Source organism: Triticum urartu, chromosome 2A (genome assembly GCF_056163025.1).
Source record: "Triticum urartu cultivar PI428250 chromosome 2A, HENAU_Tu73, whole genome shotgun sequence".
NCBI classification, from domain to species: Eukaryota; Viridiplantae; Streptophyta; class Magnoliopsida; order Poales; family Poaceae; genus Triticum; species Triticum urartu.
In genome coordinates this window covers 744,852,141-744,923,535 of record NC_141874.1, presented here as the reverse complement: position 1 = coordinate 744,923,535, position 71,395 = coordinate 744,852,141, and the positions used below count along the sequence as shown (strand labels likewise).

The window sequence follows — 71,395 nt, the reverse complement described above, 5'->3', positions numbered from 1 at the left end:
TGTCAAATCATCCACCAGGGCTTTATCATTACTATGTCTGAATAGATGGCATGTACTCTATTGTAACTATGGTTTAGTACAGCCAGCACTCGATATTGAAATCACTATCAAGTAGGTGCAGCAGAACTGTTTCAGTTTTGAGTACTATCGATTAAAATACAGTACAGGATAGCTATAAAATAATTACAGTCCTTATACAAAGTTATACAAAAAGTAACTGTATCAAATACTATTTGATCAATTAGTCTACATCCAACAGGTAAAAAAAAGTCTACATCCAAAAGACCAACAAAGATTGGAAGTTCTCTGGCATTCTGCCATAATATATACATTTGGTGTTTTCATAAGAAATATCACCATCTGATACAGTTCTATAACATGTTCACATTAAACACTAAACAAATCTACTAAACTAAAAAGCAATTGCGCATACTGAATATCTTTTAAGAAAACAAAGCATTTAGGCAAGTCAAAGGAAATCGTATTGCTAAGGTAATGTGGTCAGTTTTCATTTTTCAGCATATTATTATCCTGCTACAACTAAAGATATGCAACAAGAGAAAGAATTACTCAGTAATATCCAGTTTCTCTTCAATACATGCTCAACCAGTTAAATTAAAATAGAATTGTGGTCCTGGATAAATCAAGAACATTAAAAATAATAGAAGAAGAATACTACAAAACAACAATAGGGTAAGATAAGATAAAGGAAGTGCTAACATGTTCAGTTTGAAATATAATCTAGGGGCGTACTTGAGCTAAATACGTCATTTGCAGTTTAAAGTACAACATCAATGTGATCACTGGAAATGAAATTCAGATGCAAATGGAAGTGTCTTCTTTGCAGTTTAAAATACATCAATGTGGTCACAGGATATGAAATTCAGTAGCAGAGTAACAAATTATGAGTGAAGAAACACACAAGCCGTAACACTTTGCAGCAGAAAGACTAAACTGAATGTACAGAAAGTATTATGATTTACTACTTCAGTGTGAAAGCATCAACAAATAACCCTTACCTGAATGACTGACTTCAGGGACAGGAGAGTACTGGATGGATTCTGCGTAAATCTATCAAAAATCTGCTTTACTCTGTCGCAACCTGCTTCAAGTTCTTTCAGACATTTTGAAGATAAAGGCATCCGAATAACCGTAGAGTTTGCAGAAGACAATGAAGCCTCCTGTGTAACACGCATTGGGAGGAACTGGTCACGAAATCTCTCAACCAAGTCATTTCCTGAAAAGCCAGTAGCGTTAAGGGCTTCATTCAAAGTATAAAAAACATGAGCTGATACTACAACAATAAACTAATACTGGAATTCACGTATGCATAAAATTGGCAAAACAGTGACCCAGTAGTTCAATTAATGAACCATAGCATAAATAAAATGTCCAATTCCTCATAAAAAATCTAAATACTCATAAAAAATCTAGCATACATGGAATAGTACATGCTTCAACATGGGTCCAAAACAACATTTACTCCATAAGAGCGTTTTTTTACAGTAGTGTAGTGTCAAAAACGCTCTTATATTATGTGACGGAGGGAGTAGCAGATAAATGAGGTTATTAAGTGTTGGCCCTCGACAGGCCTGTCTGCCCGAAAGAAATTGGTGTAGATGCTGAAACATATTTCTTTCAGCCCTTGGCTCAGAGCCTACTTTGGCATTTGAGCATGCTCTAACAAGTCATAACCGACTAGAACATGAAAATTATTCTATAAATGAATTCAGCGAATGTAACTGAAGTAACAACTGTACCTATCAAAGAGAAGAATCTGGCAGACGAGGTTGCAGTGGAAGTTGCACCACCAGTCAAGCCCAACGGATCAAAAACGTAGAAATAGCCAGCAGAAAGAATAGTCAAGGCATCACATACAAAATAGCTGCTAAGAAGTCCCAACCCGTAGTTAAGGATGTTTCCCCTTAGTTTCCAAGGAGGAGGAAGTTGGAGGCTGCAAACTTCTTCTCGGCTTATCATGGTTCCTTCAAAGACCACTGTCAATGAAGAACCCTGGAGGTCACCTAAAGATATTTTTTGGAACAAAAAATTCATCACATTAAATGGGTCAAATATTAGGTATCAACTTTGCAGTCATAGGATAAAGGAGACAAACAGAATAATAACTACTGATAGCAGACTGTTTATAGGAATAAAGAAGAGTGTGATTGAAATAATTGTAGAGAGATGGTCTCTAGCATACCCAGATTTTGCTGCAATAGAGACTGCTTCGGATGATCTCTTTTATCATAGATCAGGTGCACTTTTTTTGCATTGCAAGAGTCAGCTAGCTCTATGAGATCAAACAGAAGGAAGTCACTCTCACCATACAGAGCTAGCAACTCACTTATCTTAGCATATTCCATGCATGGCAAATCCCTCATTAGCTCATCATCCAATAACGAAGATCCGCGAAGAGATCGTACCCCTAGTCTATTGGCCAGATCATTACCAATACTATGATGCACAAAATGCTTTGAAGTGGGATCAGTATCCATCCAGGGTGCATCATTATAGAGAAGGTTTCTCGAAGGTGTCAGGACACCAAATGAATCTGGAATCACCAATGAATTCAGTAAAGCATCAGCTGCTTGACTGTCAGGATAACAATCCACAAATGCTTCCAAAACACAATGAACGAAACTCAGTTGTTCTGCAGACAATTGCTCTCCTTTGGCATCACCTTGTAAGCGACTAAGTACATTGAGATAATCTGTTGCATCAAATGTCTGCCTCACACCCAACTTGAAGAGTAACTTTTTAAATTCTGACAGTTCAGACGGAACTGCATAAAGATAAGGATGATACTTTACAGGCGATTCAAATGCAAGTGCATGTGGAGGCACAAACCTGTCCCCTATATAGACCCATGAAATCCCATCCAGATTCTCTTTCAGAATGTGGGCATCGCCACTGTCAACGATATCTTGCAATTCCGAGTAGATTAGTTTGATCTCCTTTTGTAGGACAGCATCGATGGATGTGTCTTCAGAAAACATCTTGAGTTCATCATAAGACTTGGAAAGCTCAACTAACTGGGACAATAAAACATTCACATTTGGTGGGTCTAACCAACCGAGTTTTCTTTGCAGGTACATGGAACAAGAATCGGAATTCAGTATCCGCATTTTTGATGAAGCAAGCCACATTTGTGATCTCGGCCTTGTAATGACTGGAGGTGCTACATGATCTTCTGATTCGAGCCATGGAAGACCTTTAATAAGTGGTGCAACATGGACAGGACACCAAGAAATATTTTTCAGCTCTGACCAAAACTCATGCTCTGGTAGGTCAAGATCAAAGTTTGAGAATAAAGACATAATAGTTGGGTCTGGGTCACAACTACCCACTTCATTTACTGCTTCCAAATTTTCATCAGTTTTAGAAGCTTCGAGATCAACTTCCTCATGGAAAGTGTCCTTGTCCTCCATGTTTGACATCTTTGATTCAAGAACATTTAGACAGGTAAGTAGTATTTGCCCATGCGCACATGCATCATCATCTTGTCCCGAATTGTGCACCAGTGAAACTGACCTTGCAATGTCAAGCAAAGCACTAAAACCCATTTTTCTTTTCAGTCCAAAACTTGCCAACAGTTCAATTATTTCAGTTGCCATGAACTTTTCTGAAGGAAAGAAGGTTTCTTTGTGCAGCAACTTACGAAACTCTGGCACACGAGGATCATAAAGCCTGAAGAAAAATAGGTGTTATTCATACTGAAGTCTAGAGAGCAAAGGACAAAAGAAAAGATGAACATCAATATTTAAGTCATTGAAACCTCATCCTAGTGCAAATGCTAATAAAAGCTGCTGGAGCATACAAGTCAAGAAGATAAGGTTTACCAACCCAAATACACATTCTCAAATATCAGAGAGAGAGAGAGAGAGATACCTAGAAGGATGTAGCCATGCTCCACTAGCTGCTAACACAAAAGGGGTTTCAGACAACGCTGCTCTCACAGAACTATTGTCTTCTATCAACAGCTTCACATCACGAACAATTGCTGAAACAACAGCTGGCTGTGACAGAAACTCTGACATCCGAGGAAGCACATGATCCTTGTAAAATTCAGCCTTTTCAGGTTCCCTGATATCAAAGTATGATACTAAAATCGACTTTTCCTTTTCAGATTCAGTTCTTATAAAGCTTCCATTCAACAGATCCTCATGTACACCGTCGGGTTTAAGCCATTTTCTAGGGTTTGCCAAACTAACAAGCTCCCTAGATTTATAAGATTCAAATATGGGGAGGTTCCTGATTGTATTCATATGTGAAATGTTTATCTGATTCCCTGAAAACCACTTTGACTGGAAAATATAACTACGGAGCTCATGTGTTTCTGCCAATGAAGTACTCTCGAAAAGTTCCTTAATATCCTGGACATTAGAAGCAACAGAATGCACAGCATTCAGAACACCAGCTGCAGTGGATTCCTGAACAAAATTAGCTAACTGGGGGTGCTCTATCTGCATATCAGGTCTCAGAAAGAAACAGCCCAGTTTCTGAAGCAATGAGTGCATATTTTCACTCCAACCATCATCTCTTATTACATTTGAAGCACTGCCAAGTTGCATAAGCTTGCCATCTACAAGTGGTAGTATAGGCCATTTTGCAAATATTGAAAGATCTTCACATGAATGACGCAAGAAATTCCAAAGTGATATCATCCATTCCACGCTTGGCTGGCCTTGCTGTTCAGGAAACCAAGATAACTGCTTAGCATGCTGCCATTCAGGTGGCAAAATCCTGGGCAACAGCTCAAGAAGGAAATTGCACGTAAATAAGTACATGTTTGACCGTGCAGAAGAAGCTATGTCAAACAACTTCTTCAAAACGCTATCTGGTAAAGAGTTATCAATAACAAGATGTGGTACTGAATCCTTAAGAAAGTCAAATTCCATTTCTGAAGCAAAGAATACTCTTTCACCCTCCCCTCGGTTATTGAATGTTGTGAATGATCCATTTGCCAAAGGAAGAAGAGCCAATCCGTGCAATTTATCAGAAAGGGAAGGATCATCGATATCACTCAAGCAATACTCCAGAACAAGTATGGCCTCTTCTCTGCTTTTGAACCCACGCTTCCGTCGGATCAACAAGTTCCTTAGCAAATGAGGATTCAGGAGATGAACTGATGGATATGCATTTATGAAACTGTCTACTATCAGCTTGGATACAGATACCAAAGGCAAACCAGCTTGCGAGAGAACTTCTGCCAGCTCGGCTGCCTTTGAGAAACTGAAATCAGGAAAAATAGCTTGCCTTGTTGACACCCAATGGCCACCTCGAGCTTTCGTATACAAAACATTAAGTCCAAGTTCCGCGATTGATACATAAAGCTTCCTCACCATGGAAGACCATGGCTCTGCACCTACAGCAGTAGGCCAAAATGAGAGAAACAGATCAGAGGGACCAAGTTCTTCTGCCATGGCTGCAAGGAGGTGGCCGTAAGCAGGAGCAGCCACATCTTCCAGCAGTGCAAGATTCCATTCTGATCGCACTCTTCCTCCCCCGGCCATGTCATTTCCAATCCAGATATCCCTTCGATTTGAAGATAGTTCAAAATAAGCATTTACGTGCACTGGTATGCTAGTGTTGATTGGTAGAGGAAGAAAACAAAAGGCCCGACCCTCAAACAAATTCCTGCTCTGAGAAGATTGGAGAGCTAGATGCTTAGGAACAGAATCATCACAGTTAACTTCAGCTTCACCAGACAGTTCTTTGGTATCGTCAACACTCGCAGAATGCAGATATGCAGCTACTGATGCCCAGGGAACAAAGAAATGAGATTTACTATCAGAAGCAGTTGACAACTTTCTAGCATGACCCCCGCCTATACACTCGGTTAAGATCCATGAATGCATCAAGTGGACAGTAGGGCTTTGCTCAAGAATAGCAACTTTTTGACAACTCCAGGGTAAATCACTGTCTTTTGTCTTATTCAACCTATTGAAAAAAGTATTCCTATCCATTCCTGATGATTGATTTCCATGTACAAATGCAAGCATCGTATTAAGTGCATGTGGTTCTTTGGAGACCTCGGAACTGTTCTGCTTCAAAGCACGATGAACAAGTTGCATCTCCTGGGAGTCATGCTCCTTGACATATAGAGTTACCTTTTTAACGTTGCGGAGAAAAAGTAGAGCCTCGGATACAACTTCAGAGAATGAAGAGAAAAGCATCTCCACATCTTGGGTTGCATATTGTTCGCGCTTTATTTGACTTCTAGAAGCAGCAGCTTCATTCCTAAGAGGAAACCGGAAAAGTGTACCTGGAAATGGCTGTTGCAGGTTGCAACCAAAGTGTAAGAATGGTGTGAACTGATCAGGGAACTGTTCTAAGATCTTCCGTCCTACAAACTTTATCCTTAAACCTGGATGAGAAGGAGATATTCCTGGTAAATAACGGGCATGTGGATCAAACATGACAATATTCTCACCAGAAACAAATCCAGGCATGTCTGTGAAGTGATAGACACAATTGAAGCCAAGACCAAACCTTCCTATTGCAAAAGGTTTCTCAAGTTTGCTGTCTTGACCAATTCGTGAGATGGAATAAAGGTCTTGTGGACTAAAAACTGAGTCATTAAAGCAGTAGAGAGCAGGCCCCTGCCATTCAGCCATTTCAGGTGAAAGGATGGATGAAGTACCATACTGGGTCTTATCCAAAAGAAACACAACCTCAGAAGCTTTAGCATCTTCTGCATTCTGTACCAGCTCAAAGAGAATCCCAGGACCATCTGCATACATCTCAACAATATGCTTGAGCCTTGTAGTCAAATCTTCATGTTGTCCAAAAGCCTCAGCAACCCCTGATAAACTCAAATTCATCGAATCGGAACTCTCAGCAAGCAAGAGACGGCGAAGGGAGCGAACACCTAGCCTTTCTGCCACGTCATTGGAAATATTACCATGCACAAAATTGTGAACATACTTCTGTGGGCTGAAAGCAATGCTGGATGCATCACCAATGATGTCATGACCAGAGTCAAGAAGCCAAGGAGCATCATTAAATACAAGTTCTGAAGATAGGCAGAGCCTAGCTGAAGAATCAGGTAAATATATCTGTGTTTGCTGATCCTGAAACCGGAACTCAGCTAGATGCTGCACCACTAACACAGCTGTCCTTAGTTCTTCAGCTTCAAGCGAAGCCATGGCTTTCCTCATGGCCATTCTGGTCAGAATACTAGCGTAATCCACAGGGTCGAGGTGCTCCTTTATGCCAAGATCCAAGAACAAGTCCTTGAAAACTGCTAAATCAATTGGAATGACACGAATGTAAGGCGCAAGGTGAAGGTGGCCACTTAGAACAACTTCATCAACTTTTGCAAATCCGTCGCCCACCCAAATCCATCTGCAGCCCTCTAGAACCACTTTGACAATATCCATTTCATCAGAACCAATCAAATTAGTCAGTAATGAATAAATCTTAGGCATCACCAATGCTAACTCTTGCCGAAGGACTTGATCAGTCACAATTTCATTGTTCTTACCCAGCTCAAGCAACTGAGCAGCAATTACACTTCCAGAAGGAGGAGATGACCAACCTAAGCTGTAAGACAAAGCTGAGGAAGTACATTCGCCATCAAGTATACGTGAGCTAGCAGAAACAATCCACATATCTTCCTGCAGCCTTACTTGCTTTGGTGGAGCGATCATCGATGATACTGAAGGCCATGGCAGGGCTGGGCTTGGTGCAGTGACCAACACAGGACACCAACAAATCATTCTCAAATCACTCCAGAACTTCTCGAGATCAAATTCCCAAGACGTATCACGAGGCCTCAGTGCAGTAGTGACTTTCGCAAACATATTATTCACCTTCTTCCGGGCATCAAATGCCTTATTTACACTCCATTTGTGAGCATGAATTTCAAGATATGAAAGAAGCAATTTACCCCTTGAATGAGCCTTCTCTTGATCTTTGCGCACGAATGAATCAATTTGCCGAGCACTTTCTATAATAGTATCAGTAGAAACAGAAGTTCTAAGCCCCAAGCAGAGTAACATATCAAGAACATCTGGGTTTTGAAATAAACCATTGGGAAAGCAGTCTGATTCCTGGAGAAGAGCATAGAGTTCTTCCACTCGAGGATCATAAAGAGACTGAGGACTTTTCAAGGTCCCATTAATGGTCGGCACAAATCTAAGGACTTTCAAGCCTTCCTTGAACCTTGGATCTTCCAAGGACAGCTGGGGCAGATCTTGCAAGATGGCTAGTATAACTGAATCACGAACCTCTGCTTGCAACTCATCTAACTTGTTCAAAACATACCTCTGGTAGAAGACTGATTTCGGCATACGTTCAACACCATAATACCTCATTATGATATCTTCGTTGCTTGGGGATATACAGAACACAAAATCAGACTTGAGTAGGTGTTCAGGAACACCAAGAGGTGGCAGATACTTTTTTGAACTGGACAAATCTGAGAAGCCATAAGAACTGTGAGATCCTCCATCAAATACTCTGAAGATGGGCAACTTTTTGCATAGCTTTATGTTCATGTCAGAAAGGCAGACTCCTATGTACCATTTCGGATCTAGAAGAAACTGGTACAGCTCAATTTTCTCACCAGGCTTGATGCGTTGAAACAGTGCATGCACATCGACTCCCTCCAGCGAGGCAATCCCAAAGATTGAATTAAGAACTCCAGTTGCATCACCATCATATACATAATGAGAAAGCTGTTGATACACACGTAAATACTTGGTGTCTAATATCTTGCAACCTAACTTGGCCAAAAGTTCCTTCATCAAACTAGATAGTGACTCTGTTTCAATTAACTTTGATGCTGTAGATGCTCTGTAAAGGTGTCCAGAGGTACAAGGCAGTATAGGCCAGTCACTAAACAAATCAAGGTCATAAGAATGTTTCCCAATATAGTGCCAAAAAAGTTTAAACCAATCTGCCGTAGGAGATGACACACCCGATGATGGATCCCAAGGAACTCGGCTTTTACACTTCCATCCAGGAGGAAATAGCCTGGGGAAGAATTGAAGAAAGATTAGACCATCAATGGGTGAAATATTCACCTGAGAGTTATTGGCTATCTGATACAGCTTGTCTAGTAATACAGGGGGAATGCTTCGGTCAATTATTCTGTCACCAACTGCAGAAAGGAGGTCATATTCTGTCTTATCACAGACATAGTAGGTGCTCTCTTGTGAAATCTCAGAAAAAATCCCATACTGCTTATTTGCTAGTGGAATCAGTGGGAGGCCATTCATGCATTTACCAATATCAGCACTGTCCAGATCACTAAGGCAATATTCCAGTAATATTAGCTTATGAGATTTTCCTAATGTACCAAGCTTTACAAAATCTTGGAGAAAATGCCTCACTGCAGCAGGAGCAACTCGTTTTACCGTAGACTTCATATAGAATTTCGAAAACACATCAACAATTGCACTTGGTACACGAACAACAGGCATGCCTAACAATACAAGAGCTTCACTAAGATCATTACTTCTTGAAAAGCCCTCATCATGAAGCAAAGCCTCAGCCGGTGATACCCATGTCCCACCTTTGATCTCTGAATGCAAAACTGGAGAGGTATAGATAACTTTGTAAATTTGTTCCACAAGAATACTCCAGGGTTCCTCAAATAAACCAGTTGGCCATAAAGAATAATACAGTATTGTGGAGTCTGTAAGTGTCCGCAACGCCAGCAACAGTTCTCTGAACAATGGAGCAACAGCATCTTCCAGCAGTAGCCTGTTCCAATCAGAACGGAGCTTACCACCCCTGTCCATGTCAGCTCCATACCAAATGTCACGTCGATTGGACGAAACTTCAAAATAACCATTCACATGCACAGATAGTCCGGTCCTTACTGGCAAAGGAAGAAAACAGAATGCATGACCTTGTCTGAGATTAATATCCTGTAAAATTCAGTAATTGCCATAAAGCGTAAAAACAGGGAAAACACTATGAAGCAAAAAACCAAAATACTGGAATAATGCGCCAAGCATTAGGAAAATGTGCTACAGTGCCAGAACATGATGTTCATTTTGCAACATAAATCAAACAAATTATTTGCAGTTCTAGGAACTATGTCTCATCATTGAAGTGTATAGGTGCAGACTTCATCACTGAACATAAAACAAAAAGAACTACAGATTATATAGAACCACTCTTTTACATAAGGGCATTGTCGTTGATGTAATTTCTTTTTATTTACTTTTTGCAATGAAGCAACAGCAGATAACAACAGTTTGGGCCCAGCTGTTGCCACCGAACTACCGAAGAGCATACCAATGAAAGAAATGGTCACTACATTAGCCACAGCTAATAGGCCAAAAAAATGCATGCAATTCTATGAGTTGTGGTCACGCACCCATCTTAATAGTTTAAGTGCAAAATCAGATGGAAACTAACAAGCTTTACAGTTCACACAATCACATTCACAAGTTCCATTCCATTAACAAGGCATGCATTGATAACAACTATTATGGTCACGAGTCAATCAAAAGCAGGAAACATGTCAAAGAGAAAAAAATATGTCCATGGTTTGTAAACTGAACAAAAAGCAATTTCTACATAGCTACAGGAGCATAGCTAGTCTAGGCTGGTAAACTGAAAATGAATCGAGAATTACCTCAGGCTCCACTTTGGAGATGCAAGCAGCAACAGAAGCCCAGGGCAGTAGGTGAAGATCATATTCCTTGGCAGCACCAGTTGCAAAAATACCTATTTTACTTAATGCAGATGCCATTCCCTGTACAATAAAATAGGTATGGCTCTTTTTCTCAAACTTGTTCCCCAGGAATGCCTCCGATACAAAATCCATAGAAAAGGAATCTATCTTCTGCTCAACAGATTCAGCAGAAGTGCCAGAGAACCTGATTAGAGCTTGGCGATGCCATGACAATTTGTCATCCTGTGATTGTAAGGCGCAAGAGTATACTATTTTTGGCTCACCCATATCAGGTTCCCACACATACATTTCAAGTGCGAGGACATTTTTAAGAAAAAGCAAGTTGTATACAGCTTCTTCGTACAGTTGAGCGAAAAGAGATAAGATATCATCCTCTGTGTACACTTGTCTTGATAACCGGCTAGAGGATGCTTGCTCAGCATTCCGCAAAGGGAAACGGAACAAGGTTCCTTGAAATGGCGCTTTCATGTCGCAGCCAAATGCACGATAGGGCGAGAGCTGGTCACCGTACAATGTAAGTGCCGTAGAACTGACATAGTCTATGCGCTTCCCAGGATTTGCCGCCGACACATTTGGAAGGTAAGCGCCCTGAGGATCAAACATGACAACATACTTGCCGCTCACGAATGATGGCAAGTCGGTCAAGTGGTACACCGAGTTGAAACCAATGCTGCAGAAACATAAACCATGGGTTACTACGGGGGTGCATGAGCATCAACAAAACAGTTCGAATAACATGCTTCAGAAGTTTTATAGAGATAACAACTTAGTAAACGCATGGCCCTGGTTTCTAGAACTACTATGTATAATAAAACATTTGCATCCCTCTGTGCTTCAGATCAGATAGAAAGGCAAACATAACAAAATGAGTAACAAGGGCAGCAATCGAACTGAACTTAATCACATGGCAAATGAACTTGTGCAGGGGCATCGACAATATCCATACTAAGCATTTTGAAGCATTCGCTTACAACCATTAGTGATCACGATCATGGGGCACATATTGAAACGGTCATGGCATCAGAACACAAAACAGCAGCAGCAGCATTCATAGGTGACAACGCCACTAGAAAATGAACACGCACTGGTTCAATCCCAATAGTCGGGAAGCTCAGATTGCAATTGGCAGCTCCGAGCAGAGCTCGGTGGGGGCGACTAGTGAGGGGGAGAGAGGGAGGGGACAGAGAGCGCGCATACCCGAAGCGGCCGGTCTTCCAGGCCTGGGAGGCCTTCTTGCTGCCGCCGATGCGGGAGATGCTGGCGAAGTCGTCGTCGGTGAAGGCGGCGTCGTTGTGGGCGAGCAGGGCGGGGCCCTGCCACTGCGCGAGGGCCGGGGCGAGCAGCGAGCGGGCCCCGTGGGCGCGGCGGTCGAGGCAGAGGCGGACCCGCGAGGCCCCGGCGTCGTCGGCGTTCTGGATGAGCTCCCGCAGCGCGGTGGTGCCCTCCGGGTAGTTGGCCAGCACCTCGCGGATGCGCCGCGTCAGGTCCACCCGCTGCCCGAAGTCCTCCAGCAGCATCGCCCCGCCCGGATCCATGGCCGCCCCCGCGATCGGGTCGGGTGGGAGGGGGCTGGCTAGAGGGGCATTGGCGCGCTAGGGTTTGGGGCGGGGGCGGGGGCTGGGGGGATTTGGTCGCTGCCGATTTGGGCTGCGGCGGGAGGGGGGTGGGGGAGGTGGTTGGTGCCGCGGAGAGAGATTTGACTCTTGACTCGCTCGTCGCCGGCTTTCTTCTTCTTGGAGGGGAAGCGAGAAACGGGATTGCGGGGATGGGATCCTGCTGCTGGCTGATGAGTGGGACCCGCGTGCCGGCGAAAATGGGTAGGAAGCGAGTAGCTGGCCCGGCTAATATGGCCCATTAACGAGCGTTGCCTGTTTTTTTTTTTAAATGGTGATGAGGAGATCAAAGAACACATGAAGAGAATACTTGTTGCTCAACAAAAATGAAGAGAATACTTTGATGAGTTGCACATCTAAGATAGTATTAAACACAGCAAGACTCAACTACAGCACCTATGAGCCTCCATGGCGATTTTGACACTCTCCACCGTCCGAGAGCGATATGGATCGTTATGCCGTCTGACCGTGCCCCGCGGCCTTTTCTAGTGCTCCCACCCTGAGCGTTTTGGCCGGCCCGAACGTTAATGTGATTCTGCTCCGAAGACCGATTTAGGCGTCCTCCTGTTCACTGATGCAGTATAAATGTTGTGATCGGCATGGTGCTAGGGGACCGCAAGAGGGGCGCGAGTGCGGCTCATCGTTTATTTGATCAACTCATCCTACGGGGCGCGAGCTCCCTGAGCCCTAGAGCCAACCCTCGTCCTTCACCTGTGGTGGATCTAGCGAGGGTGCCCTGGCACCCCCTCAAAAAATGCAAAACATTTTTATTTGGTAGTGGTTAGTCTAATCCTATGTGTATTATATGGTTCATATGATAAACTAACATTTTTTATGGTTATATTTGTGAGTGATAAGGTTGGCACCCCAGCCCCACGGTCAAGCTCTAGGTGTGTCATTATCATCCACCCTCGTCCACACAACGACGACACCCCTAGTGTCGCGCAACAATGGTCTCATGGTTTGGCCGTGGCTTCTTTTGCTGCTAGGGTATTCGTTGTTGGGGAAGAAAGGGGCGATGAATGAATGATTGCGTCCCATGGTCGTCATGGCCTTATTGCTTTTCCCACCCATCACTTCCATTTGTGCATCAGATCAAATCCTTGCCACCGACTTCGGAAGGGAGCTTACAATGGGCGGTGGATATCTCTCGGATAAGATAGAAAGGGGGCAGGGAAAGAGAGTCTACGCTCGGTCCGATCGGTAACATATTGCCAACGTGCTCACTTTTGGAGACAAATGCACTTATGTGCATGAGTAAGGTACAACCGTATGAGCAATTTAAGTCATTTCTCAGCTTCAATCACATACATGTGTGTTTTATCTTAGGTGTTTACGACCCGAGGAGGATGGTGCAGATTACAATATTCACTTTGATTTAGCAAAAGTTTTTTGTGTAATGATCTTCGATGCTTAGTTTCTCTTTGTAATTTGTATTTTTGTCCTCCCTCTATCTAGGTAAATATGTTGTTTATGTTGGCTGAAGAAAATGTAGGAAAGCTTTGTGAATCGGCAGCACAGCTATTCCTTGAGGGTAAAAATCTAGGATCATTCACAAGCATATATCTCCTAAGAGAAAGTCGTAGTGCTCAGGTTTTGCAGCATGCCCCTCTCAAAATCAGCGCACACTGTGCATTGACAGGCACATTTATATAGCTTCCTAATACATTTGATGTTCACTACTAAAGATAGCTATGGAGGGTGTGATCTATGTAGAAGTTTATCATTCTTACTGGTACCATTTAGTACTCATGCTCATGAAGGTTCCTAATAAGTGGGTATATCATTAAATGGTGCACCGATGTTATTATAATTGAGCATCATAAAGATCTCTTTTTTCTATCCCATTCTACCGGTGTTGATTGATCTTGTCACATGATACTATAAAATATAGTTTTGCAAAATCGTAGGCTACAATGGTGACCTAGGAATGCATGTTGCGTCCCTAAAAAAATTAAAAACCACATAGATACGAACCATTTAATACACATTTAGATGCAATTGATTGATGGACATGCAGAACCCTTATTAAAGTTATGTATCAATGCACTTTCGCATTTAAGCGACCACAATTGTTCATCAAAGTATAGTTGTGTACATCGGGTGTACATCCACAAGTATTTACTATCATATGCTACCACTACATTACATGAGGGTTGGTCATTTGACTTCCATCAGAAGAAAAAAAAGCTTATGATGAAACCTTAACCTCCTACATATATATGTTCCACAACGTTTACATAATTGTGTAGATGATGATACATGCTCACCGAGAATTTACTTCTTGTATTAAATTGAAAAAACAATATATCTAGAATATATTGTTCCATCTCAGATTAAATTGCAAACAAGCAATCCACTTCGAAGACTGACTTGAAAGAGTTGAAATGTAGGGCGTTTTTACACACTTTTTTGTTACTATAAGAAATTGTGTTCATATTTACTTACATATATATTATGAAAAAAATGAGGCATTTGATCTTACAATGTTTTTTGGGTGATTACTTACTAATTGGAGCACCTCTTGTTTTTAACAGGAAAACTTCCATGAAACAACTTATTTCAGTATGTTTTTATCTTCACTATGATTTTTATTAAGTCAAGTTTAGCCTTTGGTGATGGAATTGTATACAGTGATGGCCTATAAGAACATAAGTTCTCTTGTTCACTTTTTCAATGAACCACAAGATATCCTTGCCAAAAAAACCACATGGATTAGTATCCCTCTGGACAGATAAGAAAAACGCAATCATTTGAAAGATTCCAGTCATCCTTGCGGTTTTAGGAACTATGTACTCCCTCTATCCCAAAATAAGTGTCTTTGGGATAGAGGGAGTATATAGCAACAACTTTCATATGTACTTTAAGATAGTTTTGTCTATAGTTGAGATTTTCTTATGCAAAGAATCTAATAGCCATCACATGTTTCTTTGGGTACTCACATTTTTCTGTTGAGTTTCCATCACCGGTCTACCCAACAAAAGGCTTTGTTGTTGTCTATTTTTCTACGATCTTGAATAAACACACACACACACACACACACACACACACACACTACTACTACTACTACTACTACTACTACTACTACTACTACTACTACTACTTCTTTATGTATTTATTTTAATAGTTAATACTAATGTGCTCAAAAAGGAAGTGGTGTTCACATAATAACAATATCTTTTATGTATTTTTCTAGAATACTAATGTGCTCGAAAAGGAAGTGGTTTTCTAGAACCTTTTTTAGTATGTGATAAGAAATATTTACGTGTAGCAAAAAAAAGTGATGCGTATATGTATTACAAAATGTCCTTTTTGCGAGGATAACAAATGTTCTTGAATGTGAAGAGAAATGTTCATGTATATAAAAAATACTTGTGTCCATTAAAAATGCTCATGTGTGTTTTAAAAGATGATTTTGTATGTAAAATAAAATGTTGTAAATTATAAAGGAGATGTTGATGTTTTGAGAATAACATTCAAGTTTTTTGGCATGTGTTTGTGTATGTCATAAAAAACTATTCATGTATTTACCAAAAAAAGTTAAAAATATGGAAATAAAAAATATTAAATCACAATACAAACTAGAAAACTGGAAAAATTAAAAGTATAAACAAAAATAGAAAAATAACTCACTTATTGGGTTGGTCCATGCGGGGTGTAAAAACGTAAATGAATTGCTCGCAAGAAGCGAGATATAGCGTCTCTTAGGCTTTGCTTAGTAAAAGAGGTGATCGTCATTAAGTATATATGCGCGAGGTTGAACCCATATATGTTGGTCTTCTATAGCCCATGAGGCTTTTTTCTTGGTCGCCTCTTTTGCTCACCCACGGTCGTTTCAATTTGTGTAGGAATAGGTCTATATTCATCTTCTTATCCAACCGTTTGAAATGAAGCTAATATTTGGAACTTGTCTTAAAGGAGGGTTTTCAACAATTTTGAAGATAAGTTTTTGCTTGTACATGTTTTCGTGTTTATAGTTTGTTCATAGAAGAAAATAAACGAACACTAGGGTTCAAATGACAATCGAGACAACACCAAGGGCGGTGATGTTCATATAACCTAACCTTTTAGTGTTTTAGGGTCTTGTTTCATGTTGCTTGTTTCAATGTGATTTGATGTGTTGTACCATCTTTACTCTACCAATATGCATCTCCTTAAAATCTTTGAGGTTATTCGTGTTTGTGCAACTATCATCTTTTGAAGTTTTTTTTGTTAAAGATACTTAAAAACACCATTGCAAGAATGTCAACTTTGATAAAAGATTATGTTTTCGCAAGTCGTCGCCTTTGTTAAAACAATGCGACATAATTCGATGTCTTGCTTTCTCCAAGAAAACATAAACAAAAGGTACATCATTAGTGAATTTCATTGTATTTTGAGGGAGGAGCGTGTTGGAGGGGGGTTGGGCATCCTAAATCCTATAGCCATGTCTTAATTCTACTAATTCAAATGGTTTGAAGATTGGTCACCACGCCTACCGCGCTTAATTCTACTAATTGAGACTAATAAGATAATTGATCCACTATGCCGACCATCATGATGAGATTTAGCACAACACACAGGCTAATTTGTGGCTCAAATACTTCCTCTAGAAAGGACACGTACTAGTTGACCAACCATAGGCCGACAAAATAAAGCCAGAAGAAAGCATTATGTGAGTCAATCTATTTAAGTCCACAAAACTCACGACGTGATCACACATCTGGAGCGACTTTGTGTACGGGCAGAACTACATGATCAGATGGCAGAAGATTTAATTAATAAATAATGCTGTACAATTATTATCAAAACAAGAAGAATGAATGATAGATGATGAATAGATTATAAGTTTTTCCAAAAAAAATGGAAGAAGAAATGTCTAATGTCGAAAGACGATCGGCGAGCCCACGATCGATCCCATTGTGCGTGCGACCATTTCTGGCTGCAAGACGTGCATGGCGCAAACAGCCTAGCTCGTCTCCCCTCTACCCCCTACGTGCCGGGCACCACGCAGCGCCCCATGTCGGTCACGGCCGGCCGCCCCGCGATCCGCACGCCCCGTATAAATCCCCGCCCGCCGCGCCGGACACTCCCAGCACCACCACGACGGCGACATTCCCCACTTAATTACCTGCAGAGGAGAACGAGGCAGCCATGGCGCGGTTGACGATCGCATCGGCGGCGGCGGTGGCGCTGCTCGTGCTCCTCGCGGCGGCGTCCGCGGAGGCCTCGCCGGCGTGGGCGGACTACGCCGGCGCGTTCGACAAGTCCCTCCAGTTCTTCGAGGCGCAGCGGTCCGGCAAGCTCCCAGCCGACCGCACCGTGCACTGGCGCGGCGACTCCGCCCTCACAGACGGCTTCTCCCAGGGGGTACGCGCGCGCGCCTCGATCCGACGTCGTACGAACTCCGATCGGAGCTCGATCCGCATTTGCTTACGGAGAAAGAATGGATGTGTGCAGGTGGATCTGGTCGGCGGGTACTACGACGCCGGCGACCACGTCAAGTTCGGGTTCCCGGCGGCGTACGCGGTGACCATGCTGTCGTGGGGCGTGCTCGAGTTCGAGAAGGAGATGGTCGCCGCCAACTCCCTCAACCGCGCCCTCGACGCCATCCGCTGGGGCACCAACTACTTCATCAAGGCCCACACCGAGCCCAATACCCTCTGGGTCCAGGTACACACCACTCCTAAGCCCAACCCTGTCCAGCCCAGCCCGGCCCGGCCCGGCCTAACTCGGCGTCTTGAACAACTTTGAAGGTGGGCGACGGGGACAGCGACCACCTGTGCTGGGAGCGCGCGGAGGACATGTCGACGCCGAGGACGGCGTCCAAGATCGACGCCAGCCGCCCGGGCTCCGAGGTGGCCGCCGAAACAGCAGCAGCGCTCGCCGCCGCCGCCAAGGTGTTCCGGCACTACGACTCCATGTACGCCGACCTGCTCCTCATGCACGCCAAGCAGATCTTCACCTTCGCCGACACCTTCCGGGGCCGCTACGACGACTCCCTGCAATGCGCCAAGAAGTTCTACCCCTCCGCCTCCGGCTACCAGGACGAGCTGCTCTGGGGCGCCGCCTGGCTCTACGAGGCCACCGGCGACCAGGACTACCTCGACTACGTCGCCCGTAACGCGGACGCCTTCGGCGGGACCGGCTGGGCCGTGCGCGAGTTCTCCTGGGACAACAAGTACGCCGGTGTCCAGGTGCTGCTCTCCAAGGTGCTCCTCGCGGGCGGCGGCGACGGTGACTACGCCGACACGCTCAAGCAGTTCCGGGCCAAGGCCGAGTTCTTCATGTGCGCCTGCATCCAGAAGAACGGCGGCAACAACGTCAGGACCACCCCCGGCGGCCTCCTCTACGTCGCCGACTGGAACAACATGCAGTACGTCAGCTCCTCCGTCTTCCTCCTCACCGTCTACGCCGACTACCTCGCCGAGTCCGGCGACAAGCTCAAGTGCCCCGACGCCGAGGTCGCGCCCGCCGAGATCGTCGCCTTCGCCAGGTCCCAGGTGGACTACGTCCTGGGCAAGAACCCGCTGTCCATGAGCTACATGGTGGGCCACGGCGACAAGTTCCCCACGCACGTGCACCACCGCGGCGCCTCCATCCCGTCCGTCTACGCCGTCAACGACACCGTCGGGTGCATGGAGGGGTTCGACGCCTACTACAACAGCAAGGGCGCCGACCCCAACGTCCTCGTCGGCGCGCTCGTCGGCGGGCCAGACGGCCACGACGGCTTCGTCGACGACCGCTGCAACTACCAGCGCGCCGAGCCCACCCTCGCCGCCGCCGCGCCCATGTGCGGCGTCTTCGCCCGCCTCGCCGCCCAACCCGCCGCCGCCGGTAACAGCCCGGGTTACCAGCCTCCGCAGGACACCCTGCACGTCGGAGGCGCGCCGCTGGAGTTCGTGCACGCGGTCACCAACTCGTGGGAGTACAACGGCGTGGACCACTACCGGCACACCGTGACGGCGAAGAACACGTGCGGCCACCCCATCACCTACCTGAAGCTGCGGATCGAGGGGCTGACCGGCCCCATCTACGGCGTCTCTGCCACACAGGACAAGGAGATGTACGGGTTCCCCTCGTGGGTCACCAGACTTGACGCCGGCGAGAAGCTTACCATCGTGTACATCCAGGAGGGCGGCCCCGCTGCCAAGATCGCCGTCGCCCAGTACAAGACGGGCTGAGTGTTAACCACACCAAACACTATGACACGCCTTTTTCTTTGCGTTTATATATTATGAATTTTGCCATGCTTTTTTAGTTTCTCTCTTTGTATGGTATATCCGAAGTCCCAATTGAGAACAACATCGTTGAATTGTTTGCTTTTGTTGCTTGGTTTATTAAGAGATTAAGAGAATATTACATTCTGAAACGTACTTACAACAAATTCGAACATTTTGAGCCGCACCTTGATGCTTCGAAAAGGCGACCCAACGAAATTGAGGTGATGTGATTGGTCGGGAAAGTCGGGACCTCCTAATCCACGTCTTTTTTGTTTGAGAAAACCTAATCCACGCCTGATTCAGAGGATACACCCTGCTTGATTTGGGCTGGCCCATTATGGGGCGTGGGTGCCATTTTTAACGTTTCTTTCGGTTTTTCATTACCTTTTTATTTTTTATTACTATTTAATTTTATATAAAACAGAAAAAATCCTAGATTTAAAAGATAAATGAAAATTTCATGAATTAAAAAACAGTTTCAAATTATAAAAAATGTACAAATTCAAAACAGTTCATGAATTTCACAAGAATATTCTCAAAATTTAAAAAACTTAAAAATGTTCATGAAATGATCATGGGTTTCAAATACTTATTTGAAAAGGTTAAAAAATATGTTAAATTTCAAAAGATGTTCCAAATTATAAAATAATTCGAAATTTTAAATAAATTCATGAATTTATAAAACATTCGCGAATTTAGAAAAATGTTCACAAATTTAGAAATGTTCCAGATCTGAAAATAAATGTTCGTAAATTTAAAAATGTGTAGAAATTTTTAAAAAATGTTTGCATATAGTTTGCTTTTTTGGTTTGGTTTATGACAAAGATTACATTCTGGAATACAACTCACTTGATCATTTTGTGGTTTGATTTTAAAAAATATTACATTTTTTGCTTCAAGAATGAGACACAATGAAATCGAGGCAATATGATTGGTCGGAGAAAGTTTGCAAGTGAGGTCAACAACGATCCCTCCACGTGGGTTTGACTGAGTAGGCCATGAAGAACGGGTGCCAGAAGGAAAAAACTTCAATTGGAGGACTATTCTCTTCTTTCGAATACTTTGAAGATTACTCACCACGCGGTAGGATTTTTTTCCGAAGAAAGTAATTCATTGTTCAAATGGGGTGCTACTGTCCACTGCCACAACACTAGCAATCTCTATAGGAGGAATGCGCAGCCAACACACAGTTCACTATTGTTCACTGCCCAGACTAGCAAGAATATGGCTAGCTACGGTAGCATCGCGCAAAACTTTAAAAAGAGCAATGGTCCCTCCTTGAGACAACATGACTCTATTCATACTCACTTGCAGACTTTCTTGTTTAGAAGAGAGATGATCTTGTATAACTGATATTTGCCTCAGTTCAGAAATAAGTGATGTTGTTTTAGTTCAAAGGGAGTACCTAATATATTCCAGTTTAAAGTGTAAGGGGGGTTAGATGCACAAGTTATGCTCTTCCAACATGCAGAGCCTTGCTCAAATAGCAGTTTTTTTGTTAATCATTTGAGGTAACAAAATGATACTCCCTTCGTCCGAAAATACTTGTCATCAAAATGGATAAAGAGATGTATCTCAAACTAAAATACGTCTAGATACATCCCCTTTTATTCATTTTGATAATAAGTATTTTCAGACGAAGGGAGTAGATGCCAAAAAATAAAGGAACATTCGTCCACGATGCTATGGGCCACATAATGCTCTGCCAATACATGGAAATCACTTAGTAGAGAATGATCAGTGTGACGATGATGGAAGAATGGCTGACTGGCTAGATTACCACTGGAGATGGGCCCACCCCGGCTGAAATTCCCGGGGAGAGAGATTATAGTTAGACAAAATTCCGTAAAAGCCTTCGTGCGTCTAGGATTATTGGTTACTCTATATTACTATTAAAAGAGCAAACATAATTTTGTCTAAAGCCACACAACAAACTATACACGGGGTAACCCGGACCTTCGATCAAATCAACTTAAACACATCCTACTGACCATATTACATCCATAATCTGCCATCTCAATCAACGTCTGAGATTAAATGTTCTGCCTGGCAGACACCGTCGTCTGCTAATCGCTCCGCGTCTACAGATCCCCGTAGCCTCGCCCGCAACTTCCTAATTTCCGGATCGATTCCATGAATCAGCAGCAAAGCTCGCGTCGCATTTCCTTCCTTCCCTCCTCCCGTGCGCTTCCCCCCATTCACCCTGCCTCCCGTCGCCGCCTGCGCTCCTGCAAGCCGCCGCCAACCTCCTTTGTAGGTCAGCCGTGCCCAGCGCCCTCCTCCTCCTTTCTCTCTCCCTCTCTCCGTCCCCGTGCAGGACGCCATGGCCATGGACCAAAGCTCCGCCGGACCTTCCATCGCGACTGCCAATCTTCCTCCTGACCAGATCACCGTCGCAGCTGCTGCGGTCCAGGCTGGCCGCCGTCTTTTGCGGGTTCGTGGCCACGTTTTCCTACTAGACCATGGCTGCCACTTCCTGCTAGATTAGCAGACAAGGAGAAGAAGGAAGAAGTTGCAGTAATCAGAAGTGGCGAACCAGGGAGGGGACACAGGATGATGATTATGAATCATGAGATAAACTTCCACTGAAAAAACATGATTCTAAGGTTAGCCCCTTTTCTGCTAGAACACCTATGCTAGGCTACGTATTTTTTTTCTGCGGCAAATCATGGATTAAGCTCTGCGGCAAGTTGTGTTCACAACTTTTAATCTAACTGCGTTCTTACATAAGAGCAAATTTTTCCAACAAACGGCAGAACAGAGGCCCCTCTTTCAACTTGCGCAGATTGGTTATCCCATAACCGGACGTCAGAGGGAGAAATTCAGCTCCATAACCTCCATATAAATACCATCATCCTTGTTCCCTCCTTCCCACTTCTGTTACATGTTTACTTTTCTGTGTTGGCATGTCCTACAAATGCTGCACTTTTCTTTGCCCTTCTCAGTAAATTGTTAGAAACCTAGACTCATGGGCAAAGGAATTATTTGATTCAGTGCTTTGTCAGATAAAAAACAGAATCTTTCTATTTTGCAGGTGATATATACTCGAGGGCATGAAGACGGGTATTTAATAATACTCCAGGTGAGATATATGCAGGTGTTATGGATTGTGGTTTCGAGGAAAACAATGATGGAACTCAATATGCGGCCGCTAAGTTTCTGAAGCTTGATCGACATCTTTTATCAGTTGTTAATTAGTATTAGGATTCATATGCATGTCTACTGTTTTTCAGGAAACTCAAGACATGATGGTTCTGTTTTGGACGGAAAAGAAAAGTAGCACCACTGTGTTAACCCAATGCTTAGGTGATTAACTGCAGACCAAACAATTTTTATCCCCTGTTTACGCAGTATGGAAGCACACATGGTTATTGGTGAGTGACCTTCTTGGCATATGTAGATTTTCTGCATTCTGAATTTTTAGCGCTTGTGATTCTTGTAGGTTATGCTTTATTCAGGTGTATCACTTGTACTTCCATTGCTCTACATTTTACTTAAATCACATATTTGACACCTTGTAAAATCTGCAGTTAATTACAAAATCCCCAGAGTTGCAGAGGTGTTCTAGATTATTTCATTAGTCCATTTAGAGCATGTCAAATGGAGCATCTTATTTAGGGATAAAATCAACTTTCCTCTGAAGTCTGCTGCTGGTACCGCTCTTTTATATGGTGTTCTGAACTGGCCACGCTCTTGTGACAGATTACTACATCTAGCTGAAGTTAATAGCGCAAGGTGCTTGCTTAAGCTGCCAGCATGTAAGAAATACTGACATATTTGTTACCATTGTAATATGATATCTCAATTAGGGTGCGCGTGTGCGTATGTGTGTGCCCTTGTAGCTGGTCTATTTGCAAATGGAACTGCTCCAAAAAAATTCAATTAGAGCTAGCTGATAGTGACAGATAACTACATCTATGTGAACCTGCATTGTCCTACAGTCATACTCTGAGCTAGCTGATAGTGACAGAGTACTACATCTATGTGAACCCGTATTATCCTATTATGCTTCTTTTGACCCTCTTTACTTTGCATTTCAAAAATTGACCCTGAATTTTTAAAAACATGCTTTCCTACTGGTAAACTGGTAAGCTACATATGTACGGTATTGGAATGGATAGCAATTAGGATAGCAAAAGTGGGGAATCGGGAGTACCTCAAATCGAAAATAAGCATAGCAGAGTGCCGAAGTGGGGAATAAACAACCGGCGTCGGCTTGCAGTTGCAGGGGCACCAGCCGCCGCGGCACTGCTGCACGCAGCGTAGCGTAGCCGCGCAGGGCGGTGGGAGCCACGGACGAGCGGAGCCGGGCGAGCGAGACGGAGAGGAAGGACGCGTGATTGCCACGGCAGACGATCCGGTGGAGATGAGTCTCGCGCCTCCGCGCCCGCCTCCGTCAGCGCCTAGCACTGGGTTGGCCGCGAGCATGCCGAGCTCGAGCGGATCCTCGGGCACTTCAGCGACCAATTCGACGAGGAGGAGTTGAGAAGAGCGGGGGAGTGCGAGACCTCGCGTCGGCGGTGGGGACAAAGGGGAGAGGCGGCCTGATGAGAGAGAGAGAGAGCTATGGCCACCATGAAATGGGGAGCGGTGGGGAGAGAGCTGTTGCCACAACGATGAAGCGTCAGGCGTGGAGAACTGAGATGGAGCATCGGGTGTGTCTCTTTTGTTCTTTTTTTTCTTGATCGATAGCCCTTTTGGTCAAGTAACAAGTACTGCACGCATTAGTTGTAAAAAAGAACAAATATATACAAACATACACTTAAAAAATACACGCGTTGGAAAATTCATTTTTCTTTTTAAACACAATACATACGCAACCACTCATATATACGCACATACACTGACCCTTATGAACTACACACACCCTATCCCTATGAGCACCTCCAAAAGACTGAGCCGACATATCGTCTTGAGATTTTACAAAGTCACCGATGGAAACGTCTACTTCCACTGAACACGCATCGTCGAAAATCCTAAAATAAATTTAGGATAAATGCAAGCATCAGGACTTAAACCTTGGTGTACTCGGGATAACACTGTCCACCTAACTATCCAACCATCCAATAAATTCATTTTGCTATGGATGCCTTTTGGTCATTTTCAATCTGGCGTGTTCGGTTTGACTCTTTTGTGGGTAGAACTTGTATTACTCATAGAAGTTCAAAATTACAATCCTCCTTACATAAATCAGTAACCTCTCTAAGTTCGGAGGCCGACCAAACGACATTTCTACTCGCAGTTCTAGCAAATTTAGCAAAAAAAAAAACACTAACCACATTCTAATTTTGATTGAGATGAGTAATACGAGTCAGACGTAAAGACCTCAAATGCTTGATCTCCGCTACCAAAGACTCATAGGCTCGGTAAAAAAGATTGGCTAGAAAGCAAGATTTAAAATAGATGTTTTTTATTATAGATATACGTGCATTTCACGTGCATGCTTACTAGTACTGTGTGATTGCAGTACCAGTTCCATTTTTCCAGGGAATCCTCAAAAGGTACTCCGATTGTGTAACACCCACGATGCGGCTATATCTCCCACATATCGGAGCACGACTTAGAGGCATAACCGCATAGTAGACATGTCGCAAGAGGGGTAATCTTTACACATCCCATGTATTGAACAAGAAAGGGATAAAGAGTTGGCTTACAATCGCCACTTCATACAATACATAAATATAACATTACATCAACTAGATACAATCAAGGTCCGACTACGGAACCAAAATAAAGACAACCCCAAATGCATAGGTCCCCGATCGCCCCAACTGGGCTCCACTACTGATCGTCCGGAAAGGAAACATAGTAACGTCCTGAATCCTCGTCCAACTCCCACTTGAGTTCGGTCGCATCCCCTGCAATGGCATCATCGACATCTGCATCTGGTTTTGGAAGTAATATGTGAGTCACGGGACTCAGCAATCTCACACCCTCGCGATCAAGTCTATTTAAGCTTATGGGTAGGAAAAAGGTAGTGAGGTGGAGCTGCAGCAAGCACTAGCATATATGGAGGCTAACTTACGCAAATGAGAGCGAGAAGAGAAGCAAAACTCGGTCGAGAAGCTATAATGATCAAGAAGTGATCCTGGAACTACTTACGTTCAAGCATAACACGAGACTGTGTTCTCTTTCCGGACTCTGCCGAAAAGAGACCATCACGGCTACACACACGGTTGATTCATTTTAAATAAGTTAAGTTTCAAGTTTTTTACAACCAGATATTAACAAATTTCCATCTGCCCATAACCGCGGGCACAACTTTCGAAAGTTCAAAACCCTGCAAGGGTGTCCCAACTTAGCCCATCACAATCTCTCACGGTCAACGAAGGATATTCCTTCTCCCAGGACGACCCAATCAGACTCGGAATCCCGGTTACAAGACATCTCGACAATGGTAAAACAAGACCAGCAAAGCCGCCCGATGTGCTGACAAATCCCGATAGGAGTCGCACGTATCTCGTTCTCAGGGCACACCGGATGAGCGCTCCGTACAACTAAAACCAAACCTCGAGTTTCCCCGAGGGGGTGCTGCAAAGGACTCTAGTTTGGACCAACACTCAGAGGAGCACTGGCCCGGGGGTTTAAAATAAAGATGACCCTTGAGTCCGCGGAACCTAAGGGAAAAAGGCTTAGGTGGCAAATGGTAAAACCAAGGTTGGGACTTGCTGGAGGAGTTTTATTCAAGGCGAACTGTCAAGGGGTTCCCATTATAACCCAACCGCGTAAGGAGCGCAAAATCAAGGAACATAACACCGGTATGACAAAAAGTAGGGTGGCAAGAGTGGAACAAACCACCAGGCATAAGGCCAAGCCTTCCACCCTTTACCAAGTATATAGATGCATTAAAGTAAACAATATATAATAATGATATCCCAACAATAATCATGTTCCAACAAGGAACAAACTCCATCTTCACCTGCAACTAGCAACGCTATAAGAGGGGCTGAGCAAAGCGGTAACAAGCCAAACAATGGTTTGCTAGGAAAGGTGGGTTAGGGGCTTGACATGGCAATACGGGAGGCATGATATAGCAAGTGGCGGGTATCGCGGCATAGCAAAAGAGCGAGCAACTATCAAGCAAAGATAGAAGTGATTTCGAGGGTAATGTCATCTTGCCTGCAAAGTTCTCCGAGTTGACGTAAGCTTGATCCTCGTAAGCATACTCAACGGGTCCCTCGATCACGTAATCGTCTCCCGGCTCTACCCAAGGCAAGAACACAAAGCAAAGGAAACAACAATCAACCACGGTGCAATGCGCAAGCAACATGATGCAAAACATGGCATGATATGCAGGATGTGATATGCAATGCATATGCGTGCTTCGGAAGGAAAAGATTGAACCAGGCATCAACTTGGCAAACCAAGTGCGCCGCTGGAAAGATGAGTTGATTTCGGTCGAAAACGATATAAAGATCAGCGGAATCGGATGCACGGTTTGCAAATGCCAAGCAAAACAATAATGACACAATTCTGCGATTAACAACGCGATGCCAATGTAAAATGCAACAAGAAACTAAGCTACTGCACTCTAATATAGCAACAAAGCACATGACAGTGATCTACTCAAGATGCTTGACAAAAGATGAACACTGAGCTACGGCTAAATCACAAAATAGCATGTTCAAACAAGCATGGCAAACGGGCAAAAGATATCAGCTTCATAGACTTAGTGAAAATACTAACATGCCAGGAGTTAACATCAGGAAGCAATGTTTAGAGTAAGATAAAAATATGCTACATGAACAGAACATAGCAAACAAAGGCATGGCATGAATCTACTCAAAGCATATAACAAAAGTCCCTTATTGACCATAAGCCAGAAGAGCACAGAAAATATGATGGTACCCATATAAACATAGCAAGTTTCGTTAACAGATTCAGACTTAGCAGAAAAACTGGACATGGCAAAAACAGAGTTACGAAGGCATGTTTGCGAGCTCGATTCACTCAACACAAGGCATTGCATGACAAGCTAAGCATACTACCAGCAAGAAGACAAGTTCATGAAGCTAACCAAAGCAAGAACAAACTCATAGTATGCATGGATCAACTACAACAACCTTGGCAAAATTAATTAACACGTAAACAACCTGCCAGGAACATTTTATAGCAAAAGTAGAGCAAGATTGAGTCATGCTAGGGCACTCCATAAATTCAAACAGGAGCATGGATGGATAGAGCATAACCATATGTCAAAATCATCCTTACTGAACATACTCAAAAGAAGCATGGATCTCCCTGTAGCAATATGAATACATGGCATTAAAAATAACAACAGGAAAATGACAGTGAAATTCTAAGTCCCTGAAATCAGCAATAACACGAGAGCTACTTTGCATGCATGTGCTACTCACCACATTGATCACAAAAAATACATGGCATACAACCCTGTAAATATGGCATGGCATAGCCAAAAACACATGTAGAGCTCATGCCCATATGCAGCACACAATAATCATGGCAAAAATGACAAATGCTCAAGATCTGTTAAGAATCAGCACCTAACAATTTATAGCACTCTTGGATTAACAATTTGGGCAACAAGATGGACTCAAACAAGCATGGCACAATGGAACAAAATGAAGAGCACAACCAGATGAACAATTTGATATATTATGCACAATAAACGGAGCTACGATGACAGAGTTATGATGTAATGAACAGAACTTCAGAATGTAGAAAAAAAGACTTAGAGGAAAAAACAGGGGTCAACCCTAGGGTTCTCAGATCCAGATCTGGCGCACGGAAGCCGAGGTTCGCCGGAGTAGCGGTTCTCGCCGGAATTGAAGACGAGGCGGTGGCTGGAGAAGATGGCTGGAGCTGCGGGGTCTCGCCGGATCTGGTGTTGGGGCGAAGGTGGCCGGAGAGGGGGGCGGCTCCCGCGGCGGCGGTGGCGGACGAAGGCGGCGACGCGGGACTTGGCGTGGGGCGGCGGCGAGGCGTGGCGGCGGCGGCCGGCGGAGGAGGCGCGGGGCGGCGCGGCTCCTTGCGCGGGGGCGCGGGCGGCGGAGGGACGCGACGTGAGCGGGCCGCGGGGGCCCCGCACGGGCCGAGCGGGCCGGCGGCGGTGTGGCGACACGTGGCAGCCCCTGGTAGGTCCACTAGTAGAAAACGGAGCTTTAGCGCCGGTTCGTAAGGGCCTTTAGTGCCGGTTCCATAACCGGCACTAAAGGCCCCCCCCCCCCTTTAGTACCGGTTCGGCACGAACCGGCGCTAAAGTGCCACCACGTGGCGTGAGCTCGCGCCCTGGTATGGGGGACCTTTAGTATAGGTTGGTGTTACCAACCGGTACTAAAGTTTTTTTTTTGAAAATTTTGGAAATTTTTTTTGATTTTTTTTGATTTTTAATTTTTCTGAATTATTTGATGATTTAGTCTCTAATCACCTCTCTTAACTGCTCAAGTGTGGATCACTTATTCCAAATCGTTTGACTTCCCGGCCAGTCACCCATCCTCTCACTCCCCCAACCTGAGCACGCTTAACTTCAGAGTTCTATTCCCGCTACATTTCAAGTCTGCACTTGTTGTTTTCCTGACAAATGTAAGCTGTCAATCCTATTAACCCTCAGCAGTTAGCTTGAGCATTAGGTCACACGTTTCACCGTTTGAGTTTGTAACTATTATTATAAAAAACAGTAATTATTTAGTAACACTAATATTTTTTGAATAAGTTTGACCATAGTTTGACCACAGTTTGACCAGATTTGACCAAAATTTAAAAAATTGAAATAATTATTTAGTAACACTAATATTCTTGAATAATTATGTAGTAACATTAATACTTCTTGAATAAGTAGTTTGACCAGATTTAACCAATTTTTTTTTTTAAAACTGAAATTTGACCATATCTTTTTTTCGTTTTGGAATTTGAGGATTCTAAAAAATTGCAAACAGGCCATAGGCCGTCTCCATCGGATGCGGATTTTCGTGCTGAATTTTTTGATATATTATACGTTTTTTCCCGACATCGTATGCAAAAGTTATAGCCGTTTTACATTTTCCCTACACTTTTTGCAAAACATGTCCAAATTTAAGTTTTCAAATTTTCCTAACTAGTAGATGTAGTAATATAACTACCTCTCGAAGGATTTTATTTTTTAAAGTTTTTATCATTTTCTTTTGATTTTTTCAGAACTGAAATGGCGACACACGACGGGGGGGGGGGGGGGTGGTAGAGTTTGAAAATTGCCCTATAGTGCCGGTTTATGTTACAAACCGGTACTATAGGTCAGACCCCTTTAGTATCGGTTCGTGGCACAAACCGGTACTAAAGGTTAGCCCTTTAGTACCGGTTTGTGACACGAACCGGTACTAAAGGTGATCGTGGGGCTCCGGCCTGACGCCAGCCTGCCATCACCCCTTTAGTACCGGTTCGTGGCACGAACCGCTACTAAAGGTTCAACACGAACCGACATTAATGCATAGCCGTTCGAACCGGCACTAATGGTACCATTAATACCGGGCTAAAATCAAACCAGCACTAATGTGTCTCACATTAGGTCCTTTTTCTACTAGTGGTCAGGCGGCGGTGGTGGACATGTCCGGCTCCGCCCGGACGTGTCCGGCGGCGGCGGGGAATGAAATTAGGGTTTTGGACTGCGAATTTTTTGGGGGAGGTGCAAATATATAGGTAGAGGGAGCTAGGAGAGTCCAAATGAGGTGTGGTTTTCGGCCACGCGATCATGATCGAACGGCCGAGAGAATGGAGGGGTTTTGGATGGGTTATTGAGCCACTTTGGAGGGGTGTTGGGCTGCAACACACACGAGGCCTTTACGGTTCCTCGGTTAACGGTTGGAGTATCAAATGGACTCCAAATGGCACGAAACTTGACAGGCGGTCTACTGGTGGTGTACCAAGGCCGCTTGGCAAATCTCGGTCCATTCCGAGATTGTTTAACAACCGCTCACAGAAAAAGGCAAAAAGGGGCGCCAGAGGACGTAGGAGTGCCGGATTGCAAAACGACAACGGGAAAAATGCTCGGATGCATGAGACGAATACGTATGCAAATGAGATGCACATGATATGAAATGCATGACATGGACAAAATGCAAAACGAAGATAAAACCCAACCACGAGGGAATAACATAACTTAGAGCCGAAAATGGCAAGAGTTGTAGTACAAATATGATAAATTACATCCGGGGTGTTACAGATTGCATCTTTTAGCAAAAAGAAAATTCTCCGATTGTCTTACGGTTACAGGCAGGAACACTATTGATGATTTTCTAACCTTTAGAAAACACGACCATGAAGGAGGACTCGAAACATTATTGCGTAAACAGACATTATTCGATGGATAGCATGAACATACCACATCAAACAGTACATCCTGCTTATTTATCTTATTTATTTATTTCTATTTTGGCAGGCACGTGTTTTAAGGGTAGACTTCAATGATGGACCGATATCCAAGCATTGGAGTGATCTTGTAGTCCTTGAAGCCGGCCTCAAAGAGAATCTTCCTCCACTGATGCTCGTCTCGATCGGTCCCGTCAACACGCATCATGAAGACATCATACAGAACCTGCATCTCCTTGAGAAGAACTTCGTCCCGCGACACCCCGGAGCCTATCACGACGTCGATGATTATCACCTTCCCTCCGACGCTTCTACCGGTTGTTATGGCTTCTTTGCACCGTCGTAGCACCTTGACGGCATCTTCGTCTTGCCACAAGCACATAACCCACTGGAGAAAAGGAAGAAGACGCACACGTGCGTATGTAATAGTTGAACGACCCCGTCAAAAAAGAAGTTGGAGGAAGAAAGAATACACATGTTCTACATACGTGTACATTACCTTGAGTAGAACAACGTCGGCAGGTGGCACGTACTCAAACAAATCGCCGGCGACAAACTGGACGTTTTCGATGGCAGGCGCCCCTGCGATCGCGTGAGGGAGATCAAGCACGGTGCAGTTGATGTGGGGGAACGCCTTGGCGATGGCTTCCGCCGCGGCACCATGGGCACCGCCGGCGTCGACGAGGGAGCTCACGCCCTCGAAGATGCCGCGGTGCTCCTTGAGGACGACCTCCATGACGAGGCGGCTATCGGCGGCCACACCGACGTTGTACTCCCCGCGCGTGTCCATCCTTGCTACCATCTCATCTCGCGTGCACCCATGCGCCACCTCGAAGAGCGTGCGAGCAGACGCCCGCTCGTCGGTGAACCACTCCGCTATGCTGCAGAGAGCGGTCACGTACGACGGGTCCAAAAACAAACGCACGATGGGAGACTGGTTGTAGTCCCCGACGAGGACGTGGGAGACAGGGGTGAGCTTGTAGCGCACGTCATTGGCATCGGCGTGGCGGCCTTGGTCGACGGAGAAGATGCCGAAGGTGGTGAGGACGCGCATGAGCCGACGGAGGTGGGAAAGCTTCGCTGGTTGGACCCTGGTCTCAGTGGCAACTTCGGACAAGGTGGCGGCACCTCCGCGGCGGTGGATGGCGTCGGAGATGCGTAGGTCCACGGTGGCCTTGAGCGCCGCGGACCTGACAAACGCCATGGCGTGGTGGTAGAGCTCAAGCTGAGCTTGTAGTGCCATGATATATGTTCTGTGCCAAGAACTCTGCTATGCTCCTCAGGTACTTATAGACTTGTACAGTAAGCCTTGCGTGTAGGAGTGTCTAGCTAGGAAAATGATTGTGCATGCATGGTCTATCTACCTGGATCTGGATGGATGTGTCTTTCGGGACTCTGGACGTGGATATAGTGGCACGTCGGAGACACGCGCGTGCCTTTCGGCCGCTCCAGCCAACACCGCCGATCGCTGGTGCTCCAAGGTGGACCGATGAACTCAATCTTTGTGTGAGTCCTACCTCATCCCTTCCTTTTTTTCTGAGCGGTTGGATCTGTTTTTTCATCCATCCTTCTGCATGCATGCAACCCGCACCGCAAGCATTCGCCGGAGCCTGTTTCTGGCGTGGAGCGTGGCAAGAGAAGGTACACACACAAGAAAAGGAAAACTAACCATGTGACATATGTGGTAAGCAATTCAAACCAATTCAAAAGAAAAGGAAAACTAAAGTACACAAAAAATCATTTTTTATTTTGCGAGTGAAATAGGGAGAAGATTTCTAAAAAAAATATGAAACATGGACCTCAATGTAGGTCCGTTGGCTATATACTTAAATCGATTGAACATTTTTATATTTTCAACCGACGACTATGAAATACAGTAGGAAACAGTCAATTTGTACATGTCATCGTTCGACCAACAATTCGATATTTTCTTAATAATATATGAACCCCGGGCTTTACCGCTCGACATATACATTTTTTGATGAATTTAACCGATACAAGCATATATTGTATTGTGCCGGTAAAAAGCATACACATTAGGAATCTGCAAGAAAATGTAAGGCTGGTCCGGACGGATACATGGGATTTGAGGGTATTGTTGGATTGAAAACTTTAAATTCTGTTGCCCTGTGAGGTAGCGTTAGTGTTAGTTTTGCCACCTGGTCCCATCGAAAATAAAAATGTTCTGCTTGCTGGTGGTTTGGGCGATTTAACTCTGCTGTGTACCCTTTTTTTTTCGCAAAAATAACCTCGTCTGTCACGCCGGTGACCGGACACGCACCCGCCGGACGCTATCGATCGTGTCGTCTAGCATCACATGCAATGTTAGGCGTGTCGCTGCTGTTGGAGTTCCCTCATCCATTCGATAAACTATGTCCCATCATTTCTATATACTATGATTCATACCCTGTACCCTATATGATTAGATGAAATTTTTATCCGCAAAGAGAAAAAAAGAGTTCCCTCAACCACCTACATCCTGAACCATCTCCTCTATAATTGACGCAACAACCGCTCATTATCAAGGGAAGGATCCTCACCCTGGGTGATATATACTCCTCCTCTTTGAATCACGGGCCACACTGCAGCAGCACCACTTGAAGCAGAGACAATGAAGCTGCAAACCCAACTACTCCTCTTGGCTTCCATCACCGCAGCGCTGATCATGAGCTGCGGCGTCCTCGCCGGCACCACCCACGCGATACCGGTGCCCACGCTACGCGGCATCGAGGACGACGACGTGGGCTTCGCGGAGCGCGAGGAGGCGGCGTACCCGCGGAGGAGGGTGCTTTACGGCGACCAGTACATCAGCTACAAAGGGGTGCAGGCGAGCAGGCCGGCGTGCTCCGGCTCCTGCGCTGGCCGGGGGCAGCCCTACACCGGTAGCGGCTGCCAGGCCATCTTCGGCTGCCGCGGCCGTTAATTTTCTAGAAGCTACTACCATTCCTATTTGCCTCCCTGGTCAAGAAGCTGCGGGGAGATTATGAAATGTGGTTATCGTATAAGCTCAAGTGGTTATACATGTATTTGTGTTGTTGTATTTGTATGTAATGTTTGGTGCACAATAATGTGTTTGGATCCGATGCAAAAAAGTAAAAAAAAAATGTGTTTGGATGAATTTAAGCAAGAAAAATGTTTTTTTGTTATTGGTTTCTAGGAGCTAGGCCTCCATGGCTCATCCAAGAAGCTAATTCAGGAATCATCTCGCAGCCACCTCGCCAATTAATCAATCGATTAGTTGATATCTTGAATCTCTTCTTCCTTTTTTGAATCTCTTCTTCCCTTGCACGGTTGCATCTCCTTGGACTTGTGTTGCTACTCTCATCTCTCCTGCTGCTTCTGATGCTTCCCTCGTCTGAGTCGTCTCTGCTAGAGCTTCCCTATCCACCTACCCATGTCGACGTGGCAGAGCACGAAGTAGTTTTCATAGGAATACTCCTATATAAGGCTCGGTACGGACCATGATCGGTATCTCTATAGTCTTTAGTCTTTACACAGTCGACTCATCGCAACTCATCGCAGTACACCTCATTCCTCATACGATCTTACAGCCTCTTCGTACCCACAAATCCTAGTTCTCGTACAAGACTAGAGCAATCAATCCAGATAAGCAGAAAGTACAGATAAGCGTTTTCTAGGAGGAGAGATGGGGGGGGGGGGGGGGGGGGGGGGGGGGAGGAGGCCGCCTGAGGGGATCGGTCTCTCACCGCCGGCGCCCCAATCCGCGCCGCATCTCAGCGCTGGGGGGTCACACCTGATCCCATCGAGATCTCCTACTTCACCTGCGGCGGCGCCGTTGGAGAGAAAGGAGGGGTCTACGGGATCGGGAGGGGGCCGTGGTGAGCCGAGGCGTGAGATCGGGCGGGAGGAGCGCCGGTGGTCGCAATGGCGAGTCTCGTTCTCTCTCGTGATGGATCCGGGTGTGTGGATCGAAGGGCGGCTTCGATTCACCCCTCATTCAAGATGGGTGGTTCTTCTCGATCTGGAGAATGACGTCCTCGCCGGCGATTATCTTCCAGTCGGAGATGTGATTGAGGTAGGTCTTCAATTCAAGCTTGATGATTATAACATAGTTGTTGGCGAGTATGTGCAGATAAACCTACGTTCGAAGGCATCCGAGGTGATTGATCTGACGGAGCCGATTCAGGCAAGACTGGGAGGACGTTTTTGGGTGCTTCTGGAGAGCGACGACGAAGATCAAGCGGAGTGTGTCCCCTCCAGAGTCATGGCTTTGCCGGCTGTCGGGCCGTTGCCGGAGCCCATGATTAAGATCGTTCGACGTCGCTCAAATTTTGAAAACTCCAAGCCGACTACGAAGCCCTGGATCGGACCGATCCCTAAGGTAAGTAGAGAACCTATGACCTTGTCTCAATTTTTGCCGGATGATTGGACTTTGGTGACGCGAAAGAAGAGGGGAAAGATTGGCCGGCCGCCGCCGCCGCCAAGATCGCCGGTGGCGAGTTCGGGCACTGTTCGTGCGGCCAGACGGGCTTCGCCGCTGATCAGAGGGATCAACGAGATCCGTGCCGACAGGTCTCGCCGTTTGAATTCGATATTGGGCCTCAGTGGCCCCGATCAGGCATCGGGAGACGTGGGCCGGCCTGCCGATGGGTATGAGGCCCATCGCGCGGCAGATCCACCTGGGCCGTTAACTGGGTGTGTGGCCCAGCCTAACGAGGATTCTGTGGGGGCGACCGTATAATCCCTGCATGCGTGCGATCGATCTCCAGGTCACGTACGTTCGGCCGCCGTCGTTGTGCCCTAGTTTGCGCAGGGGAGGCACGCCGGGGTTTCACCGCTGTGGCCCGGGGAGAGCGGCGCGCATTCCTCCTCTTGGGTCCATGGCAGGCCGCGGGGCTGCGGCGCCGCCCGCTAAGAAGCAGCCGGCCGCTGCTGCTGTTGGTCGGGGTGGGGCTGCTCCGCAGCCGGGCGGTGCGGCACTGCCGCCGGCGGTGAGCGCGGGGCGCGGGGCCCTGGGGCAGCCTGGCCAGAGGCCGCCGGCGGGCGGTGGTGTGCCGCCGGGCACCCAGGGTCGCGGCGTTGGCCTTGTGGGCGCTCGGCCACCGGGGCAAGTACCCATCCATGCTACGGCCGGAAGAGGCGGGCTCAGGCCTCCGGCATCGGGTGCGGCATCTGTGGCTCAGCCGGCGGCGGGTCATGGTGGGCCCCGGCCTCAGGCGCCGGGCGTTGCCGGTGTGGTTCCGGCTGGCCGTGGTGGAGGGCCTCGGTCTTCTGGGGGCGTGCCATTGCCGTCGAGCAATCAGCCTCGGGCCGCACCTCCGCCCCATCACGTTGCGAGGCCGGCGCAAAACCGGTCAGGTCCAACTCAGACAAGATAGTATTCTACCAATAGAGAGCCCACTGATCCGCCCCGAGGCCAGTGGGGGATGACGGGTATGATGCGTATGGTGAGGGACGGCATCGTGGTTCCTCGTCCACGGGAGGAGGTCGTGGCCATGCCTGGCAGAGTGATGGGTCTGCCGACAGACCGTTTCTCGGCCCTCCAGGCGGATTTGTTGAAGGAGCCACAGGCCCAGACTACCGTCAGAGAGGAGGCTATCGGGGTCATCGTGGTGGTCGGGGAGGGGGCCGTGGGAGGTTTCGTCGCCCGCCTCCGCCTAAGGCAGTTGTTGAGCACATGGCGTCAGCACTGGAGGCCGATCACGCGTCCACTGATCTTCCTTCCCAGGCGATGGAGGTGGTGACTGCCTTGGCCAGTGTTGAGGTTCCTGCGACTGGGACTGTGGCAGAGGTTACTGACAGGTCGGATGCTGAGAGGGCGTCCAAGTATGCACGCAAGAAGGAAAAGATGCTTTGCTATCATTGTGGGGAGAAGGGCCACTTTATTGCTGAGTGCATGGCCGAGCTGTGTGAGCCGTGTGGCAAGCCGGCACATGCCTCGGGGGAGTGCCAGTTCTTGCGTGACCAGGCTCCGTCGCTGACTTTGTATGGAGTCTACTGTGCTAAGCTTATGTTCTCTGAGTCACCGGCTGCGCGAGAGATTCCGGAGGAGACCCAGAGTTTGACCACCGGGGTTGTGAAAGCTACCCAGGGCGAGGTGACTAAGGCTCAGATCGTGTGGAGGCTTCAGGAGCTGGCTCCGGGGGACTTTCGGTGGGAGCTGGTTGGTCTCGAGGAAAAGGTTTTTAAGGTTGATTTCCCCACGGTGGATGACTTGCAGCGGCTGTTGAGCTTTGGTTTGTGTAGAGTTCCTGGCACTTCGTGCATTCTGGAGTTTCACGAGTGGAAGAAGGTGGAGCCTAAGGGAAAGCCGCTTACGCAGGTCTGGTTGCGGTTTGTAGGGGCCCCGTCTAAGCCTTTGCAGGATGTTCGAGTTGTGGCCAGTTTGGGTATGATGGTTGGGAAGACGGAGAGAGTTGATATGGCTTTTACCCGGGCTCATGGGGTGGCCCAGCTTTTAGTCAGTATTCTGGATATTGAGTTCGTGCCTGATGTGGTCAACTGGACTTATAGGGGAGAGGTGTTCCCCGCTCGAGATTGAGTTTGAGGACCCTGATCTGTTTGCTGATGCAGTTAATGGGAATGATGTTGATATGCACGAGGGAGACGGCGGTGCGGGAGCCAATGGGGCACAGACTGATGAGTCCACACGAGAGGGGTCTAACAGCTCTCGCCCAAATGCTCAGTTGCCCAGGGATGGGACCGGGGTTGAGCCGGCAGCATCACCTTCGGTGCCTATGACTTCGTTGCGGTTTGGGTCCTTTGATCCAGCATCTGCGCCGCCCAGACTTTGGAGTGACCGGGTAGACTCTGATGATATGTTTGAGCGCACGCTTCCTCTGTTGGAGTTTGAGGGAGCTGGCGGTTCTGTGCCTGGACGCTTGGTGAGGGCCCCATCGGTGAGGACTCTGGATGGAGTTGGGGTGGGGGAGCCGGAGGTTGCTTCTCTTTCCCTTGTTCCTCCTGTGGTCGAGGCTCCGGTGCGGTTTGCTGAGGCTGAGCTGGTGTTGGAGGGAGGGGGTTCGGGGCAGGAGGCCTTGACTTCCCCCCTCCATTTCCCTACGCCGGTGAGGTCGGCCACGTTGGAGTCGGCCAGCGCCAGGGGAGGGAGCCCGAGGCAGGCGGCCTCGGCTCCCGCTACTCCGGTTGTAGCGGCGACGCCTGCGCCAACAGCGGTGTTGGGAGGGGGGCTGGGGCAGGTGGCCCTGGCCCCTCCTTCGTCCCAGGCGGTCAGGAGGACCGTCTCTCCTTCGCCGACGGCTCTTCCGTTTGCGCCGGCGGGTGGGGCGGGAGGAGGGCGCGGGCAGGCGGCCCACGTTATCCCCTCTCCGTTTGTACCCGTGGCCACGGACCCCGGCGTGGGTGAGGGAGTCCTGAATTAGGGGGTGTCCGGATGGCCGGACTATACCTTCAGCTGGACTCCAGGACTATGAAGATACAAGACTGAAGACTCCGTCCCGTGTCCGGAAGGGACTTTTCCTTGGCGTGGAAGGCAAGCTTGGCGATACAGATATGAAGATCTCCTACCATTGTAACCGACTCTATGTAACCCTAACCCTATTCGGTGTCTATATATACCGGAGGGTTTTAGTCCGTAGGACAACATACACATCAACAATCATACCGTTGGCTTGCTTCTAGGGTTTAGCCTCTCTGATCTCGTGGTAGATCAACTCTTATAATACCCATACCATCAATATTAATCAAGCAGGACGTAGGGTTTTACCTCCATCGAGAGGGCCCGAACCTGGGTAAAACTTCGTGTCCCCTGCCTCCTGTTACCATCTGGCATAGACGCACAGTTCGGGACCCCCTACCCGAGATCCGCCGGTTTTGACACCGACATTGGTGCTTTCATTGATAGTTCCTTTGTGCCGTCGCCGTCAGGCCCGATGGCTCCTACGATCTTCAACAGCGATGCAGTCCAGGGTGAGACCTTTCTCCCCGGACAAATCTTCGTCTTCGGCGGCTTCGCACTGCGGGCCAATTCACTTGGCCATCTGGAGCAGATCGAAAGCTACGCCCCTGGCCGTCAGGTCAGATTCGGAAGTTTTAACTACATGGCTGACATCCGCGGTGACTTGATCTTCGACGGATTCGAGCCACTGCCGAGCACGCCGCACTGTCCCGACGAGCATGATCTAGCTCTGCCACTGAACAGTGCCCTGGAGGCCGCACCCGCATCGGCTCCGGTCCCTAATTCGGAGCCAACTGCGCCGATCGAGGATGGGCGGTTGGACGCCACCTCGGGGGCTGCGATCCCAACGGCGATTGAGCCGAACACCAGCCCCGCACTCCGCGAGACTCATGACTCCAAGGAGCCGGACTCCTTTTCGGACTCCGAACCCTCCGCGCCCCGGCCTATCGAATCCGATTGGGCGCCGATCATGGAGTTCACTGCTGCGGACATCTTTCAGCACTCGCCTTTCGGCGATATCCTGAAGTCACTGAAGTCTCTCTCTTTATCAGGAGAGCCCTGGCCGGACTGCGGCTAGCGAGGTTGGAATTCGGACGATGAAGAAATTCAGAGCCCACCCACCACCCACTTTGTAGCCATTGTCGACGACTTAACCGACATGCTCGACTTCGACTACAAAGACATCGACGGTATGGACGCCGATGAAGGAGATAATGAAGAACCAGCACCTACTAGGCCCTGGAAAGCCACCTCGTCGTATGACATATACATGATGGACATCCCAAATGAGGGAGATGGCGATGGAACAACGGAGGATGACCCCTCCAAGAAACAGCCTAAGCGCCGATGTCAGCGGCGCCGCTCAAAATCCCGCCAAAACAAACACGGTGATTCCAGCACGGGAGATAATAACACTCCGGAAAGCGCCGAAGAAAACCCCCTCCAGCAAGATTTAACACAGGAGGATGGAGAAACCAGCCCTCATGAGAGAGCGGTAGACAGAGAGGTCGAGGATGATAATTATATGCCTTCCTCCGAAGACGAGGCAAGCCTCGACGACGACGAATTCATCGTGCCAGAGGATCCCGTCGAGCAAGAGCGTTTTCAACGCAGGCTTATGGCCATGGCAAGAAGCCTCAAGAAAAAACAGCAACAACTCAGAGCTGATCAAGATTTGCTAGTTGATAGATGGACTGAAGTCCTTGCGGCCGAAGAGCATAAACTCGAACGCCCCTCCAAGAGCTACCCAAAGCGCAGGTTGCTACCCCAATTAGAGGAGGAAGCACTCGATGCGGCCGACCGGCCACCTCGTGGCCGCGACAGAGAGGCCTCTCGGCCCTCCACTCAAGCCGCACCCCGTACCAAGGCACGGGACTATGCGTCGGACTTACGAGATATGTTGGAGGACAAGGCTAAACAAACAAGATCGATCTACGGATCGCGTGGGCGCCCAACGGCTCGAGACGGCATCCGTCAAGCCGACCACAAATTCGGCAGGGCCGAGCACAGTAGACAAGGCTCACTGGAGCTACGTCATGATATAGCCCAGTACAGAGGCGCCGCACACCCACTCTGCTTCACAGACGAAATAATGGATCATCAAATCTCCGAGGGTTTCAAACCTGTAAACATTGAATCATATGATGGCACAACAGATCCTGTGGTATGGATTGAGGATTATCTCCTTCATATCCATATGGCCTGCGGCGACGATTTCAACGCCATCAAATACCTCCCACTCAAGCTTAAAGGACAAGCTCGACATTGGCTTAACAGCTTGCCAACATGATCAATCAGTTGTTGGGAGGACCTGGAAGCCGCATTCCTCGACAATTTCCAGGGCACCTATGTGCGACCCCCAGACACCGATGACCTAAGCCACGTAATTCAGCAGCCAGATGAATCGGCCAGGCAATTCTGGACACGGTTCTTAACAAAGAAAAATCAAATGGTCGACTGTCCGGACGCTGAGGCCCTAGCAGCCTTCAAGCACAATATCCGCGACGAGTGGCTAGCCCGGCACCTTGGACAGGAAAAGCCGAAATCTATGCCAGCACTCACGACACTCATGACCCGCTTTTGCGCGGGAGAAGACAGCTGGCTTGCTCGTAGAAACAATATAACCAAAAACCCTGGTAATTCGGACACCAGGGACAGTGGTGGCAGGTCGCGTCGAACCAAGCAGAAGCGCCGCATTAACGGCGACAATGCTGAGGATACGACAGTTAATGCCGGATTCAGAGGCTCTAAATCCGGTCAGCGGAAGAAGCCATTCAAAAGGAATCCTAGGGGCCCGTCCAGTTTGGACCGAATACTCGACCGCTTATGCCAGATACATGGCACCCCCGAAAAGCCGGCCAATCACACCAATAGGGATTGTTGGGTGTTCAAGCAGGCAGGCAAGCTAAACGCTGAAAACGAAGACAAGGGGCTGCAGAGCGATGACGACGAGGAGTCTCGGCCGCCGAACAACAGGGGACAGAAGGGTTTTCCCCCACAAGTGCGGACGGTGAACATGATATACGCAACCCACATCCCCAAGAGGGAGCGGAAGCGCACGTTAAGGGACGTATACGCGATAGAGCCAGTCGCCCCAAAGTTCAACCCATGGTCCTCCTGCCCGATCACCTTTGATCGAAGGGACCACCCCACTAGCACCCGTCACGGCGACTTCGCTGCATTGGTTCTAGACCCAATTATTGACGGATTTCATCTCACTAGAGTCCTTATGGACGGCGGCAGCAGCCTGAACCTGCTTTACCAGGATACAGTGCGGAAAATGGGCATAGATCCCTCGAGGATTAAGCCCACCAAAACGACCTTTAAAGGCGTAATACCAGGTGTAGAGGCCAACTGTACAGGCTCAGTCACACTTGAAGTGGTCTTCGGATCTCCGGATAATTTCCGAAGCGAGGAGTTAATCTTCGACATAGTCCCGTTTCGCAGTGGTTATCACGCACTGCTCGGGCGAACCGCATTCGCTAAGTTCAATGCGGTACCGCATTACGCATACCTTAAGCTCAAGATGCCATGCCCTCGAGGAGTAATTACGGTCAATGGAAACACCGAACGCTCCCTCCGAACAGAGGAGCACACGGCGGCCCTTGCGGCGGAAGTTCAAAGCAGCCTCTTTAGGCAGTTCTCCAGTCCGGCCACTAAACGACCAGACACCGTCAAACGCGCCCGGAGTAACCTACAACAAGACCGCCTGGCACGATCCGAGCAGGCGTAGCAATGCGGCCCCAACCCGAACCCTCGCAAAAAGGCGACGCCAGTACTTCGCGTACATAACTACGCTCTAGAGATACCATGGGCACAGGGGGAGGGGCACCACCACGGCACACCCGAAACACGGCTTAAACCGCACCAGGGGCTGCCGATTTTTTAAATTTTCTCTTACTTTCAGGACTCCACTCTTCGGAAGGCCTGTTCGGCAGTTCAGTTGCCGCACAAACGATGCAAGAACCAGGGAAGCAGCCAAGCCACGCCGCATTACGGAACTCCCAGGTGGTCTTTATCACGAGCAGTATACCTGTTTCGCACATTATTCCGCAGCTTGCCCCTGGAGCGGACATGTTACATAGTCCAACCTTTTGCTTATCGCATTATTTGTATCGTTCTGCTTTGATCGCAGCCCTTTTTAATAAACAATGCATAGCTTTTGTCTATTTTTGCATTACTTTTTTTATATATTTATATATGTTCCTTAACGACATGTTGCACCCGTACACTTTGGTACGGCCAAAATACGCCAGGGGCTTCCGTACCCCTCAACATGGTGTGAGAAGTTCGAACACTTTAACAAGTACGGCACCCCGAACTTATAGCATTATATGCATCGGCTCCGAATCATGTCTTGGGTCAATAGTTTGGTTTGCCCGGCTCCTATGTTTTGGTGCCTTACGTTCCGCTATATCGGCTAAGGTAGCACTAGGAGAACCACTGCGATTGTGCCCCGGTTGAGCTGGGTCGAGCACCTCAATGGAGAAAGCTAAAACTGACCGTCATGATGAGGCGAGAGCTGGTTGCTGTTCGAGAGGTTTTTTCGACTCCCTAAAGACTTATGCCACTTAGGGCGAGGAGCCGGCTCTATCCGGCCAAGGCATGGATAGCGCCCCGAATTCGGTCTTCCGAATACTAGGGGCTTCGCCCAAATTTAAAATTATAGAATTCTATGGCTAAGTGAGAGTGTTCACGCATTATAGTCCGATTGCCTCGTTTGACGGGCTGAGCGCCTCCCTCGAAGGACCCAAATATGGGAAAAAGAGCGCTCAGGTTTATCCCCGAACACCCCAGCACTAGCGGCAAGGGGGCAGAAGCCGACGACTCGCCATCTATCAGTATTGATAAATAGCCGCACAGAAGGTAATATTTTAAATTCAAACAGCATTTCCTAAGCGCATATGAACAAGTTTTCAGCGCACAGGACAAAACGAGCGAGTTTTACTCAAAAATTACATCCATAGAACATTCCTCCGCCACAAGGCGGGCACCCTTCAGAACATCCTTATAATAATTTTCGGGCTTACGATGCTCTTTCCCCGGCGGTGGCCCGTCCTTCACAAGCTTCTCAGCATCCAGCTTGCCACAGTGCACCTTCGCACGGGCAAGGGCCCTACGGACACCTTCAATGCAGACGGAGCGCTTGATGACCTCGAGCCTGGGACAGGCCTCCACCAGCCGCCGCACCAGTCCGAAATAGCTCCCAGGCTGAGCCTCTCCAGGCCACAGCCGAACTATGAGGCCCTTCATGGCTTGTTCGGCCGCCTTATGGAGCTCGACCAGTTGCTTCAACTGGTCGCTCAGGGGCACGGGGTGTCCGGCCTCAGCGTACTGAGAACAGAACACCTTCTCCGTCGAGCTGCCCTCCTCGGCTCGATAGAATGCGGCGGCATCAGATACACTTCGGGGAAGGTCTGCGAACACGCCCGGAGAACTCCGGATTCGGGTAAGTAACAAGTAACTCACGCTTATGTGTTTACTTTGCATAAAGAATGCCTTACCTGCCGCTATCTTCTTCACCTCATCCAACTCCTGGAGGGTCTTCTGGGATTCGGCCTTGGCAGACTTGGCACTTTCAGTAGCCGCCGCGAGCTCGGACGCTCGCGTCCTTGAGTCACGCTCCAAACTCTCATGTTTTTCCATGAGAGCCTGGAGCTCTTGCCGCACCCTGCCAACCTCGGGCTCATACTTTTCTCGCTCACGCGCTCCGCGGCAGACCTATTCTCGGCCTCGAGCAGCGCTTGCTTCAGGGTCGCCACCTCAGACGTGGCCCCTACAATAGCCATGATAATCCTGTCATTTTTTGCAATCGCAGCTTTTTATATATACATAAGGTATTTCCTACCTTCATTGTCCTCGAGCTGCTTCTTGGCACGTCCGAGCTCTTGCTCGGACCGCTCGAGGTTCTGCTTTAGCACTTCCACTTCCACAGTCAGTGCGGCGGATGCCAGTAGGGAAGCCTGCACACGCATATTGACTCTTTTTAGACTCCTGTGATTTTTTTATTTTATCCTCTATTCTACTTTTCTTTCCGAATGCCAAACAGAGATCCAGGGGCTACTGTCTATGCGGTAATGTTATTTACACATTCTTTACTTACCTCAAAGCCTGTTAAAAGGCTTGTACAAGCTTTAGTCAGTCCGCTCTTGGCGGACTGAACCTTCTGGATCACCACACTCATAATAGTGTGGTGCCCCTCGTCGATGGAGGCGCCTTGGAGAGCCTCCAACATATTGTCCGGCGCCTCCGGTTGGACGGAGGTCGCCGCTGCGGTGGGTTTGCTCCTCTTGGAAGGAGGTTCCCCGCCGGACTCTGGAACCTTTGAAGGTTCCGGAGCGGTGTCCGGCCTAGGGCCGGACTTGGAGCCCTGGGGGGTTTTGTCCCCTTTACTCCTGGAGTCCGGGAGGTCGCCTTGCGGCGCCTCCAGGACCACCTCCTCCCGGATTGGACCCTATTGGGACAACACTTCGGTGTCGTCCGTAGGGCGGGGGGAGGAAGCCGTCGGCAGCGAGTTCACGTCCGATGAGTCCAGTGAGCCGCTCGACGACGCGTCGAGCCGGTCTTTGGGTGGGCTGCATAAACATATTCGACATAAGGGAAAGCTGTGCAATAAACGAATACTATGAAATCACTCTGGTATCCGGATACTTACGATTTCGCCAGGGGCTTGGCCCTGGGCTGCCACTCCTCTTCACCATCGTCGGCTTTGGTGGAGTAGTCCGGAGGAGGGATTCTCCCCTTCTTGGACCCTTCGGCCTCCCTAGTTGGGGCGGTCTTCCTTTTCTTCCCTTCCCCTGCTGGAGGGGGAGGGGTCTCTTCTTCCTCCTCATCTTCGTGGGAGGAGTGCGTCTTGGATTCATCAGATGATGAATCCGACACCTCCGGGCGCCGGGCACTCTTTCGAGTCCCCGTGGCCTTCTTCTTGGCCTTCTTCTCCGGCACCACATAGGGTGCCGGAACCAGCAGCTTCGCCAATTGAGCGTCCGCTGGGCCTTCGGGCAAAGGAGACGGACAGTTGATCTGTCCGGACGTCACCTGCCAGTCCTGTCAAAGGAAAGGGAGCTTAGATCCTGCATGGAGTCAAACTATGAAACACTGGTACCTTGTAAAAAGGAAAAAGACAGCTTACCGCAAGAGCATGACGCTGTGCACTGAACCCGCGATCCTCAGTAGCGGATGCGGGAGCCACGGCGCCCTTGAAAAGCACCTTCCAGGCATCTTCGTACGTCGTGTCGAAGAGCCTGCTCAGAGTTTGGTGCCGCGCCGAGTCGAACTCCCACAGGTTGAAAGCCCGTTGTTGACACGGGAGGATCAAGCGGATGAGCATAACCTGGACTACGTTGACAAGTTTAAGCTTCCTGTCCACCAGGGTTTTGATGCATGTTTGGAGTCCGGTCAGCTCTCCTTTTTTACCCCACGACAGGCCCGTCTCTTTCCAGGACGTGAGCCGTGTTGGGGGTCCGGACCGGAACTCAGGGGGTGCGACCCATTCGGCGTCGCGCAGTTCGGTGATGTAAAACCACCCCGATTGCCACCCCTTCAGGGTCTCCACAAAGGAGCCCTCGAGCCATAGGACGTTGGCCATCTTGCCCACCATGGCTCCTCCGCACTCCGCCTGGTTGCCACGCACCACCTTTGGCTTAACGTTGAAGGTCTTGAGCCATAGGCCGAAATGGGGGCGGATGCGAAGGAAAGCCTCGCACACGACGATAAATGCCAAGATGTTGAGGACAAAATTCGGGGCCAGATCGTGGGAATCTAGGCTGTAGTAGAACATGAGCCCCGGGACAAATGGATGCAGAGGGAAGACCAGTCCGTGGAGGAAATGGGGGAGGAATACTACCCTCTCATGGGGCCTGGGAGTGGGGATGAGCTGCCCCGTTTCGGGAAGCCGGTGTGCGATGTCGCTAGCCAGGTATCCGGCCTTCCTCAGCTTTTTGATGTGTCCCTCCGTGATGGAGGAGACCATCCACTTGCCTCCCGCTCTGGACATGGATGGAGAAGGTTGAGGTGAGGAGTGCGGACTTGGGCGCTGGAGCTCGAGTGCGCAAGAATGGATAGGCGAGGGAGGAAGAGGGCGTAGGTGAAAAGGTGGATCCTTATCCCCTTATATGGGTGGATGCAACTACATGTCCCCACCAGCCTGGTAAAACTCGCTTGTCTCCCAAGCGCCGTAATCAAAGGCGCGGTTGGGTTACCCACGCCCGTATTGATGAGAATCCCGGAATAAGGGGACACGATCTCTTCTTTAAAAAGACGTGCCAAGGAAACCGCCTCGCATAACGCGCTGAGATGGGACAGTAAAACGGTTCGAATAAAAGCTTGGCCGTGGTGTGATGTCACACTACGGAGTGCGTCAGTAGATTAGATTTGTGTAAATATTATTCTCTCTATGGCAATATGTGGAAACTTATTTTGCAGAGCCGAACACTACTTTTGTGTTCAAAATCTTCTATGAAGTACTTGGAGGAGGAACCCGCCTTGCAATGCCGAAGACAATTTGCGCGCCGGACTCGTCATCATTGAAGCCTGGTTCAGGGGCTATCGAGGGAGTCCTGGATTAGGGGGTGTCCGGATGGCCGGACTATACCTTCAGCCGGACTCCAGGACTATGAAGATACAAGATTGAAGACTCCGTCCCGTGTCCGGAAGGGACTTTTCCTTGGCGTGGAAGGCAAGCTTGGCGATACGGATATGAAGATCTCCTACCATTGTATCCGACTCTATGTAACCCTAACCCTATCCGGTGTCTATATAAACTGGAGGGTTTTAGTCCGTAGGACAACATACACATCAACAATCATACCGTAGGCTAGCTTCTAGGGTTTAGCCTCTCTGATCTCGTGGTAGATCAACTCTTGTAATACCCATACCATCAATATTAATCAAGCAGGACGTAGGGTTTTACCTCCATCGAGAGGGCCCGAACCTGGGTAAAACTTCGTGTCCCCTGCCTCCTGTTACCATCCGGCCTAGACGCACAGTTCGGGACCCCCTACCCGAGATCCGCCGGTTTTGACACCGACAGTGGGGCACCTGTCTGAGGGGCTTGGGAGCCCGCAGCCGCCCTCTCCGGTAACCTCGGCTGACCCTTTGAGGGACTCAGTGCCAGGCTTTACTAGGGAGGAGGTTATCGCTTTTGGCGGGATCCCAGACCCCATCTCCATGGGAAGACGGATGAGTGCTCGCATCCACGAGCTCCCGGAGGTGGATGATATGCAGCAGCGGTGTGCTATGAGGGCGGCCAAGCTTCAGGATGCTGCATTATCTTCTGGTATGTCCGTCAACATCTCTAATTCTTTATTGCATTTTTCTAATGAGGAGATTATAAATAATGCAAACCAATTAGGAGTTTCACTAGGTGCTACGGATAGTGAGATTACCAATTCGGTGAATGATCTGTTAGATTTGGAGGCAGAGCGTGCCTTAGAGACTATTCGTAATCTTGCAGTGGTTAAACCAATGAATGATGATGAGATTGGTGCGTTAGGGGTTAGTGTGCTCGATAATCTGTGTGCGGATCTAGCACCCCCAATCATGAGTTTGAGGACGATGATGTGCCCCTAGAGAATGATACTTGTAGTTTAATTGAACCCGGTTATAAGGACCGAGCGCCAGAGCCTAGTAAACCAAAGCGCAAGTGGAAACGGAAGATCTATCCCGATTCCACGGTTCGTAGGAGTGCTAGGATTCGGACCACTAAAAAATTCCATGATGAAATATGAAAGGAATCTTTTGGAATAGCAGAGGTCTAAAGGACTTGGCTAAAAGAAGGTTCCTTGCTGAGGCATCCTTAGAGCAGCGTTTAGATTTCATTGCTCTATCGGAGACTGGTAGAGATAACTTTGCACCCCAGTTTCTTTCCTCTCTTGTGGGTGGTATTGATTTCGATTGGCACTGCCTCCCTCCGTGAGGAAGATCGGGTGGTATCTTAGTCGGTGTGAGATGCGATTTGCTTGAAGTCCGAAGTGTAGTGATGGGCGACTTCGCGGTGAAGTTTCGAGTCAGGTCTAAGATAGATGGTTTCAACTGGGCTTTGGTGGCGGTCTATGGTGCCGCACAGCCCGAGCTTAAACCGGAGTTTCTAGCGGACCTTGTTCGAATCTGTGGGTCAGAACAGCTTCCAATTTTAGTTGGAGGTGATTTCAATATCATTAGGAGGAGAGAGGAGAAGAACAATGATAACTTTGATGGAAGATGGTCGTTTATGTTCAATACCATTATTGAAAGCCTGGATCTGATGGAGATAGAGCTTTATGGTAGAAAGTTTACCTGGGCTGATGCTCTGCCAAACCCGACTTACGAAAAACTTGATCGAGTTCTCGCGAGTGTGGAGTGGGAACAAAAGTTCCCTCTGGTTACGGTGCAAGCTCTATCGAGGGGAATATCCGATCACACACCCTTGTTCGTAGACTCAGGGGAGCCGAACCACGTGGGTAACAAGAACACCTTCTCTTTCGAGATGTCATGGTTCGAACGCGAGGGGTTCTTGGACTTGATTGCCAGGGAATGGGATAGAGGTGCAGGAGGTAGGACTGCGATCGAGCGTTGGCAGAATAAGATTAGGCATTTGAGAAGTTTCTTACGAGGTTGGGCTAAGCACCTCAGTGGTGTGTATAAGATTGAAAAGGATAGACTCCTTTCTCTTATACAGGCTCTGGACATAAAGGTCGAATCCACGATTTTACTGCCAGCTGAGCTTCAGGTTAAAACTCAGGCGGAGAAGAGGTTGAAAGAACTGCTCCGCGAAGAAGAATTGAAGTGGGCTTTGCGTGCTAAAGTCCGCAAAGTGGTCCAAGGGGACGCGAATACTCAATTCTTTCATTTGATAGCTAATGGTAAGCACAGAAAGAAGCGTATCTTTCAGCTTGAACAAGATGAGGGCACTATTTTAGGACAAGATAACCTAAAAATATATATTACCGAGTATTATAAGCAGTTATTTGGACCTCCGGAGGATAATTGTGTGTCCCTCGACGAGTCCAGGACTGAGGATGTGCCTCAGTTATCGGCTACCGAAAATGATATTCTGGTTGCCCCGTTCTTAGAGAAGGAGGTGTTTGATGCTATTGCATAGATGAAAAACAATAAGGCTCCCGGTCCGGATGGATTCCTGACCGAGTTCTATAAAAAGTGCTGGCACATTATTAAGGGGGATTTGCTACCTATGTTCCATGATCTGTTCTCTGGACAGCTTCACTTATTTCACTTGAATTTTGGAACTATCACACTGCTTCCTAAGAAAACAGATGCTGTGAGGATTGAGCAATTCAGGCCGATCTGCCTCCTCAATGTTAGTTTCAAAATTTTCACCAAGGTTGGGACTAATAGGCTCACACAGATTACGCATTCTGTGGTGCAACAGTCCCAAACTGCTTTCATGCCCGACAGAAATATCCTTGAAGGGGTGGTCGTCCTGCATGAAACGCTCCATGAAATCCATTCCAAAAAATTAGATGGAGTAATTTTTAAGGTGGATTTCAAGAAAGCGTACGATAAGGTCAAATGGACATTCCTCCAACAGTCATTGCATATGAAAGGTTTTGATGAAGCCTGGCGCCGACAGGTGGAATCATTTACGCAAAAAGGTAGTGTGGGAATTAAAGTTAATGATGACATAGGTCATTACTTCCAGACACATAAAGGCCTAAGACAAGGAGATCCGATGTCTCCTATCCTGTTTAACATTGTGGTGGATATGTTAGCAATTCTGATAGGAAGGGCTAAGGAAAATGGTCAAGTAGGTGGATTGGTACCTCATCTTGTTGATGGAGGTGTATCCATCCTTCAGTATGCTGATGATACAATTATCTTTATGGAGCATGACTTGGCCAAGGCGATAAATATGAAGCTTGTGTTATGCCTATTTGAACAATTGACCGGGTTAAAGATTAACTTTCATAAGAGCGAGCTGTTCTGTTTTGGTCAAGCCAAAGACGAACAAGAGGCTTATAGGCAATTGTTTGGGTGCGAGTTGGGAGAGTTACCCTTCTCTTACCTAGGTATTCCAATCTACCATCGTAGGCTGACAAACAGAGAGTGGAAGTGCATCGAGGACCGATTTGAGAAGAAACTGAGTTGCTGGAAGGGTAAGCTCATGTCATACGGAGGCCGATTAATCCTGATAAATTCGGTGCTCACCAGTATGCCTATGTTTCTCCTATCGTTCTTTGAGGTCCCAGTTGGTGTTAGGAAGAGACTGGACTTCTATCGATCGCGTTTCTTTTGGCAGGGTGATGAGCTTAAAAGAAAATATCGGCTTGCTAAATGGGATATCATATGTAGACCGAAAGACCAAGGGGGTCTCGGTATTGAGAATCTAGAAGTTAAGAACATATGCCTTCTTAGCAAGTGGCTGTGGAAGCTCTCAACGGAGAATGATGCCATGTGGGCTCAAATCCTTCACAGCAAGTACCTCCAGACAAAAACTTTGTCCCAGGTTACAGTCAGGTCGACCGATTCACCTTTCTGGAAAGGACTGATGAAAGTTAAACAATCTTTGTTTAATAGGATAAAGTTTGTTATTGGAAACGGCACTAGTACACGTTTCTGGGAGGATACTTGGCTTGGTGACACACCCTTGGCCATCCAATATCTGTCTTTGTACCGTATTGTTCAACGACGTGAGGTGTTCGTCGCATCGGTATTTCAATCTATCCCCCTTAATATTCAGTTCCGACGGACGCTAGCGGGCAATCGTTGGGAAGAATGGCTCCGTCTAGTTAGGAGACTGATGGAGGTCCAGGTTTCTCAACAACCCGATGAATTACGCTGGAAACTGACTAAGTCTGGAGTATTCACAGTTAAATCAATGTATATTGATGTTATAAATTCGAACTCCATTCCTACCTCCAAGCATGTTTGGGATGTCAAAGTTCCACCGAATTCTGTTAACACATTATTTTGGACATGGCTTAATGGGATTGAGCCTGACTTAGCGAGACACATTCGGGTTGGTGTTTGCGCTTTGATGTGGACTATCTGGACTTGCAGAAATGATTTGGTTTTTAACAGAATATCATGTATCCACTTTTTGCAGGTTATATTCCAAACTACGGCACTGATCCGTTCGTGGTCAGTACTCACCCCGACGGAGGCCAGGGAGCATTTGGTTACTGGATCTTTACGCTGGGAGATGGTAGCTCGGGATATCTTCAACCGGTTTGGATGGCGGTCATGTAATAGGATAGGCATTTAGTTTACCTACCTAGTTTTAGCCAGCCGGTTGTGGCATCTTTTCATGGCTAGTTGGTGTTTATAGCCCGTTTTGGCTCTAAGCTTTCTTTACTTTTTCATTACTTTTGGAGACCTTGGAACCATGTTCGCATTGCTTTATTTGGTTAATAAGATGGCCGTATGCATCACTCTGATGCAGAGGCCGGGGAGTCCCCCTTTTCAAAAAAAAGATAAGTAGAAAGTAGGGAATCTCCTTTGTCCGAGGACCTAAACATAGGTAAATCTCTCCTTATGTGTACATCCGGATCATCCACGCGCGTGCTACCCGAAATTGTTAGAAGGGAGAGGGGATTTGGTGGAATAGTCATTGTATTGCTTGAGCCTCATGGCATATATATAGGAGTACATGATCTACTTGGAGTACAAGACAAGCCAGAATATTTCCTAGTCTAACCTAGGTTTCCTAATACAATCACGTTACTCAACATCCCCCGCAGTCACAAGCGACGCAGACGGTGAGACTGAAGAAGAATCCGAAGGCAAGCCGATGGACACCCCCCCACACACAGTCGTAACGGTCGACGCATCGCAGAGTCGTGGCTGGAGTGAAAACCGACAAGGTTTGTCAAGCAAGGCGGTAGCCCTTTGTGCCATTTGTCAATGTAGCCGAGAGCGTAGGGTGGTGTAGCCATGGTCGAGGTAGCCGTGAGAAGAATGCTGTGGTCGATGTCGAGTTGGGGTAGCCGGTGTTGAGGAAGTCGCCGTGGAGCCGCGGGCGCAAGGGGGCGCCGAGTTAGCATGGGCATAGTGGCGTCGAAGTAGTGGTGCGCCGGAAAGGAGATGTTGTTGACGACACGTCGCGGCGGGTTTGCCAATCCCGGGGACACATCATAGACAAAGGCACACACAGGTGTTGCTAGCACCGGGCATGCGTAGACGGACGAAGACGAAGTTGACAGAGCGCCGCACCAGGCTTGCTAGGCCCGGGGACACGTCGTGGATGAAGGCACGCGGCGGTGTTGCTAACACCGGGCACGCGGAGACTGGGACCTACACGAGCTATACGCCATGTCAAAGACGTCGGAGAGGCCAGCAGAGAAAAACTCGACGACAATTGTGGCGTCCATCGGCGCGGGGCTGATGTCACCAACGGTGGTCGGAGTAGACAAAGTGGTCGGGATAGATGACGGCGACGCTGGCGACGGGCTGGTGCTGGACGAAGATGAAGGAGGTGGACGGGCGGCGGCTACGTGGGTAGCGGCGGCGGCGACCAAAGAAGAGCGGCGGCGGCAGCTAGGTTAGGAGCGCAATGGCAGTGCTCGAAGTTGGCGAAGAACCCGACAACATGACGGAGACCGGCGCGGACGGTGGCGTTCCTGCGCCAAGGGAGGCGGCACGACGCATACCACACGAAGTCAGTGTTGGAAATATGCCCTAGAGGCAATAATAAATTAGTTATTATTATATTTCCTTGTTCATGATAATCGTTTATTGTCCATGCTAGAATTGTATTGATAGGAAACTCAGATACATGTGTAGATACATAGACAACACCATGTCCCTAGTAAGCCTCTAGTTGACTAGCTCGTTGATCAATAGATGGTTATGGTTTCCTAACCATGGACATTGGATGTCATTGATAACGGGATCACATCATTAGGAGAATGATGTGATGGACAAAGACCCAATCCTAAGCCTAGCACAAGATCATGTAGTTCGTATGCTAAAGCTTTTCTAATGTCAAGTATCATTTCCTTAGACCATGAGATTGTGCAACTCCCGGATACCATAGGAGTGCTTTGGGTGTGCCAAACGTCACAACGTAACTGGGTGGCTATAAAGGTACACTACAGGTATCTCCGAAAGTGTCTGTTGGGTTGGCACGAATCGAGACTGGGATTTGTCACTCCGTGTAAATGGAGAGGTATCTCTGGGCCCACTCGGTAGGACATCATCATAATGTGCACAATGTGATCAAGGAGTTGATCATGGGATGATGTGTTACGGAACGAGTAAAGAGACTTGCCGGTAACAAGATTGAACAAGGTATCGGGATACCGACGATCGAATCTCGGGCAAGTATCGTACCGCTAGACAAAGGGAATTGTATACGGGATTGATTAAGTCCTTGACATCGTGGTTCATCCGATGAGATCATCGTGGAACATGTGGGAGCCAACATGGGTATCCAGATCTTGCTGTTGGTTATTGACCGGAGAGTCATCTCGGTCATGTCTGCATGTCTCCCGAACCCGTAGGGTCTACACACTTAAGGTTTGGTGACGCTAGGGTTATAGAGATATTAGTATGCGGTAACCCAAAAGTTGTTCGGAGTGATGGGGAACGTTGCAGAAAACAAAAATTTTCCTACTCGTTTCACCAAGATCATCTAGGAGTTCATCTAGCAACGAGTCATTGGATGCATCTACATACCTCTGTAGATCGCGCACGGAAGCGTTCAAAAGAACGGTGATGATGTAGTCGAACACGACGTGATCCAAATCACCGATGACCAAGCGCCGAACGGACGGCACCTCCGCGTTCAACACACGTACGGGACGGGAGACGTCTCCTCCTTCTTGATCCAGCAAGGGAGAAGGAGAGGTTGAGGAAGATCCGGCAGCACGACGGCGTGGTGGTGGATGCAGGGCGTCACAGTAGCAGGGCTTCGCCTATACTACGAGGAAGAGAGACGTAACGGGGAGAGAGGGAGGCGCCAGGGGCTGGGTATCAAGTCCCTCCTCTCCCCCACTATATATAGGGGTGCCAGGGGGGGCGCCGGCCCTAGTAGATGGCATCTACTAGGGGGGGGGCGGCGGCCTAGGGTGGGGGGCTTGCCCCCCAAGCAAGGGGCGCCCCCTCTAGGGTTTCCCCTCAACCCTAGCCGCATGGGCCCTTGGGGTTTGGCGCCCCAGCCCACTATGGGCTGGGTTCCCTCCCACTTCAGCCCATGGGGCCCTCCGGGATAGGTGGCCCCACCCGGTGGACCCCCGGGACCCTTCCGGTGGTCCCGGTACAATACCGGTGACCCCGAAACTTGTCCCGATGGCCGAAACAGCACTTCCCATATATAATTCTTTACCTCCGGACCATTCCGGAACTCCTCGTGACGTCCGGGATCTCATCCGGGACCCCGAACAACATTCGGGTTACTGCATATACATATCTTCACAACCCTAGCGTCACCGAACCTTAAGTGTCTAGACCCTACGGGTTCGGGAGACAAGCAGACATGACCGAGACGACTCTTCGGTCAATAACCAACAGCGGGATCTGGATACCCATGTTGGCTCCCACATGCTCCACGATGATCTCATCGGATGAACCACGATGTCAAGGATTCAATCAACCCCGTATGCAATTCCCTTTGTCAATCGATATGTTACTTGCCCGAGATTCGATCGTCGGTATCCCAATACCTCGTTCAATCTCGTTACCGGCAAGTCACTTTACTCGTACCGTAATGCATGATCCCGTGACCAGACACTTGGTCACTTTGAGCTCATTATGATGATGCATTACCGAGTGGGCCCAGTGATACCTCTCCGTCATACGGAGTGACAAATCCCAGTCTTGATCCATGTCAACCCAACAGATACTTTCGGAGATACCCGTAGTCTACCTTTATAGTCACCCAGTTACGTTGTGACGTTTGGTAGACCCAAAGCACTCCTACGGTATCCGGGAGTTACACGATCTCATGGTCTAAGGAAAAGATACTTTGACATTGGAAAACTCTAGCAAACGAACTATACGATCTTGTGCTATGTTTAGGATTGGGTCTTGTCCATCCCATCATTCTCCTAATGATGTGATCTCGTTATCAATGACATCCAATGTCCATAGTCAGGAAACCATGACTATCTGTTGATCAACGAGCTAGTCAACTAGAGGCTCACTAGGGACATGTTGGTGTCTGTTATTCACACATGTATTACGATTTCCGGATAACACAATTATAGCATGAATAAAGACAATTATCATGAACAAGGAAATATAATAATAATGCTTTTATTATTGCCTCTAGGGCATATTTCCAACAGTCTCCCACTTGCACTAGAGTCAATAATCTAGTTAAATTGTGATGAATCGAACACCCATGGAATTCTGGTGTTGATCATGTTTTGCTCTAGTGAGAGGTTTAGTCAACGGATCTGCTACATTTAGGTCTGTATGTACTTTACAAATCTCTATGTCTCCATCTTGAACATTTTCACGAATGGAGTTGAAGCGACGCTTGATGTGCCTTGTCTTCTTGTGAAACCTGGGCTCCTTGGCAAGAGCAATAGCTCCAGTGTTGTCACAGAAGAGCTTGATCGGCCCCGACACATTGGGTATGACTCCTAGGTCGGTGATGAACTCCTTCACCCATATTGCTTCATGTGCTGCCTCCGAGGCTGCCATGTACTCCGCTTCACATGTAGATCCCGCCACGACGCTTTGCTTGCAACTGCACCAGCTTACTGCCCCACCATTCAAAATATACACGTATCCGGTTTGTGACTTAGAGTCATCCAGATCTGTGTCGAAGCTAGCGTCGACGTAACCCTTTACGACGAGCTCTTCGTCACCTCCATAAACGAGAAACATTTCCTTAGTCCTTTTCAGGTACTTCAGGATATTCTTGACCGCTGTCCAGTGTTCCTTGCCGGGATTACTTTGGTACCTTCCTACCAAACTTACGGCAAGGTTTACATCAGGTCTGGTACACAGCATGGCATACATAATAGAACCTATGGCTGATGCATAGGGGATGACGCTCATCTCTTCTATATCTTCTGCCGTGGTCGGACATTGAGCTGAGCTCAATTTCATACCTTGTAACACAGGCAAGAACCCCTTCTTGGATTGATCCATATTGAACTTCTTCAATATCTTATCAAGGTATGTGCTTTGTGAAAGACCTATGAGGCGTCTCGATCTATCTCTATAGATTTTGATGCCTAATATATAAGCAGCTTCTCCAAGGTCCTTCATTGAAAAACTCTTATTCAAGTAGGCCTTGATGCTGTCCAAGAGTTCTATATCATTTCCCATCAAAAGTATGTCATCTACATATAATATGAGAAATGCTACAGAGCTCCCACTCACTTTCTTGTAAACACAGGCTTCTCCATAAGTCTGCATAAACCCAAACGCTTTGATCATCTCATCAAAGCGAATGTTCCAACTCCGAGATGCTTGCACCAGCCCATAAATCGAGCGTTGGAGCTTGCACACCTTGTCAGCATTCTTAGGATCGACAAAACCTTCCGGCTGCATCATATACAATTCTTCCTTAAGGAAACCATTAAGGAATGCCGTTTTGACGTCCATTTGCCAAATTTCATAATCATAAAATGCGGCAATTGCTAACATGATTCGGACGGACTTCAGCTTCGCTACCGGTGAGAAAGTCTCATCGTAGTCAACCCCTTGAACTTGTCGATAACCCTTAGCGACAAGTCGAGCTTTATAGATGGTCACATTACCATCCGCGTCTGTCTTCTTCTTAAAGATCCATTTATTTTCTATGGCTCGCCGTTCAACGGGCAAGTCAGTCAAAGTCCATACTTCGTTTTCATACATGGATCCTATCTCGGATTTCATGTCTTCTAGCCATTTGTCGGAATCCGGGCCCGCCATCGCTTCTTCATAGTTCGAAGGTTCACCGTTGTCTAACAACATGATTTCTAAGACAGGGTTGCCGTACCACTCTGGTGCGGAACGTGTCCTTGTGGACCTTCGAATTTCAGTAGGAGCTTGATCAGAAGTATCTTGATCATTATCATTAACTTCCTCTCTAGTCGGTGCAGGCACCTCAGGAACATTTTCTTGAGTTGCGCCATTTACCGGTTCAAGAGGTAATACCTCATCAAGCTCTACTTTCCTCCCACTTACTTCTCTTGAGAGAAACTCTTTCTCTAGAAAGGACCCATTCTTGGCAACAAAGACCTTACCTTCGGATCTGAGGTAGAAGGTGTACCCAATAGTTTCTTTTGGGTATCCTATGAAGACGCATTTTTCCGACTTGGGTTCGAGCTTTTCAGGTTGAAGTTTCTTGACATAAGCATCGCATCCCCAAACTTTTAGAAACGACAGCTTAGGTTTCTTTCCAAACCATAATTCATACGGTGTCGTCTCAACGGATTTCGACGGAGCCCTATTTAAAGTGAATGCGGCAGTCTCTAAAGCATAGCCCCAAAAAGATAGCGGTAAATCAGTAAGAGACATCATAGACCGCACCATATCCAATAGAGTGCGATTACGACGTTCGGATACACCGTTACGCTGAGGTGTTCCAGGCGGTGTGAGTTGTGAAACTATTCCATATTTTCTTAAGTGTGCACCAAATTCGTGACTCAAGTATTCTCCTCCACGATCTGATCGTAGAAACTTGATTTTCCTGTCACGTTGATTTTCAACCTCACTCTGAAATTCCTTGAACTTTTCAAAGGTTTCAGACTTGTGTTTCATTAAGTAGACATACCCATATCTACTCAAGTCATCAGTGAGGGTGAGAACATAACGATAGCCACCGCGAGCCTCAACACTCATTGGACCGCACACATCAGTATGTATGATTTCCAATAAGTCGGTTGCTCGCTCCATTGTTCCTGAGAACGGAGTCTTGGTCATCTTACCCATGAGGCATGGTTCGCACGTGTCAAATGATTCATAATCAAGAGACTCTAAGAGTCCATCTGCATGGAGCTTCTTCATGCGTTTGACACCTATGTGACCAAGGCGGCAGTGCCACAAGTATGTGGGACTATCATTATCAACCTTACATCTTTTGGTACTCACATTATGAACATGTTTAGTAATACGCCCGAGATTCATTAAGAATAAACCATTCACCATAGGAGCATGACCATAAAACATATCTCTCATATAAATGGAACAACCATTATTCTCAGATTTAAATGAGTAGCCATCTCGAATTAAACGAGATCCCGATACAATGTTCATGCTCAAAGCTGGCACTAAATAACAATTATTAAGGTTTAAAACTAATCCCGTAGGTAAATGCAGAGGCAGCGTGCTGACGGCGATCACATCAACCTTGGAACCATTCCCGACGCGCATCGTCACCTCGTCCTTTGCCAGTCTCCGTTTATTCCGCAGCTCCTGCTGTGAGTTACAAATATGAGCAACGGCACCGGTATCAAATACCCAGGAGTCACTACGAGTACTGGTAAGGTACACATCAATTACATGTATATCAAATATACCTTTGGTGTTGCCGGCCTTCTTGTCTGCTAAGTATTTGGGGCAGTTCCGTTTCCAGTGACCCTTCCCTTTGCAATAAAAGCACTCTGTCTCAGGCTTGGGTCCATTCTTTGGCTTCTTCCCGGCAGCTTGCTTGCCAGGCGCGGCAACCTCCTTGCCGTCCTTCTTGAAGTTCTTTTTACCCTTGCCTTTCTTGAACTTAGTGGTTTTATTGACCATCAACACTTGATGTTCCTTCTTGACTTCTACCTCCGCTGATTTCAGCATTGAGAACAACTCAGGAATGGTCTTTTGCATCCCCTGCATGTTGAAGTTCATCACAAAGCTCTTGTAGCTTGGTGGAAGCGACTGGAGGATTCTGTCAATGACCGCATCATCCAGGAGATTAACTCCCAGCTGAGACAAGCGGTTGTGTAACCCAGACATAGTGAGTATGTGCTCACTGACAGAACTGTTTTCCTCCATCTTACAGCTGAAGAACTTGTCGGAGACTTCATATCTCTCGATCCGGGCATGAGCTTGAAAAACCATTTTCAGCTCTTCGAACATCTCATATGCTCCATGTCTCTCAAAACGCTTTTGGAGCCCCGGCTCTAGGCTGTAAAGCATGCCGCACTGAACGAGGGAGTAGTCGTCAACACGTGTCTGCCAAGCGTTCATAACGTCTTGGTTCTGTGGGACGGGTGGATCACCTAGCGGTGCTTGTAGGACATAATCTTTCTTGGCAGCTATGAGGATGATCCTCAGGTTCCGGACCCAGTCCGTATAGTTGCTGCCATCGTCTTTCAGCTTGGTTTTCTCTAGGAACGCGTTGAAGTTGAGGACTACGTTGGCCATTTGATCTACAAGACATATTGCAAAGATTTTAGACTAAGTTCATGATAATTAAGTTCATCTAATCAAATTATTAATGAACTCCCACTTAGATTAGACATCCCTCTAGTCATCTAAGTATTGCATGATCCGAGTTGACTAGGCCGTGTCCGATCATCACGTGAGACGGACTAGTCAACGTCGGTGAACATCTTCATGTTGATCGTATCTTCTATACGACTCATGCTCGACCTTTCGATCTTCTGTGTTCTGAGGCCATGTCTGTACATGCTAGGCTCGTCAAGTTAACCCTAAGTGTTTTGCATGTGTTCCGAGGCCATGTCTGTACATGCTAGGCTCGTCAACACCCGTTGTATGTGAACGTAAGGATCCATCACACCCGATCATCACGGCGTGCTTAGAAACGACGAACTTTATGAACGGTGCACAGTTAGGGGAGAACACTTCTTGAAATTGTTATGAGGGATCATCTTATTTACTACCATCGTTCTAAGTAAACAAGACGCAAAACATGATAAACATCACATGTAATCAAACAATTAACGTGACATGATATGGCCAATATCACATAGCTCCTTTGATCTCCATCTTGGGGCTCCATGGTCATCTTGTCACCGGCTTGACACCATGATCTCCATCATCGTGTCTCCATGAAGTTGCTCGCCAACTATTACTTCTACTACTATGGCTAACGCGTTTAGCAATAAAGTAAAGTAATTTACATGGCGTTTCTCGATGACACGCAGGTCATATAAAAGAATAAAGACAACTCCTATGGCTCCTGCCGGTTGTCATACTCATCGACATGCAAGTCGTGATTCCTATTACAATAGCATGAACATCTCATACATCACATATAGATCATTCATCATTCATCACAACTTTGGCCATATCATATCACAAACCACTTGCTGCAAAAACAAGTTAGACGTCCTCTAATTGTTGTTGCAAGTTTTACGTGGCTGAATTAGGGTTCTAGAAAGAACGTCTTCTTACCTACGTCAAAGCCACAACGTGATTTGTCAACTTCTATTTACCCTTCATAAGGACCCTGTTCATCGAATCCGCTCCAACTAAAGTGGGAGAGACAGACACCCGCCAGCCACCTTATGCAACTAGTGCATGTTAGTCGGTGGAACCGGTCTCACGTAAGCGTACGTGTAAGGTTGGTCCGGGCCGCTTCATCCCACAATACCGCTGAAGCAAGATAAGACTAGTAGCGGCAAGAAAGTTGACAAATCTACGCCCACAACAAATTGTGTTCTACTCGCGCAAGAAGAACTACGCATAGACCTAGCTCATGATGCCACTGATGGGGAACATTGCAGAAAACAAAAATTTTCCTACTCGTTTCACCAAGATCATCTAGGAGTTCATCTAGCAACGAGTCATTGGATGCATCTACATACCTTTGTAGATCGCGCACAGAAGCGTTCAAAAGAACGGTGATGATGTAGTCGAACACGACGTGATCCAAATCACCGATGACCAAGCGCCGAACGGACGGCACCTCCGCATTCAACACACGTACGGGACGGGAGACGTCTCCTCCTTCTTGATCCAGCAAGGGAGAAGGAGAGGTTGAGGAAGATCCGGCAGCACGATGGCGTGGTGGTGGATGCAGGGCGTCACAGTAGCAGGGCTTCGCCTATACTACGAGGAAGAGAGACGTAACGGGGAGAGAGGGAGGCGCCAGGGGCTGGGTATCAAGTCCCTCCTCTCCCCCACTATATATAGGGGTGCCAGGGGGGGCGCCGGCCCTAGTAGATGGCATCTACTGGGGGGGGGGGGCGGCCTAGGGTGGGGGGCTTGCCCCCCAAGCAAGGGGCGCCCCCTCTAGGGTTTCCCCTCAACCCTAGCCGCATGGGCCCTTGGGGTTTGGCGCCCCAGCCCACTATGGGCTGGGTTCCCTCCCACTTCAGCCCATGGGGCCCTCCGGGATAGGTGGCCCCACCCGGTGGACCCCCGGGACCCTTCCGGTGGTCCCGGTACAATACCGGTGACCCCGAAACTTGTCCCGATGGCCGAAACAGCACTTCCCATATATAATTCTTTACCTCCGGACCATTCCGGAACTCCTCGTGACGTCCGGGATCTCATCCGGGACCCCTAACAACATTCGGGTTACTGCATATACATATCTTCACAACCCTAGCGTCACCGAACCTTAAGTGTGTAGACCCTACGGGTTCGGGAGACAAGCAGACATGACCGAGACGACTCTCCGGTCAATAACCAACAGCGGGATCTGGATACCCATGTTGGCTCCCACATGCTCCACGATGATCTCATCGGATGAACCACGATGTCAAGGATTCAATCAACCCCGTATGCAATTCCCTTTGTCAATCGATATGTTACTTGCCCGAGATTCGATCGTCGGTATCCCAATACCTCGTTCAATCTCGTTACCGGCAAGTCACTTTACTCGTACCGTAATGCATGATCCCGTGACCAGACACTTGGTCACTTTGAGCTCATTATGATGATGCATTACCGAGTGGGCCCAGTGATACCTCTCCGTCATACGGAGTGACAAATCCCAGTCTTGATCCATGTCAACCCAACAGATACTTTCGGAGATACCCGTAGTCTACCTTTATAGTCACCCAGTTACGTTGTGACGTTTGGTAGACCCAAAGCACTCCTACGGTATCCGGGAGTTACACGATCTCATGGTCTAAGGAAAAGATACTTTGACATTGGAAAACTCTAGCAAACGAACTATACGATCTTGTGCTATGTTTAGGATTGGGTCTTGTCCATCACATCATTCTCCTAATGATGTGATCTCGTTATCAATGACATCCAATGTCCATAGTCAGGAAACCATGACTATCTGTTGATCAACGAGCTAGTCAACTAGAGGCTCACTAGGGACATTTTGGTGTCTGTTATTCACACATGTATTACGATTTCCGGATAACACAATTATAGCATGAATAAAGACAATTATCATGAACAAGGAAATATAATAATAATGCTTTTATTATTGCCTCTAGGGCATATTTCCAACACGCAGTCCCGGATGAGATCCCGGACATCACGAGGAGTTCCGGAATGGTCCGGAGGTAAAGATTTATATATGGGAAGTCTTGTTTTGGTCGCGGGAAAAGTTTCGCGCATTATCGGTATTGTACCGGGAGTGCCGAAAGGGGTCCGGGGGTCCACCAAGGGGGTCCACCTGCCCCGGGGGGCCACATGGGCTGTAGGGGTGTGCGCCTTGGCCTATATTGGCCAAGGACACCAGCCCCAAGAGGCCCATGCGCCAAGAGATAAAGAAGAAGGAAGAGTCCTAAAGGGGGAAGGCACCTCCTAGGTGCCTTGGGGAGGATGGACTCCTCCCTGGCCGCACCCTTCCTTGGAGGAAGGGCCAAGGCTGCGCCCCCCTCTCCCTTGGCCCTATATATAGTGGGGGGAAGGGAGGGCAGCCAAACCTAAGCCCTGGCGCCTCCCTCTCCCTCCTCCCGCAGCGCTTGGCGAAGCCCTGTTGGAATCCCGCTACTTCCACCACCACGCCGTCGTGCTGCTAGATCTCCATCAACCTCTCCTTCCCCCTTGCTGGATCAAGAAGGAGGAGACGTCGCTGCTCCGTACGTGTGTTGAACGCGGAGGTGCCGTCCGTTCGGCGCTAGGATCATCGGTGATGTGGATCACGACGAGTACGACTCCATCAACCCCGTTCTCTTGAACGCTTCCGCGCGTGATCTACAAGGGTATGTAGATCCACTCCTCCCTCGTTGCTAGATGACTCCATAGATAGATCTTGGTGACACGTAGGAAAATTTTGAATTTATGCTATGTTCCCCAACAGTGGTATCAGAGCTAGGTCTATGCGTAGTTTCTATGCACGAGTAGAACACAAAGTAGTTGTGGGCGTTGATTTTGTTCAATATGCTTACCGTTACTAGTCCAATCTTGATTCGGTGGCATTGTGGGATGAAGCGGCCCGGACCGACCTTACACGTACTCTTACGTGAGACTGGTTCCACCGACTGACATGCACTAGTTGCATAAGGTGGCTAGCGGGTGTCTGTCTCTCCCACTTTAGTCGGATCGGATTCGATGAAAAGGGTCCTTATGAAGGGTAAATAGCAATTGGCATATCACGTTGTGGTTTTTGCGTAGGTAAGAAACGTTCTTGCTAGAAACCCATAGCAACCACGTAAAACATGCAAACAACACTTAGAGGACGTCTAACTTGTTTTTGTAGGGTATGCTATGTGATGTGATATGGCCAAAAGGATGTGATGAATGATATATGTGATGTATGAGATTGATCATGTTCTTGTAATAGGAATCACGACTTGCATGTTGATGAGTATGACAACCAGCAGGAGCCATAGGAGTTGTCTTAATTTATTTATGACCTGCGAGTCAACATAAATGTCATGTAATTACTTTACTTTATTGCTAACCGTTAGCTGTAGTAGTAGAAGTAATAGTTGACGAGACAACTTCATGAAGACACGATGATGGAGATCATGATGATGGAGATCATGGTGTCATGCCGGTGACGATGATGATCATGGAGCCCCGAAGATGGAGATCAAAAGGAGCAAAGTGATATTGGCCATATCATGTCACTATTTGATTGCATGTGATGTTTATCATGTTTATACATCTTATTTGCTTAGAATGACGGTAGTAAATAAGATGATCCCTCACTAAAATTTCAAGAAGGTGTTCCCCCTAACTGTGCACCGTTGCGAAAGTTCGTCGTTTCGAAGCACCACGTGATGATCGGGTGTGATAGATTCTTACGTTCGAATACAACGGGTGTTGACGAGCCTAGCATGTACAGACATGGCCTCGGAACACATGCGAAACACTTAGGTTAACTTGACGAGCCTAGCATGTACAGACATGGCCTCGGAACACAAGAGACCGAAAGGTCGAGCATGAGTCGTATGGTAGATACGATCAACATGAAGATGTTGACCGATGATGACTAGTCCGTCTCACGTGATGATCGGACACGGCCTAGTTGACTCGGATCATGTAATCACTTAGATTACTAGAGGGATGTCTATCTGAGTGGGAGTTCATAAGATGAACTTAATTATCCTGAACCTAGTCAAAAGGTCTTCGCAAATTATGTCATAGCACGCGCTTCATTTCTACTGTTTAGATATGTTCCTAGAGAAAATTTAGTTGAAAGTTAATTGTAGCAATTATGCGGACTAGGTCCGTAGACTGAGGATTGTCCTCGTTGCTTCATAGAAGGCTTATGTCTTTAATGCACTGCTCAGTGTGCTGAACCTCGAACGTTGTCTGTGGATGTTGCGAACATTTGACATACACATTTTGATAACTACGTGATAGTTCAATTAAACGGTTTAGAGTTGAGGCACCGAAGACGTTTTGAAACGTCGCGAAACATATGAGATGTTTCGAGGGCTGAAATTGGGATTTCAGGCTCGTGCCCACGTCAAGAGGTATAAGACCTCCGGCGATTTTCTTAGCCTGCAAACTAAGGGAGAAAAACTCAATTGTTGAGCTTGTGCTCAGATTGTCTGAGTACAACAATCATTTGAATCGAGTGGGAGTTGATCTTCCAGATGAGAAAGTGATGTTTCTCCGAAGTCATTACCACCAAGCTGCTAGAGCTTCGTGATGAACTATCAGGGACATATATGATGATCCTTGAGATATTCGCGGTGTTTGACACCACAAAAGTAGAAATCAAGAAGGAGCATCAATTGTTGATGGTTGGTGAAACCACTAGTTTCAAGAAGGGCAAGGGCACGAAGGGATACTTCATGAAACGGCAATTCAGCTGCTGCTCTAGTGAAGAAACCCAAGGTTGAACCCAAACCCGAGACTAAGTGCTTCTGTAATAAGGGGAACAACCACTGGAGCAGAATTACCCTAGATACTTGGTAGATGAGAAGGCTGGCAAGGTCTGTAGAAGTATATTGGATATACATTGTGTTAATGTGTACTTTACTAGTACTCCTAGTAGCACCAGGGTATAAGATACTGGTTCAGTTACTAAGTGTTAGTAACTCGAAATAAAAGCTACGGAATAAACGGAGACTAGCTAAAAGGTGAGATGACGATATGTGTTGGAAGTATTTCCAAGGTTGATCAAATATCTTCAACCGGTTTGGATGGCGGTCATGTAATAGGATAGGCATTTAGTTTACCTACCTAGTTTTAGCCAGCCGGTTGTGGCATCTTTTCATGGCTAGTTGGTGTTTATAGCCCGTTTTGGCTCTAAGCTTTCTTTACTTTTTCATTACTTTTGGAGACCTTGGAACCATGTTCGCATTGCTTTATTTGGTTAATAAGATGGCCGTATGCATCACTCTGATGCAGAGGCCGGGGAGTCCCCCTTTTCAAAAAAAAGATAAGTAGAAAGTAGGGAATCTCCTTTGTCCGAGGACCTAAACATAGGTAAATCTCTCCTTATGTGTACATCCGGATCATCCACGCGCGTGCTACCCGAAATTGTTAGAAGGGAGAGGGGATTTGGTGGAATAGTCATTGTATTGCTTGAGCCTCATGGCATATATATAGGAGTACATGATCTACTTGGAGTACAAGACAAGCCAGAATATTTCCTAGTCTAACCTAGGTTTCCTAATACAATCACGTTACTCAACATCCCCCGCAGTCACAAGCGACGCAGACGGTGAGACTGAAGAAGAATCCGAAGGCAAGCCGATGGACACCCCCCCACACATAGTCGTAACGGTCAACGCATCGCAGAGTCGTGGCTGGAGTGAAAACCGACAAGGTTTGTCAAGCAAGGCGGTAGCCCTTTGTGCCATTTGTCAATGTAGCCGAGAGCGTAGGGTGGTGTAGCCATGGTCGAGGTAGCCGTGAGAAGAATGCTGTGGTCGATGTCGAGTTGGGGTAGCCGGTGTTGAGGAAGTCGCCGTGGAGCCGCGGGCGCAAGGGGGCGCCGAGTTAGCATGGGCATAGTGGCGTCGAAGTAGTGGTGCGCCGGAAAGGAGATGTTGTTGACGACACGTCGCGGCGGGTTTGCCAATCCCGGGGACACATCATAGACAAAGGCACACACAGGTGTTGCTAGCACCGGGCATGCGTAGACAGACGAAGACGAAGTTGACAGAGCGCCGCACCAGGCTTGCTAGGCCCGGGGACACGTCGTGGATGAAGGCACGCGGCGGTGTTGCTAACACCGGGCACGCGGAGACTGGGACCTACACGAGCTATACGCCATGTCAAAGACGTCGGAGAGGCCAGCAGAGAAAAACTCGACGACAATTGTGGCGTCCATCGGCGCGGGGCTGATGTCACCAACGGTGGTCGGAGTAGACAAAGTGGTCGGGATAGATGACAGCGACGCTGGCGACGGGCTGGTGCTGGACGAAGATGAAGGAGGTGGACGGGCGGCGGCTACGTGGGTAGCGGCGGCGGCGACCAAAGAAGAGCGGCGGCGGCAGCTAGGTTAGGAGCGCAATGGCAGTGCTCGAAGTTGGCGAAGAACCCGACAACATGACGGAGACCGGCGCGGACGGTGGCGTTCCTGCGCCAAGGGAGGCGGCACGACGCATACCACACGAAGTCAGTGTTGGAAATATGCCCTAGAGGCAATAATAAATTAGTTATTATTATATTTCCTTGTTCATGATAATCGTTTATTGTCCATGCTAGAATTGTATTGATAGGAAACTCAGATACATGTGTAGATACATAGACAACACCATGTCCCTAGTAAGCCTCTAGTTGACTAGCTCGTTGATCAATAGATGGTTATGGTTTCCTAACCATGGACATTGGATGTCATTGATAACGGGATCACATCATTAGGAGAATGATGTGATGGACAAAGACCCAATCCTAAGCCTAGCACAAGATCATGTAGTTCGTATGCTAAAGCTTTTCTAATGTCAAGTATCATTTCCTTAGACCATGAGATTGTGCAACTCCCGGATACCATAGGAGTGCTTTGGGTGTGCCAAACGTCACAACGTAACTGGGTGGCTATAAAGGTACACTACAGGTATCTCCGAAAGTGTCTGTTGGGTTGGCACGAATCGAGACTGGGATTTGTCACTCCGTGTAAATGGAGAGGTATCTCTGGGCCCACTCGGTAGGACATCATCATAATGTGCACAATGTGATCAAGGAGTTGATCATGGGATGATGTGTTACGGAACGAGTAAAGAGACTTGCCGGTAACAAGATTGAACAAGGTATCGGGATACCGACGATCGAATCTCGGGCAAGTATCGTACCGCTAGACAAAGGGAATTGTATACGGGATTGATTAAGTCCTTGACATCGTGGTTCATCCGATGAGATCATCGTGGAACATGTGGGAGCCAACATGGGTATCCAGATCTTGCTGTTGGTTATTGACCGGAGAGTCATCTCGGTCATGTCTGCATGTCTCCCGAACCCGTAGGGTCTACACACTTAAGGTTTGGTGACGCTAGGGTTATAGAGATATTAGTATGCGGTAACCCGAAAGTTGTTCGGAGTGATGGGGAACGTTGCAGAAAACAAAAATTTTCCTACTCGTTTCACCAAGATCATCTAGGAGTTCATCTAGCAACGAGTCATTGGATGCATCTACATACCTTTGTAGATCGCGCACGGAAGCGTTCAAAAGAACGGTGATGATGTAGTCGAACACGACGTGATCCAAATCACCGATGACCAAGCGCCGAACGGACGGCACCTCCGCGTTCAACACACGTACGGGACGGGAGACGTCTCCTCCTTCTTGATCCAGCAAGGGAGAAGGAGAGGTTGAGGAAGATCCGGCAGCACGACGGCGTGGTGGTGGATGCAGGGCGTCACAGTAGCAGGGCTTCGCCTATACTACGAGGAAGAGAGACGTAACGGGGAGAGAGGGAGGCGCCAGGGGCTGGGTATCAAGTCCCTCCTCTCCCCCACTATATATAGGGGTGCCAGGGGGGGCGCCGGCCCTAGTAGATGGCATCTACTGGGGGGGGGGGGCGGCCTAGGGTGGGGGGCTTGCCCCCCAAGCAAGGGGCGCCCCCTCTAGGGTTTCCCCTCAACCCTAGCCGCATGGGCCCTTGGGGTTTGGCGCCCCAGCCCACTATGGGCTGGGTTCCCTCCCACTTCAGCCCATGGGGCCCTCCGGGATAGGTGGCCCCACCCGGTGGACCCCCGGGACCCTTCCGGTGGTCCCGGTACAATACCGGTGACCCCGAAACTTGTCCCGATGGCCGAAACAGCACTTCCCATATATAATTCTTTACCTCCGGACCATTCCGGAACTCCTCGTGACGTCCGGGATCTCATCCGGGACCCCGAACAACATTCGGGTTACTGCATATACATATCTTCACAACCCTAGCGTCACCGAACCTTAAGTGTGTAGACCCTACGGGTTCGGGAGACAAGCAGACATGACCGAGACGACTCTCCGGTCAATAACCAACAGCGGGATCTGGATACCCATGTTGGCTCCCACATGCTCCACGATGATCTCATCGGATGAACCACGATGTCAAGGATTCAATCAACCCCGTATGCAATTCCCTTTGTCAATCGATATGTTACTTGCCCGAGATTCGATCGTCGGTATCCCAATACCTCGTTCAATCTCGTTACCGGCAAGTCACTTTACTCGTACCGTAATGCATGATCCCGTGACCAGACACTTGGTCACTTTGAGCTCATTATGATGATGCATTACCGAGTGGGCCCAGTGATACCTCTCCGTCATACGGAGTGACAAATCCCAGTCTTGATCCATGTCAACCCAACAGATACTTTCGGAGATACCCGTAGTCTACCTTTATAGTCACCCAGTTACGTTGTGACGTTTGGTAGACCCAAAGCACTCCTACGGTATCCGGGAGTTACACGATCTCATGGTCTAAGGAAAAGATACTTTGACATTGGAAAACTCTAGCAAACGAACTATACGATCTTGTGCTATGTTTAGGATTGGGTCTTGTCCATCACATCATTCTCCTAATGATGTGATCTCGTTATCAATGACATCCAATGTCCATAGTCAGGAAACCATGACTATCTGTTGATCAACGAGCTAGTCAACTAGAGGCTCACTAGGGACATTTTGGTGTCTGTTATTCACACATGTATTACGATTTCCGGATAACACAATTATAGCATGAATAAAGACAATTATCATGAACAAGGAAATATAATAATAATGCTTTTATTATTGCCTCTAGGGCATATTTCCAACACGGAGTCCCGGATGAGATCCCGGACGTCACGAGGAGTTCCGGAATGGTCCGGAGGTAAAGATTTATATATGGGAAGTCTTGTTTTGGTCGCGGGAAAAGTTTCGCGCATTATCGGTATCGTACCGGGAGTGCCGAAAGGGGTCCGGGGGTCCACCAAGGGGGTCCACCTGCCCCGGGGGGCCACATGGGCTGTAGGGGTGTGCGCCTTGGCCTATATTGGCCAAGGACACCAGCCCCAAGAGGCCCATGCGCCAAGAGATAAAGAAGAAGGAAGAGTCCTAAAGGGGGAAGGCACCTCCTAGGTGCCTTGGGGAGGATGGACTCCTCCCTGGCCGCACCCTTCCTTGGAGGAAGGGCCAAGGCTACGCCCCCCTCTCCCTTGGCCCTATATATAGTGGGGGGAAGGGAGGGCAGCCAAACCTAAGCCCTGGCGCCTCCCTCTCCCTCCTCCCGCAGCGCTTGGCGAAGCCCTGTTGGAATCCCGCTACTTCCACCACCACGCCGTCGTGCTGCTAGATCTCCATCAACCTCTCCTTCCCCCTTGCTGGATCAAGAAGGAGGAGACGTCGCTGCTCCGTACGTGTGTTGAACGCGGAGGTGCCGTCCGTTCGGCGCTAGGATCATCGGTGATGTGGATCACGACGAGTACGACTCCATCAACCCCGTTCTCTTGAACGCTTCCGCGCGTGATCTACAAGGGTATGTAGATCCACTCCTCCCTCGTTGCTAGATGACTCCATAGATAGATCTTGGTGACACGTAGGAAAATTTTGAATTTATGCTATGTTCCCCAACAGTGGTATCAGAGCTAGGTCTATGCGTAGTTTCTATGCACGAGTAGAACACAAAGTAGTTGTGGGCGTTGATTTTGTTCAATATGCTTACCGTTACTAGTCCAATCTTGATTCGGTGGCATTGTGGGATGAAGCGGCCCGGACCGACCTTACACGTACTCTTACGTGAGACTGGTTCCACCGACTGACATGCACTAGTTGCATAAGGTGGCTAGCGGGTGTCTGTCTCTCCCACTTTAGTCGGATCGGATTCGATGAAAAGGGTCCTTATGAAGGGTAAATAGCAATTGGCATATCACGTTGTGGTTTTTGCGTAGGTAAGAAACGTTCTTGCTAGAAACCCATAGCAACCACGTAAAACATGCAAACAACACTTAGAGGACGTCTAACTTGTTTTTGTAGGGTATGCTATGTGATGTGATATGGCCAAAAGGATGTGATGAATGATATATGTGATGTATGAGATTGATCATGTTCTTGTAATAGGAATCACGACTTGCATGTTGATGAGTATGACAACCAGCAGGAGCCATAGGAGTTGTCTTAATTTATTTATGACCTGCGAGTCAACATAAATGTCATGTAATTACTTTACTTTATTGCTAACCGTTAGCTGTAGTAGTAGAAGTAATAGTTGACGAGACAACTTCATGAAGACACGATGATGGAGATCATGGTGTCATGCCGGTGACGATGATGATCATGGAGCCCCGAAGATGGAGATCAAAAGGAGCAAAGTGATATTGGCCATATCATGTCACTATTTGATTGCATGTGATGTTTATCATGTTTATACATCTTATTTGCTTAGAATGACGGTAGTAAATAAGATGATCCCTCACTAAAATTTCAAGAAGGTGTTCCCCCTAACTGTGCACCGTTGCGAAAGTTCGTCGTTTCGAAGCACCACGTGATGATCGGGTGTGATAGATTCTTACGTTCGAATACAACGGGTGTTGACGAGCCTAGCATGTACAGACATGGCCTCGGAACACATGCGAAACACTTAGGTTAACTTGACGAGCCTAGCATGTACAGACATGGCCTCGGAACACAAGAGAC

General features: G+C 47.7%; 5 protein-coding genes across 6 annotated transcripts in view; 3 read left to right on the top strand and 2 right to left on the bottom strand.

Annotated features, from left to right (window-relative positions):
- LOC125527889 (Zinc finger, C3HC4 type (RING finger) family protein) overlaps positions 1–12,324 on the bottom strand; it is a 19,422-nt gene extending 7,098 nt beyond the window's left edge. Inside the window, exons 1-6 of one of the 2 annotated variants that reach the window (XM_087545392.1) lie at positions 11,855–12,324; positions 10,598–11,327; positions 3,892–9,881; positions 2,204–3,690; positions 1,761–2,024; positions 1,020–1,237 (exon numbers count right to left, since the gene is read on the bottom strand). In XM_087545392.1, coding sequence (XP_087401518.1) covers positions 1,020–1,237; positions 1,761–2,024; positions 2,204–3,690; positions 3,892–9,881; positions 10,598–11,327; positions 11,855–12,192 — 9,027 coding nt within the window. In that variant the 5' untranslated portion in view covers positions 12,193–12,324. Of the gene's footprint in view, positions 1–1,019; positions 1,238–1,760; positions 2,025–2,203; positions 3,691–3,891; positions 9,882–10,597; positions 11,328–11,854 lie in introns of those variants that run through there. The other variant, XM_048692399.2, reaches the window with a different exon arrangement.
- Positions 12,325–17,269: 4,945 nt separating this feature from the next.
- On the top strand, positions 17,270–19,575 carry LOC125534495 (endoglucanase 13). Its single transcript, XM_048697706.2, has 3 exons — positions 17,270–17,619; positions 17,710–17,922; positions 18,006–19,575. Exons 1-3 carry the CDS (start codon positions 17,404–17,406, stop codon positions 19,431–19,433), a joined length of 1,857 nt encoding a protein of 618 aa, XP_048553663.1. The 5' UTR covers positions 17,270–17,403; the 3' UTR covers positions 19,434–19,575.
- Positions 19,576–30,724: 11,149 nt separating this feature from the next.
- On the bottom strand, positions 30,725–32,036 carry LOC125534490 (acetylserotonin O-methyltransferase 3-like). Its single transcript, XM_048697702.1, has 2 exons — positions 31,273–32,036; positions 30,725–31,161 (listed from the first exon to the last, which is right to left on the bottom strand). Exons 1-2 carry the CDS (start codon positions 32,014–32,016, stop codon positions 30,853–30,855), a joined length of 1,053 nt encoding a protein of 350 aa, XP_048553659.1. The 5' UTR covers positions 32,017–32,036; the 3' UTR covers positions 30,725–30,852.
- Positions 32,037–33,288: 1,252 nt separating this feature from the next.
- Positions 33,289–33,930, top strand: LOC125534492 (uncharacterized). The gene has a single exon (XM_048697704.2). It carries the CDS (start codon positions 33,385–33,387, stop codon positions 33,694–33,696), a length of 312 nt encoding a protein of 103 aa, XP_048553661.1. The 5' UTR covers positions 33,289–33,384; the 3' UTR covers positions 33,697–33,930.
- A 12,073-nt stretch (positions 33,931–46,003) lies between these two features.
- Positions 46,004–51,401, top strand: LOC147987589 (uncharacterized). Its single transcript, XM_087540381.1, has 3 exons — positions 46,004–46,016; positions 47,183–47,428; positions 51,194–51,401. The coding sequence occupies exons 1-3, from the start codon at positions 46,004–46,006 to the stop codon at positions 51,334–51,336; spliced, it is 402 nt and encodes a 133-aa protein (XP_087396507.1). The 3' UTR covers positions 51,337–51,401.
- Positions 51,402–71,395: the final 19,994 nt, after the last annotated feature.

Excerpts from the sequence above, each read along its gene's own strand:
- LOC125534490 (XM_048697702.1), bottom strand. The coding sequence starts at position 32,016 with ATGGCACTACAAGCTCAGCTTGAGCTCTACCACCACGCCATGGCGTTT. Across the intron at positions 31,162-31,272 it reads CCGACGTTGTTCTACTCAAG|TGGGTTATGTGCTTGTGGCA; the intron begins GTAATGTACACG and ends CCTTTTCTCCAG.
- LOC125534495 (XM_048697706.2), top strand. The coding sequence starts at position 17,404 with ATGGCGCGGTTGACGATCGCATCGGCGGCGGCGGTGGCGCTGCTCGTG. Across the intron at positions 17,620-17,709 it reads CAGACGGCTTCTCCCAGGGG|GTGGATCTGGTCGGCGGGTA; the intron begins GTACGCGCGCGC and ends GGATGTGTGCAG. Across the intron at positions 17,923-18,005 it reads CCAATACCCTCTGGGTCCAG|GTGGGCGACGGGGACAGCGA; the intron begins GTACACACCACT and ends ACAACTTTGAAG.
- LOC147987589 (XM_087540381.1), top strand. Across the intron at positions 47,429-51,193 it reads GGATGCTGCATTATCTTCTG|GTTATATTCCAAACTACGGC; the intron begins GTATGTCCGTCA and ends CACTTTTTGCAG.
- LOC125534492 (XM_048697704.2), top strand. The coding sequence starts at position 33,385 with ATGAAGCTGCAAACCCAACTACTCCTCTTGGCTTCCATCACCGCAGCG.